Source organism: Mixophyes fleayi, chromosome 9 (assembly GCF_038048845.1).
Source record: "Mixophyes fleayi isolate aMixFle1 chromosome 9, aMixFle1.hap1, whole genome shotgun sequence".
In the NCBI taxonomy this organism is placed as follows: domain Eukaryota; kingdom Metazoa; phylum Chordata; class Amphibia; order Anura; family Limnodynastidae; genus Mixophyes; species Mixophyes fleayi.
The window spans coordinates 45907936-45968883 of record NC_134410.1 but is presented as its reverse complement, the minus strand read 5'-3'; the positions used below and the strand labels follow the sequence as shown (position 1 = coordinate 45968883).

Below are 60948 nucleotides of genomic sequence, written 5' to 3'. Positions count from 1 at the left end.
TTCTCTGCCGCCGACGTCTTTTGAACACCCCTCCTTACTTGTCTGTTACAACACTCCTTACTTGTCTGTTACAACACTCCTTACTTGTCTGTTACAACAGATGCGTCGCTCATAGATTGTGGTGGTTTCTCTCAACAAAAAACAATAAGATACAATTGGTCAACCGAGGAATCATTTCTACAGATAAAGTGTTAGAGCTAAGGGCAGAAAAATGGCTTTAAGGTAGAGATGCTCACGGACCCTCGTGAAGTGGTTTTGGATCTGGATTAGCTTCGTGTTTTGGTTTTGGCAAAACCACCCTGGTGTGTTTTGGTTTTGTATTTCTTTTAGAAAAATTGCTAAAATATGCTAAAATCACATAATTTTGCTCTTTTTTTTATCCTATATTATTATTAACCTCAATAACACTAATTTCAAGTAATTTGCAATTTTGACCACCTCACAGGTCACATTATTATTTTCATACACTTTAGGACAAATACTGCAGCGAGCTGGCTGGATGCTAAGCGACAGAGTAATGACTCAAACACACGTCAGTTCCTACCACATCTAGGACACATTGGCACACAGCAGTGGCAGTAAAGAAAAGTCAGAAGAAAAGCCTGCAAGGCCTAGTATTTGTATTTTAGCAATGACAATTAGCAATGGAACTCTTCTATTTAGGTGTATATAACACCATACACTTTTTTTGTGCAAATTTAGAAGAAAAGTCTGCAAGGACTAATAGTTGTATTTCTGCAATGAGAATTACCAATGGAGCTCTCCTTTCTGTGTGTTACCTATATAACACTGTAGAATTGGACTGTAGAATTACATCAATCCTGTAAGCACTATTATTTGTATTTTTCTGCAATGTGATTTAACACTGGAGCTATGGAGCTCTCCTAAATGTCACTGATTACTTTCTTTAACACTGCTACCCCCTCCTCTTTCAATTCTATTTGCCTGCCCAACTGCTCTACACTCTATGCTACCCCTTCTGTCTACCTCTCTCAAATGGCGCTGGATCGCCGTGGAGGGCGGTATTTATAGCTTCCAAAACTCGCAAGATCCGACGACATCACAATGACGTTTTGCCTCGTTTTGGAATCAGAAATAGGGCGAAAGTACCGAGCCAACTTGGCTCGGTACTCGGATCCCCGAAGTTCGGGTGGGTTCGGTTTTCTGGAAACCGAGCCCACCCATCTCTACATCAAGGGCTTTAGTTTCCATTCACGTTCAGAGTGTGCTCATTCAGCTTTAAATGGATATTACCACAATGTTATACATCAAAAAGATGGCAGGCACCTGCTCGATATCTCTATGCAGGTAAGCGTTGGAGATATGGGATTTGGTAGTCCATAAGAACACTTTTTTTAGGGTCAACTGAATGAGTTGGCAGAATTACTATCTCATCAATTTTTTTCTAGGTTGAGATTGTCATCAGTAAGTTTGTGAAAAATCTAAACAGTAGGGATGGTGGCCCCTCACATGTTACCGGTCACATTACCTATGAGCCAGCAGGGATGTGAAATTTCTTTCAATTTCTGCATACCTCCCAACATAGACTACGGACAAAATAAGCCTGGACCCCACCCACACAAACCCCACCCAAAAATGCCCACTTCCAGCTACAGTTTGGGGTTTAACTCCTTCCGGGTTTATAAGCCACGCCCCTTGAATCGAGACTGTTGGGAGCTATGCTTTCTGCCTTCAGCGATGATTGGAGGTTTGCAGCATGATCCTCTAGCAACTGCTAGATGGAAATCCTATTCCCAAGAACAAAATCAGCTTGTGTTTGTTACCAGAGATCTGAATTCTGCCTACCTCCCAACTATCCTTATTTAGCAAACCTTGAAAGAGCTTCAGCTTACAGTGAAATGGGCAGGGCTTCACCAAAAGTGGGCTTATTTTGGTGGATCATGGTTTTGGTGGAATGGGTGGACATGGTTTGTTAGATTTTGCATTGATAACTTTCCGTATGTATTGCATTTACAAAGTTTTTGGGGATCTGCATTGTATAGTGTATTACTCAACAGGGTCAACATTGCACAGCGCCTAGTGGTCACTCTGTTGTATATTGATCACTTGAATAGGTTTTATATTTAATACAGATCAGATGAGGCCGTGTTGCTTGTTTATAGCCCTTTAAAAAAACAAAAACAAATAAAATCATATATTTCAATGGATGTGTAACACATCCACCCACGTCCATAGGTTTTAAGCCACGGTGTCACATTCAGGTTACTAGCTGGTATTTGCACAGCCGAACAAGGAGGCGCGGAGTCTAACACACCCCCGGGATTCACCAGGGACCCCTGCAAGGGATTTTGGGCTTCGCTGCAGAGGGTGCGCAGGTCGCAGTTCTCCAAGACGGCCACCAGCGTAGTAATAGAATAGAAAAGCTTAGTCAATCAAACCGGGTCGGAACCAACGGACAGCGAGGTACAAAAGGACAATCCAAAGAATAGTCAAACACAGGCCAAATGTCAGGAAACCGAAGCTGAAGCTAAGGTACAAAGCGAGATCCAAATGCAAGGTCATTGATAAGTCAGATCAGGAACAAACAAAGGGAACAGATGCAGACAACAGACTGGAGAGTGAAACCAATACTCTGGCACCAGTCTCCCTTATATTCCCCTGGTGGGCAGACTATAAGCAGTCAGAGCGGAAGTACGGACGTCCTGTTGCCTAGGCGGGACCACGCACACAGCAACCAAGAAGTGGAGGGCAGCGTCCCGTTGGCCAAGACAGGCGGCCGCCTCTCACACATAGAGACAGTGTGGAGTCGGCCCCTGAAACACGGTCATTGGCTAGTGCAAGACTACACGATCCGAAGGACTCCATTACATATCTCCCAACACTGAAGCATTTCAAATCGGGACAGTGGACTAAATGGGCGTACCTGCATCAGCATGGAGGCGTTTATGGCATCATAGGGCATGTCTGCATCATCATGGAGAAATTAAGTTGTTTTGTACGCAAATGTCTCGGGCTCTGATCCGCGGCGTGCATTCCACAGTGGAGCGCACGCTCAGTCCTGTGTGACGTATGGGTGGAGGGAGACGCATACCACCCAAATTGGCCAAAAGCTGGACAACGCTGTCCCGATCGGGATGGCAGGACAGAGCTCTCAAATCGGGGCTGTCCCGCCTAAATCGGGACAGTTGGGATGTACGCCATTATTTTTATCACTCCATGTTTTCACTGCTTATAAGCAAAAAAAACAACTTTTAGAAAATATAAAACCTTCACACAACATCATCTGAACAGTTTTGTGGGACGTACTAAAAGGAATGACAGCTTCAGTCTGCTAAAAGGAATGCCAATAGACTTCTATGATAGAAAATTGTAATTTTATGTATATTTTAAAAAATCTTATACTTCTCAAATATATCTTTTACACACTTATTGCTAAGGTGCTTGGTCATGTTTTACAAGTGGAATGACGTGGAATGACGGACGATTACTGTGGAATGACAGCTGTTTTATACGTCATGTCAATGCAGAAATATCAGTAAAAACTTGCATTTCTTCCCAAAAAACACCCATATTTCTCCCATTTCCCTTAATCCCACACACTAATCCCTTTGCCCATGCGCCCCCCCACACCTGTACCCCAGCAAACAAGTCTCATAACGTGGAATGACGGACGATTACTGTGGAATGACAGCTGTTTTATACGCCATATCAAGACAGAAATGTCAAAACAATTGCTTTGCTGTCATGGAATACATCCCTATTTCTCACACATCCCCTAATCCCACACACTAATCCCTTTGCATATGCGTTCCCCCACACCTGTACCCCACCACACATGTCTCATAACGTGGAATGACGGAAGATTACTGTGGAATGACAGCTGTTTTATACGCCATGTCAATGCAGAAATATCAGTAAAAACTTGCATTTCTCCCAAATAAAACAGCTGTCATTCCACAGTAATCTTCCGTCATTCCACGTTATGAGACATGTGTGGTGGGGTACAGGTGTGGGGGAACGCATATGCAAAGGGATTAGTGTGTGGGATTAAGGGATGTGGGAGAAATAGGGGTGTTTTCCATGACAGCAATGCAAATGTATTCACATTTCTGCATTGACATGGCGTATAAAACAGCTATCAATCCACAGTAATCGTCCGTCATTCCACGTTATGAGTCTTGTGTGGTGGAGTATAGGTGTGGGGGAGCGCATATGCAAAGGGGTTAGTGTGTGGGATTAGGGGATGTTGAAGAAATAGGGGTGTTTTTTGGGAGAAATGCAAGTTTTTACTGATATTTATTCATTGACATGACGTATAAAAACAGCTGTCATTCCACAGTAATCTTCCGTCATTCCACATGTAAAACATGTCCATGTACCTTAGCAATAAGTGGGTGAAAGATATATTTAAAAAGTATAAGTTTTTAAAATATACATAAAAATACATTTTTCTATCATAGAAGTCTATTGGCATTCCTTTTAGCAGACTGAAGTTGTCATTCCTTTTAGTACGTCCCCAGTTTTGTTCGTTTTATGGCTTTTTTGCAAAACTTGGTAAAGTGTACTTTGCCTGGAAATAGAATTGCAAGTTACTGCTTATGTTTTACAGGCGTATGGGCCCCGCTAAAGTCTTACTGTTGCTGTCATAACAATGTAATTATTATTTACTTTTTTTTTACAATAACAAAAGTAAACAAATAAATAAACCCTGAACCTCCCACGGTGTGGACTTGTTGATGATGTCTGTACATGAAAATAGTGATATTTAATTCGCCTGCAGGTGGGTGGCTCCATAACTGTTTTGCCCGGGCTTTTATGTGTCGGTTTTTAAATGTGCTGCAGTACGTCACTTGGCATGGTGAGACAAGAGAGCCGACTTCCCTGAGCCTGGTAATAGGTTTTACTTCCGTACTCTATCGGGACATGCAGGCACAGCTGTCCGAGTTTGATGAAGGGAGTCCCGGCCCCTCGTGTAGGCGATATCCCAGCCCGCCCGCAGAGCAGGCCGCGTCCTCCTCCTGGCTCCAGCGTACCCGGCAGAGTCTGCAAGTCAGCCCGAACCTGAGACTAGTGCTCCGGGAGCCGGTGCCGGTCTTCGTGCTGGCCGTGCAGCGGTACCTCGGGGAGAGCTCCCAGTGCCCCTATTACTACGATATAACCCTCTCGGATGGAGCCGAGCAGGACACCTGGCTGCTGTCTCCGGAGCTCAGTTATCTGGTGCACAGTAACCGGCTGCGCTGCGGCTCCCAGGCCACCATCACCCTCTGCTCGTACCGCTACATGGAGAAGAGACTGGCCAGCGGGCTGGTGTGTGTGGAGGAGCTGGAGCTCGGGGCTGAGCTGACTTGGGAGGACCACAGCCAGATCCCCCCTGGGCTGGAGATGCCTCTGTGCGGGGGCAGGAAGCATTATCTGCCCTTGTGGAATAACGATGACCCGTATGGCGACATATGGGGGACACGTAAACAGGCAGAGGACGTCAGTGTGGATGGTAAGACAACCAAACCCAGTGTGCCATGGATTGGTGGTTTATAATAAATGGGGATTTATGTAACAACAATGCAATATATCTCTACTGGCAGAATGACTCTCATTTGTAATACAAGTTAATTAACTTAATTGCTTCTGTCTATAGACTGTCAGTTATAGAGAAAAAAATCACCATAACGTGCATAAAACATACATATGTTAAGTTGGATACACACCTAAGGACTATTACCTTTATTTGCTATTTCTGTAGCGATTTCACAAATGATTGGCAGTCTGATCATCATGTGTACACATCTACATAATTTACCTTCAGATCTGTGATCTTCATCTCTCATAACAGTCTGCTGAAAAGACTGTACATTAGATATCTCTGTCTATGCTGCCTGTCATCAGTGCGTATACACTTACACATTTGCCCGCCATTGTTCCATTGTTGATAGTGATTTTTAGGAAGTTTCTAAAACCAAATTAACAAATTAAGTGTGTTTTGGTACGATAAAACAGGATCACGGAAGCGTATACATTCTTGCAACATCTGGCCAAACTTGTGAATTGTATGGTCTGCATGATAATTGTATAGGTGTGTGCCCAGTCATAAGATAAGCATGCAAGACTGAAGTTGTATCAATTGTGCTTGACACATCAGGGTACCTACCTGTTATGGGTGGCTTCACACAGGTGCTTTGAACACTTGCACTCTTCCTGCTAAAAAAGTACCAGTAGTGTTAGCGCTCAAATTGTCTCATGCCGACACATTGGAGGGAAATAGGGAGTGTGGTAGTCTGTCACATGGGAGCGATAAAACTCTAGAGCCTGTATTGCATAAACATAAATTGGTGTCCTTCTTTTTTTTTTTTTTTTTTTTATATTTTTTTTTATAAAGGCCTTTTAAAAAGACACTTGCTATATTCAGGTGTAACAAAACATTTGTGGACCCCTTAGCAAAATTTTGGTAAGGGTCTCCATGTACCAATGGTGAAACACTCCCATACAAATGTAACTCAGTCAGATTGACCCCATAGCAGCTACACATCTTGCTCTTATAGTAGTTATACCCTTGATTATGTTAATGTAATTCATTCTTATGTTTTAACCAAAGGAAAGAGCGCCCTAAAAATATCTGTTTATGCTTACTGTATTAAAGGTCCCTCTGAGAAAATTTTAATTAGGAATAGGTTTCTTATTTTATTAGATGGTTACAGTTTAGCTTTTATGATATGGGTCATGACAAACACTGTAATATTCATGTCGGCACATTTCTAGGGCACAATGTATATCACTGGAAGTATATATTTTAGTCCGATCAAGTGGGTTTATTTTTGTAATTTTTTTTATTGGTTATAGACCTTTTTTTTTCAAAACTGCGAGAGGGTGGCTTGAAAAAGTTAAATCTATGTTTTATTGTGTCAATGATGTATTTATCTAAAAAAATATACTATTAACTCTGTTCTAACTTAAGCAAAGTAGTGTAATATTTATGTTTAACTTTTATTTTGCATTTAATTTAATATTCTGAAGTACAGCTGTGAATGATGAGCCATTTTGCAACAGTGTGTGGTTGTTGCAGCAAATATTATTTTTCATCCTGTGCTTGCAACTAAAGCCCTTTTGGATTTTATTCAGTATTCTATAATTAATGTTTCATTCTACATCCAAAATAAATTTTGTAATAACTTAACTTGTAATGTTGTTTTTTTAAATGATGCTCTTTTATTATTTTAAAATAATTTTATTCCACGAAGTACAATTCTTCTCTCATTTAATCTCCAGTTATTTGTGACCCATCAGGACTAGTGAAGGGCCGTGTCTGGGAATCCTTGCTCAGGATATGTGTTCTTGAAGGACATGCATATTGTGAGGGTGTTGACAGTTGTTGTTTTGCTTATAATGCCAAACAGGCACAAGAACTATAATATTATAAAATGCTTAAACTGCTTTTTAGTGCAGTCAATGAATCACAAGTTAAGCACTCTTATACCGCTTTCATACTGCCGCCCCGGCAATATCCCGGGTTTTTCAAGCTGGATTTTTGCCGGGGCTCGGAGCGTCCCAGCTCAGAAACACCATTCATACTGCACCTCGGACCTGGGAATTTCCCGGGTTGACCCCATTCATACTGCACAAGTCTGTGCCCTGGCAATTTGTGGGAGTCATCACCAGAGCAGTTTTCATTGGCTGAAAAATGGTGATGTCATTGAAAGGTGACTGGTTTTTGACGCACACACTTTTTCAGTGAAATAAAAGCAATTTTCTCCAACAAACTCCGATTCTGCTTCAGCTTGATCTGCACTCCACCATCCACCATTTCTCCTAAACTCCTTCTCGAATCTTCCACGGGCTCCCACCGATGACATCATCCTCCAGAGACAGGCAGACAGCCAATCAGCTTGTTTTCTGTGCAACCCGGGTTGAAAAACCCGGGTTGCACCATTCATAGTGCAGGCAACCCGGGCCCGACCCGGGAATTACCCCTCGATAAATCCCGGGTTTTTAGACCCGGGATTTTTGACTTGTACCATTCATACTGCACCAAGACCCGGGTCGTTTGAGCTCGCCCCGGCAAAAACCCGGGATTTTGGTGCAGTATGAATGGGGTATTAGAGAATATATGTTAAAGCAGTGTAAATATCCTTAATTTATAGTTCTCATTTTTATGGTTAAGCAAGCATTTTAGCTGAACAGTTGTTTTGGATCTTTGCACATTATACAGATCACTAAATTGTTTTCTAAGAAGCCTGCTACATAATCTTTCTATGAATTAAATAAATAAAACGTTGCACCTCCTGTAAATATAAGTAGGTCTTTTAATCTGTCAAACAATTGTATAAATAGATATTTCGTTATGTTGCATATTGGTAACAACCCCCAAAACAATGTAAAAAAAAATAATTCAAAAAATTTCAGCTTTGGTGCACTTTGTTTTCAATTATGGGCACTTGTATGTGATGGAATTGTGCAACTGAATATCACGTGTGTTGCCCTAGTTTCAGTTGTGAATGGTCAAGCTTTAAAGTTCATACATGGGCTGCTTTGTACTACAACCCATATGTAACTTTGGGTTATTATTTCCAAGTACGTTTTATACATTTTTTTACAAACTCTTGATTATAGATCATATGTATAATTTTTTTATTTTTTTTTGTGGTCACTATTTAAGAATACATAATACTGTTTCAGCTATGCATTGGCTTTTGAAGGTTTGATAGAATAGAAATTAAACTAACTTACGATTTCAAAAAGCTGCATATTGTAGAAAAGTTCCTGGCCATTAACTGAACATGAGTTGATAGTAAAACTACATTTATATAAACAGATTCTGCATATAATTTCAGTAAAATTGTGCTAAGTTTAATAATTGTTTACAAATGCACACATTGCATGCAACTTGTTTATACAGTTGAGTCGTTTATTTATTTATTTTTTTGTCCAAAAATGTTATGGGCAGCAAACTATTTACCAAAAGTCTATGTTTAAATATTAAAGTAACATTCATATATTGTTACTGTAGATGCACACGGTCATGAGAACCACAAAATGTATCACAATTGTACTAATTGAAAGCAGCAATCCCACATATAATACTTTTTTTTTGTCTTTAAATAGTAGGTTAAGTACATTTTTATTTTTTTAAGCATTCATGTAATAGTCATTTTTCTTTTGTTACCCTCCTACAAATTATTAGCTCCTTATCAAAAATTCTTTGGTTGGCAAACAAAAATGTTTGCCAGACAGTCAGTCTGCTACACAAGCGCTCTTAGCACGTCCTATGATGGCAGACGAGGGAGAAGGAGAATGTCAAGATGCAGATTTAGCTCACATGGGTGTCCCAAAACCTCTGTTCCCTACATCATCATGTACTATGTGACTGTGGTTGTCTTGGTAGTCCAGAATCCTAACTCATTAATAGAAGCCTGCTCGAAGAATCAAGGGAAAATGTTAAATGCCAACATTCTTCTTGTAGCCCGCCACACTGAGTTACATTATCATGGGATTGCTTCTTGAATAAACCTTTGTTTTGTCTGGGCCATAACACACAGAGTCGCACAAGGCTGGTTGTTAAGGAAAAAGAACATTCTGGACAAAAATGTGGTAGATATATGCGTCTTTGAACTAATATTCTCTTAATAGGTTCATGACCTGTTGCAGTGGTTTGGTAAGATGTAATGTGCATGTAAAGGAAAGGTAATGGGGAACAATACAATAAAACTAAACACATATAAAGTGCTGCTTCTGCAATCAGGAAGGATTTTCTAATGAATTTCATTTCTTGAAGGTTACTTAGATGTGGGTGTTACAGGACATGACTCTTTTTTGCTTCCCCTACAATGGTCTAATTTGTAATTACATTAGGTTGTGCACTCAGATGGGGAAGACCATAAACATCAAACAAAGTTGGTTAGCTACTGCATTTTATTTTCCTTATGCAGATAATCCTTACAATGTGCAAGTGTACATACCGGTAGTTTTTTTTTATATATAGAAATGAAATTTTTTTATAAAATCACTTACCTTTTGGAATCAACACAGGATCTGGTGCGGATTTTGGTCTTATGACCAGGAATCAAAGGCAGGAATGTTAGTCTAATGGTAAAAACCTCAGATTAGTAGGCAAAAAGACTAGAAGCAGTGGTCCAAGTGGGTTAAGTAAACTTGTATATTGATAAGAAAATAAAGAGTAGAGGAAAACTGTCGCTACTAAATTAACCAAATAATGGCAAGAAATCTTGTTAGTTATAGCATTTCTGTATAACAATTTCTGTAAAAATTGTAATCCACCTGGAGAGTTACTTAATTGGAAATGGACAAAATGTAGTACACTATAGTAGCTTTTACCCCAAATCGAGGAGCCAGACTGAGTTTTTGGTTTTGACATTAATTTTGTTGTGCATTATGACTACCACTCGTTGTGCATCCCCTGAATTGATAATACTCACTGTGTGCCCTCTACATTAACAGTCACTGAATGTCCTCTGTATTATGCTATCACTTAGTGGTGTTCTACTGCTGTATTACCTCCCTTTATGCCACTACTTATCGTATGCCACTAAATATTACCCTCATTTTGCTCCTACACATGCAATGAACTAATCATTTCATATCTGTAGTGTTAGCTGGTCTCCACATGTCATACACTGCCTGCCAATGCATTCCTCACCCATGCTAGCCATTCCCATTGCTAGTTAGCCTCACATGCCATCTACTTTGCCATGCCAACAGATCAACCAATAAATGTGCTAGGCACCCTCCACATGAAAGCCATGTCTCTTACATAGGTCACGGCACTGAGCCAGACATAAGTTTCCCTCCCTCGCATCATGCCATCACCAAGGCTGTCATTACTGTTTCTCTCTTTGGCATGGGACATCACGTGATTTTGACATTGCTGATATCACATGACATCACAATCTAATATGGCTTCTCATTTTGTTCCTTTTATTCAGTGGTTTGTTGTCACTACTGAGGCAGGTTGGTGCTTTTTTCTACTACTACTGCGCTTAATCAGCTGATGCAGCCTGTCAGTGTGAGTGGTGGTCTCTAGTGACCCACAAAAAACACTAGTTTCCATCATTCAGGTGGGCTTGTGCATGCCTATGGTTCTATGAGAGAGTGCTCTGGTTAGCCATTCATGGATGAATTCCCAATGACTTCAACACTGGATGTTCTTCTGCTGGATGGAGAATCCGGGTTCTAATTCAGACCAGAGGCCAATGAGCTGCTTTTAACAGAACCTGGAAACACCTTTCATACCACAGAGTATCCAGCTCCAATGTGGGAATAACACTGGTCATGGACCTGGGTCACATTCCTCATTTTGAAAAGGGTATAAAAGGCTCTGGGCACACTTGACATTTTAGGGGCATATTCAATTACGATCCGATCCGCGTTACCGCGGAAAATGCGCAGTAAGGCCGTTAATACGGTACCGCATTAACGCCGATTTTCGTACGCAGCCCTATGGGCTGTGAACGAAAATCCACGTTAATGCGGTACCGCGGATTAGATTCGCGGCCGTTCCGGCGCAATCCCGCGGACCGGGATCGTAATTGAATATGGCCCATAAGGTAGCAAAATAAAAAATGTAGCTGGTGATGGGCAAAGTAGGTGTGGCTACTGAAGCTTGATCAGCAACAAATATTTAAGCAACCACTGCACATTGGACTTTCTGTGTAGTAACTGGTTGTATGGTATGGTTGACATGAGGACCCAGAGTAATAAGGGCCTAGGTATGTTTAGAGCTCATAGATAAGGATCCCACAAGAAGTTGTTGTACCAGTGCCTGGGCACTCTTGGTAGCCCTGTCTGTGCCCTGGCAATTTGTGGGAGTCATCACCAGAGCAGTTTTCATTGGCTGAAAAATGGTGATGTCATTGAAAGGTGACTGGTTTTTGACGCACACACTTTTTCAGTGAAATAAAAGCAATTTTCTCCAACAAACTCCGATTCTGCTTCAGCTTGATCTGCACTCCACCATCCACCATTTCTCCTAAACTCCTTCTCGAATCTTCCACGGGCTCCCACCGATGACATCATCCTCCAGAGACAGGCAGACAGCCAATCAGCTTGTTTTCTGTGCAACCCGGGTTGAAAAACCCGGGTTGCACCATTCATAGTGCAGGCAACCCGGGCCCGACCCGGGAATTACCCCTCGATAAATCCCGGGTTTTTAGACCCGGGATTTTTGACTTGTACCATTCATACTGCACCAAGACCCGGGTCGTTTGAGCTCGCCCCGGCAAAAACCCGGGATTTTGGTGCAGTATGAATGGGGTATTAGAGAATATATGTTAAAGCAGTGTAAATATCCTTAATTTATAGTTCTCATTTTTATGGTTAAGCAAGCATTTTAGCTGAACAGTTGTTTTGGATCTTTGCACATTATACAGATCACTAAATTGTTTTCTAAGAAGCCTGCTACATAATCTTTCTATGAATTAAATAAATAAAACGTTGCACCTCCTGTAAATATAAGTAGGTCTTTTAATCTGTCAAACAATTGTATAAATAGATATTTCGTTATGTTGCATATTGGTAACAACCCCCAAAACAATGTAAAAAAAAATAATTCAAAAAATTTCAGCTTTGGTGCACTTTGTTTTCAATTATGGGCACTTGTATGTGATGGAATTGTGCAACTGAATATCACGTGTGTTGCCCTAGTTTCAGTTGTGAATGGTCAAGCTTTAAAGTTCATACATGGGCTGCTTTGTACTACAACCCATATGTAACTTTGGGTTATTATTTCCAAGTACGTTTTATACATTTTTTTACAAACTCTTGATTATAGATCATATGTATAATTTTTTTATTTTTTTTTGTGGTCACTATTTAAGAATACATAATACTGTTTCAGCTATGCATTGGCTTTTGAAGGTTTGATAGAATAGAAATTAAACTAACTTACGATTTCAAAAAGCTGCATATTGTAGAAAAGTTCCTGGCCATTAACTGAACATGAGTTGATAGTAAAACTACATTTATATAAACAGATTCTGCATATAATTTCAGTAAAATTGTGCTAAGTTTAATAATTGTTTACAAATGCACACATTGCATGCAACTTGTTTATACAGTTGAGTCGTTTATTTATTTATTTTTTTGTCCAAAAATGTTATGGGCAGCAAACTATTTACCAAAAGTCTATGTTTAAATATTAAAGTAACATTCATATATTGTTACTGTAGATGCACACGGTCATGAGAACCACAAAATGTATCACAATTGTACTAATTGAAAGCAGCAATCCCACATATAATACTTTTTTTTTGTCTTTAAATAGTAGGTTAAGTACATTTTTATTTTTTTAAGCATTCATGTAATAGTCATTTTTCTTTTGTTACCCTCCTACAAATTATTAGCTCCTTATCAAAAATTCTTTGGTTGGCAAACAAAAATGTTTGCCAGACAGTCAGTCTGCTACACAAGCGCTCTTAGCACGTCCTATGATGGCAGACGAGGGAGAAGGAGAATGTCAAGATGCAGATTTAGCTCACATGGGTGTCCCAAAACCTCTGTTCCCTACATCATCATGTACTATGTGACTGTGGTTGTCTTGGTAGTCCAGAATCCTAACTCATTAATAGAAGCCTGCTCGAAGAATCAAGGGAAAATGTTAAATGCCAACATTCTTCTTGTAGCCCGCCACACTGAGTTACATTATCATGGGATTGCTTCTTGAATAAACCTTTGTTTTGTCTGGGCCATAACACACAGAGTCGCACAAGGCTGGTTGTTAAGGAAAAAGAACATTCTGGACAAAAATGTGGTAGATATATGCGTCTTTGAACTAATATTCTCTTAATAGGTTCATGACCTGTTGCAGTGGTTTGGTAAGATGTAATGTGCATGTAAAGGAAAGGTAATGGGGAACAATACAATAAAACTAAACACATATAAAGTGCTGCTTCTGCAATCAGGAAGGATTTTCTAATGAATTTCATTTCTTGAAGGTTACTTAGATGTGGGTGTTACAGGACATGACTCTTTTTTGCTTCCCCTACAATGGTCTAATTTGTAATTACATTAGGTTGTGCACTCAGATGGGGAAGACCATAAACATCAAACAAAGTTGGTTAGCTACTGCATTTTATTTTCCTTATGCAGATAATCCTTACAATGTGCAAGTGTACATACCGGTAGTTTTTTTTTATATATAGAAATGAAATTTTTTTATAAAATCACTTACCTTTTGGAATCAACACAGGATCTGGTGCGGATTTTGGTCTTATGACCAGGAATCAAAGGCAGGAATGTTAGTCTAATGGTAAAAACCTCAGATTAGTAGGCAAAAAGACTAGAAGCAGTGGTCCAAGTGGGTTAAGTAAACTTGTATATTGATAAGAAAATAAAGAGTAGAGGAAAACTGTCGCTACTAAATTAACCAAATAATGGCAAGAAATCTTGTTAGTTATAGCATTTCTGTATAACAATTTCTGTAAAAATTGTAATCCACCTGGAGAGTTACTTAATTGGAAATGGACAAAATGTAGTACACTATAGTAGCTTTTACCCCAAATCGAGGAGCCAGACTGAGTTTTTGGTTTTGACATTAATTTTGTTGTGCATTATGACTACCACTCGTTGTGCATCCCCTGAATTGATAATACTCACTGTGTGCCCTCTACATTAACAGTCACTGAATGTCCTCTGTATTATGCTATCACTTAGTGGTGTTCTACTGCTGTATTACCTCCCTTTATGCCACTACTTATCGTATGCCACTAAATATTACCCTCATTTTGCTCCTACACATGCAATGAACTAATCATTTCATATCTGTAGTGTTAGCTGGTCTCCACATGTCATACACTGCCTGCCAATGCATTCCTCACCCATGCTAGCCATTCCCATTGCTAGTTAGCCTCACATGCCATCTACTTTGCCATGCCAACAGATCAACCAATAAATGTGCTAGGCACCCTCCACATGAAAGCCATGTCTCTTACATAGGTCACGGCACTGAGCCAGACATAAGTTTCCCTCCCTCGCATCATGCCATCACCAAGGCTGTCATTACTGTTTCTCTCTTTGGCATGGGACATCACGTGATTTTGACATTGCTGATATCACATGACATCACAATCTAATATGGCTTCTCATTTTGTTCCTTTTATTCAGTGGTTTGTTGTCACTACTGAGGCAGGTTGGTGCTTTTTTCTACTACTACTGCGCTTAATCAGCTGATGCAGCCTGTCAGTGTGAGTGGTGGTCTCTAGTGACCCACAAAAAACACTAGTTTCCATCATTCAGGTGGGCTTGTGCATGCCTATGGTTCTATGAGAGAGTGCTCTGGTTAGCCATTCATGGATGAATTCCCAATGACTTCAACACTGGATGTTCTTCTGCTGGATGGAGAATCCGGGTTCTAATTCAGACCAGAGGCCAATGAGCTGCTTTTAACAGAACCTGGAAACACCTTTCATACCACAGAGTATCCAGCTCCAATGTGGGAATAACACTGGTCATGGACCTGGGTCACATTCCTCATTTTGAAAAGGGTATAAAAGGCTCTGGGCACACTTGACATTTTAGGGGCATATTCAATTACGATCCGATCCGCGTTACCGCGGAAAATGCGCAGTAAGGCCGTTAATACGGTACCGCATTAACGCCGATTTTCGTACGCAGCCCTATGGGCTGTGAACGAAAATCCACGTTAATGCGGTACCGCGGATTAGATTCGCGGCCGTTCCGGCGCAATCCCGCGGACCGGGATCGTAATTGAATATGGCCCATAAGGTAGCAAAATAAAAAATGTAGCTGGTGATGGGCAAAGTAGGTGTGGCTACTGAAGCTTGATCAGCAACAAATATTTAAGCAACCACTGCACATTGGACTTTCTGTGTAGTAACTGGTTGTATGGTATGGTTGACATGAGGACCCAGAGTAATAAGGGCCTAGGTATGTTTAGAGCTCATAGATAAGGATCCCACAAGAAGTTGTTGTACCAGTGCCTGGGCACTCTTGGTAGCCCTGTCTGTACCTGGGAACATTTTATGAAAGCTAAGGAAGTTGGCTAACAGATTAAAATGTATTGTTTTGATTTAAAGTGTTGAGCACGTATGTGTAAAATGATTTGTACGTGCTAAGAAATGCCTTGTTAAATTCTTTAACCATGGAATTGTGAAAGCTAAGAATTAAAATTTGTATTTGATGTTTTATCATTTGTACCAGGAAGTGTATCTGTTTAGACCTCCTAAGAGGCAGGTCTATGGGCTTAGCAGGGAAGTTGCATTGCTTAGTGGGTGTTCCTACTTCTATAAAGAGGCTGAACAACTTTTGCATTTGTAAGTCAACTGTTGAAAGCTGAAGACCAAAGTGCTGGTAATAACAGGTGTTTTGCTGCTTGAAGAGCAAAAGCAAGTCACAAATATAGACTATCTTATCAATGGACCCTGAAAAGAACTCCTGTTGGATAAACCTTTTTGTCGGTTTAAATTCTTAAACTTTTATTTTGGTTCATTTTTTTTTTTTATTAAGACAAAATGTGTACTTTGGAAAAACCCATGGTACATATTACAAAGTATTAAAATACAACAAAGAATTTAAAAAAAAAAAAAAAATGTGCACATTTTTTATTTTATTATGACTTGTACATGTAGCATAATCATCAAACAAAGCGCACACTTGGTATCCCAGTAAATGAGCATTTCTGAATATATTAGGGGTGTGTTGAAGGCATTTTATTAAATCTGTGAAAATAATACAGTGGATGGTATAGCAGCCCAGATTCATTCATCGAGGTTGACCCAGGCCGTGAACGTTCCACGTAGCTAGACTTTTCAGGTGCTGTGAGATCTTTCTGATATCTTCAGGCTTTCATACCAGCCCTGCAGAGCAGAGGAAGAAAGAAGAGGAAGTGACACCCCTGCCCCACATGCTTTCACCACCCAACTAAAGCTGCTGTTTAAGCACTGACTATGCCCTGGGGGGCTGAGTGGATATAGTATTCCTTGGGCACAGACTCAGGAGCCACACATGAGATTTTGGCGTGCAAATGGCCTCTACAACGAAGACTTGGGGCTATATTTACTAAGCTGCAGGTTTGAAAAAGTGGGGATGTTGCCTGTAGCAACCAATCAGATTTTAGCTGTCATTTTGTAGAAAGTACTAAATAAATGAAAGCTAGAATCTGATTGGTTGCCATAGGCAACATCCCCACTTTTTCAAACCCGCTGCTTAGTAAATCTAGCCCTTAATATTTTTCATTTTTTATTTCACCCCTTGAATGTGACACGTAGTAATACTTTTAAAATGTTTAATAGTGATTATGAAACATACAAAGCATACGTTTTATGGACAAGTTAGTCTGATTTGCAGCTTTTAATTTTTTTCCCATAAATTAACGTTTTTGTTTAGTTTTGAAGAAGATTCAAATTATATTTAACTGTTAATGTAGAAAGAAGATCTTACCGGAAATACGTTTTTTACCAAAACCATTATAGCAGACGTTTTTCGATTAGTTTCTCCACTTCAAAGCATCGCTTTAACACTATTATTGCAGGTAATGGGGAATTTTGTTAATACCCTCACCAGTCTGCTTTTGTCACACAGCCCCCACCACCACTCACACTAGAGTTGGACAAGGATTCCCCCGGATGACTTTGACCAATCCAGACAACCGTCCCCCATACCAATCTTCAAACCCTGCAAACAAAAGGGAAAAAGTTCAAGGTGCCTTTGTGTGACTGTACAATACTTGGTGGACTGTGGGCTCATATGTCAAGGGGACAGTGCAGGGCACTACATACTCTGCAGCCAAGGTGGAACATATGTGATACGGTGATATTTAACAGTCTCTTGTCACTTAGCCCCTCCACACACAAATATTCCTACCAGCGCCTCCCACCTGTGCTACTCCATGCAGGTGAAAACTTTGTGCAGAGGTGCCAGCAGCTCAACTGATGTGAGCAGCCTGTACAGAGCGCTGGCAACATCATAGACCAGTAACGTGAGCTGTGTAGTGCAGTGCAGCACTCTGAACCCTCCCCCATTGGACACTGTGACCCCATTGGTTTGCTTGTGTGATCATTGGCCATGTGCACTTTTTGGGGTCTCCTGTGTTGTGTTCAGCTTAATCACTGAATGCCTAAATTGGTCTACTTTAGACATCCACATGTGTGGCTAAACTAATCATTTGGTCAGATCCAGCCTATAAGCAGAAACATGTGTGAATGCCTACTCCCAAATTACCTACACCCTGTTGCATTTCATGATAAATTAGGAATACCTGAACAGTGTGGTAAATAGGTATTCTCAGGCAATATTTTTTTTTCTTTTTGGGCTGATTTCCACTATTAAATTGGACAGAATACTATATATTTGGTGCATGGGCACAGACAGTGAGTGTATATTGCACATGTCATATGCATATATGCAATAAAGGAAAGCTGTTGGACAAACCTCTGGGAACAGATTGATGGCACAAAGATATTTTGCTGTGTCGCAGACATGTAACCTCTCGCCAGCCCATACTTGTCTTTATTTTCCACTGCATCACAGAAAGGCTCATGCTCTATAATGGAAGTTTTTAATGCAAGTTAAGAGCTTGTAAATGGTAATGAAAGTTAGTCAATTTACCAAATGAGACAGTACATATTTGCATTTAATTAGTGTTCTGTTGCAGTGTGTTTTCATAAAAGCTTTCCATTCCATAAGTGTGCATTATGCGCATCAAACTGGCATTCATCTCAATGGGAGTGCTTTATAAATGCCATGCATTTGGCTCGCACAATACGTTTTATTAGAGCTTTGCAAACCTCTATGTCAATGTAGCGTGTGCTAACCTCTGCTTCAATTCCCAGGGCCGTTTTAATAAACTAGTGAGATTGTAACTAACAGTTATTTCAGTTTCTTTTTAACTAAGCAAGCTAACTTTATGTGTATAATCCTGTCCTTGATTTAAAATAAGTCACATTTTCTGTTTCCTCAGTGTCCAAAGTATGTTCATTACAGAATCTGGAATTGAGGTGGCATTTGAAAACAACGTTACCACCTCTGCTTGTCCGGATCATGCACAAATCCAGACTTCGTTATTTTGGCAAAGCAGACAAGAAAATTGACTGTCCTTACCAAGTAAGAGAAAGATCCCTCTATCTGTGTGCTTCTTAGTTTCCTATCTCAGCAAGTTGAGGTTGAGTGGCAGGCTGTAAGCCTTCAAATGTGTAAGGATTTGCCAATGATCTTCTTAGTTATGTTTTCAGATGTTTCATTTCTTTTGCAATCAATACGGAATATAGGTTGTAAGCTCCACTTGGCAGGAACTGATGTGAAGGGTTAAATATTCTCTGTAAAGCGCTGTGTAATATGTTGCCGATCTATAAATAAAGGTTACTAAATAAATAATAAACAGAAGATTCAGTGGAAGTACTGCTAATGAAATGTCAATGAAATATTGAATGACCACGGCTGACTTGAGTAAAAATTGTAGATATTAACGCATGCTTCTGCAATTTGTATTCTGATAACGGGGACTGGGGCCACATGATCATTATTTCATTTACATGTGTCTTTTTAATCAATGTTGTACCACTCTAAAAACCTAGAACATAAGATAAGCTGATCTACTCTTACTAATGCAGCAATAAAACAGAGACACTTCGGTATTCAGTTATCCACTACTCTACATTAATGCAAAGTCTGTATGTGTAAAACACAACGTTTAATGGCTGTCGTTGCCCTTCATTAGGTTGTCATGGTCGCATCTAACAAAGCGCTGTAGTGCTCCTGAAGTGTTGCTATTTTCATCTGACAGTAAAAATAAAAAATAGATTTTCCTGGCTAAAGTAAGTGCCGCCCAGTGCGATTTTCTCCTGCATACAGGTGGACCACCGTATAAAATAAGTTTCTTTTCCTGTGCAGGTATACCGGTTAAAAGTCTGCTATACAAGAGTTACTATAGAGGCGCTTGGTGATCAAATCGTGACAGAATCAATAAACATATAAAGAATACTTATATTTTGCTTTACAGTGGGCAGCTCCTTTATCAAATGACACCTATCTGCAAGTGTCAAACCTAACATCCAAAAACACACAGAAAAAGAAGCGTCACACATAGTGTCATTCTTTTTATCATATTTCAGTGTATAAATAGTGATGTCAATTAAACCCGTACCAAATAATAATCCGCTTATCTGATGTGTAGATTAGTTCAATAATGAAAGACTGTAGTCCTTCTCATCACCCGAAGGTTAGCCAAAATGGGGTAGTATGTTCTTTGTATATATGCAATATCTCCACAGTACTGAGGCTGTAAAATGTATTCACAATTTAATATACATGAAAAAACATGCAAAAGCAATAATATGACCGCACATTTTATATATATATATATATATATATATATATATATATATATATATATATATATATATATATATATATATATTTTCTCTTATCTGTCCTCCATATAGCTAGATAGATGTTCCAAAACGTGGGCAGAACTATTGGCCAGATAGAGAGCGCCCCGCTTCTTATCCCAATGTGGAAGTAGTCCAGTCACATCATGCCAGATGCGTTTCATCTCCAAGAGACTTTTTCTCAAGGGGTATGCGGGTCTACTTGACCAACTATATATACACCGATATATGATAAAAAGAATTGCACTATGTGGGGCGTTTCTTTTTCTTTGTGTTTTGGAGATATCTATCCATCTACAAAAAGTACCCAATGCATATTTTAAATACCAGCCTGGAAATATAAATGAACCGACTATTGATTTTAAAGGTGGATTGCTTCTTTATTTCTAGGCCTATTTTGAGGTTGCTGATCACTCGGGCATGATGTCTCTTGTGTTGTGGAATGCCCTCTGCCCAGATTGGTACAATACACTCCACATTGGCAACGTGATTCTGATCCAGCAGTATGTTATAAAGAAGAGTTATCCCAACCGGACACTTCCGACTCCTGGGAATTCGCAGGTGAAGAGACTGCCTTCCCTTGGTAAAGTATTTCTGTAGTGTTATGGTTTGTTTTGATTGACCATACTGTGCTTTTTAATCCAGGGTAATGTCCTACTGCATAGTGGAGTGTGTTGATTATGAAATATACACAAAGCAAATCGGAAAGCAAGATCCACTTTTAAAATAAAATGCTGAATGAATACATAATGCTGATGTGAATAACAGTTGTCTGTGACTGTACGTATAACATTGCCTGCCATTTCCACTGATGAGGATATATGCATCTAAACCATGACAAAACTAGCACAATTTTGCGCTTTTGACAATGTTTGTATATCACCCGCTATGTTTAGTGGCTTTCAGGAGAGAATTAAACCCACAAGCTCCTGGCACAGATAGCTGACTCAGAAAGTGGAGTAGATTTAATCACAAATATGCAGCATCCAGTGAACAGCGAGATAAATCACATTAGGAGTTTTTTAAAAATAAATAAATAAATAAAATGGAGCTGTTCTTTCAGCGCAGGAAGGATAAGGCAATGTATTTCACCTTTTTATTACAAGGCAACCAACTGTATTTTAACTTTATTTGTTTGTCCAGATTCCGTGTGAAAACAGTAAATCATGTGGTTGTATCACTAATATTCTCAATAAAGGTGGCAGTTATCAATTAAGCAAACCATGAGAATTTTCAAGTAAATCATAAAAAATAGAGAATTTCTATATTTTGTGGTGTGCATTGTATTGCTGTCCTAGTATTTTGTAGAGATAATAAAGTATTATTGTTTTGCAATAGTTTCACATGGTATCGCAAATTGTTTGCTTAAACCATTAGTTTAGAACTATCGTGCGATTATACAATGACTATCACATTGTAACAGGTCCATTCTCGTACTTTAAGAACTGCTTCATGTTCTTTATATTTATTTCAGGTCTTGCATGCTCCAAATCCTTTCAAACTTTCCTATTGTGCGCCCTCCAAATCTGCTATAGTGCCAATGGTTCGGACGGCAAAGCCTAGTGCTTAGTTCTAGTAAAACCGGACGGACCCCTTGCTTTTTATCACCATTTATACGGTCACCATCGTCGGAATGACTACATCCCGGGCTGTCTTATGTAGTATTGTCCTTCAGATTGATTGGGGGAGGGGGGACAAAGCCACGACAGTGGCCTACGTATACCGCCAAGGCGAGACAAGACGCGCAAGCGCCATGGCAGTGGCGAACGAGATCCTGTTTTGGGCGGAAAGGTTAGCTCCAGCCATATCCGCTGTGTTCATTCCAAGGGTAGACAACTGGGAGGCCGATTTACTTGAGTAGGCAAGCGATCCTCTCAGGGTAATGTCCTTGCATCTTCAGGTTTTTCAAGATCTAGTCGACAGATGGGGCCTCCCCGACATAGACTTGATGGGCTCTTGTCACAGTTGCCATGTACAAAGGTTTTGCGCAAGGTCCAGGGACCCTTTTGTCGGTGGCAGTGGATGTAAGGATCATGCATTGGGACTTCCAACTGGGGTACTTGTTTCCTCCAATTCCCATAATTCAGCAAGTACTTCTTTGGGTGGCTCTGGGGAGCCTTCTGGTTACTCTAGATGCACCAAAATGCCCCATAAGGGTTTGTACGCCAACATTCTTCTACTTGCAGATGGTCCAGGTTGGCCTCTTCCTCTCAGGCCCGATTTACTGGAGCAGGGACCCTTTCATCATCCTCACTTTGGTTGGCTTTAACGGCACGGCTGTTGAGGACGACATTTGGCAGGGCAAGGGGTTCACTTCTGGTGTCGTGCAGACCTTGATGAAGGCCAGGAAGCCGTCCTCGCCACGTTTTTTCCATAGGACGTAGCTGGCTTATGTTAAATGGTGGGAGGCTCATTCTTGTCAGTCGACTTTTTCCCGTTTGTCTCGTTTTATTGGTGTTTCTCCAAGATGGTTAGGAGGTTTGGCTTCTTCTCAGTTCCCTAGGGTTCCAGCAATCCTTTGCCTGTTGGATTACATCTACGATTTGGCAGGCTTATGTGAGTTCTTGCAGGCCGGTGCCAGAGAAGCTCACTGCTCACTACCAAAAGACTCCGGAACACCTTTCAGACAGCAGCGTATCTGACTCCCAACTCGAGAATAACCCTAGTTGCAACCAGGGTCATGGTCCTGTGTTGCCTCATTCACACAGACACACGATATGGGCTTTTCCCGGGTCCATGCCTTTGTGTAAAAGGGGTATAAGTCAGATTGGGGGCTGCAGGTAAATACTGTTGCCCATCACTGTCATAAATAGACATTACAGTTGTTCTATAGTAACCTTTCAGTTTATGCTTACAGTGCCTAAAAAAACTATAAGCATATGACATAAATATGCTTTATCCCTTCTTACTTGAATTAATGTGTGACATTTTATGCCAAATGAAAACCAATTTAGCAGGAGTATATCAATAAAAAGGCCAGTTTGGTGTTCACCTGCGTTGCTGCTGCTGCACACTTTCCAGTTATGTAGTGGTCTGTTGATTCAGACAACCTCTGAGTTGGATAGCATCCTCTGTTCTTGAACTATCGCTTGTTGACAAGTATATAGGATTTGTTTCTGTTCCCTGCATGAACTAAGCAAATTACTTGTCAGAGCCTGATGGATGAGTCAAGGGCCTTATTACAAGGAAGGGGCTGGCTGCAAATCGCCAGGGTGAGACGCCTCACAATGCGGCTAATATGATCTATCTCCTCGATTTGGCTGAACTCATATTGTCTGTTATCAGAAGCGCAATTTGAAGCTCCCTTCCCTTCTATCATTGGAATATTTAATAATGGAAAACAGAGTCTATGGTTTACAGATCAACATTAATAAGTGCACTTGTCTTTTACTTGTTTTTAAGCTCCTTATTTTTCTGTTTGTATTTAATATCTCATTAGCTATAATAGTGATCTTTTACAGCTATAGAATATATTAAATTATTTTTAATTTGTCCAGCTTACTTTTCCACAGTTACCAAAATATATCTTCCTCTGTTCAACTTAATAACAAAATTGCTTAATAGCTGCAGTAGCGCACATTCAGCTAGTGTAGTATCATTTGTATTAGGACGCAGTTGTATATGACACTGGGGAAGGAAATAACTTTGGAGATGGTTATATTCTTTTGCTTTTCGTAAATTAGGGCCTCATTCATTAAGGATGCAATTTGTGGTTTTTTTTTTTGTTTTTTTTTTTAAATTAGGCGAAAATTGCGCAGAAGTACGCTTGTTTTTAGATACAAGCGGATCTCGATAAATGTTTCTAGTTGAATACGGCACTTGCCATATGCAGACAGACACAGCACACTACAGGATACATACCATGCACGTATTTGAAGAATATGGTTTTTCTATTTCTTTATCATGAAATACATTTAGCATAATATTCTTAATGTCTGCAGTTAAGAGCATCTGTAAAAATGCATTTTATGGAAGCAAACACATGTTCATCATCATTTTTTTATATAGTGCCACTAATTCCACAACGCTGTACAGAGAATAGCAGCTAATTAACATATTAGTATGGTTTTGGAGTGTGAGAGGAAACCGGAGCACCTGGAGGAAACCCACACAAATGCGGGGATAACATACAAACTCCACACAGATAAGGCCATGGTCAGGAATCAAACTCATGTCACCAGTGCTGAGAGGAAGAAGTGCTAACCACTAAGCCACCGTGCTGCCCATGTTCTAGGATGCATTCATGACTGTCATCACTATCAATAGGCACTTACCCCTGCCTTGTAGCTGGTGCATGTGATACGGCTGAAAATCACTTACCTGAGCGATGGCCCAAGCTTGAATTGGACGGGTGTCTCTAGATTCGTATGCTCTTACTGTACTTTGCTTAGGTGCATACGCCTCTTCCCTCCCCTGTTCCGCCTTTGAAAACATTGGCTGTCGGAAGTGCATCCTTTGCGTTCAAGGATGAAGGATGTTTCATACCAATTTTAAGCAAAATACGGCACATATTTGGGATTTGAATTAAGCCCTTAGTGACCTATTCAATTAGGTCCGGCGCTTGCGAATATGCACAGCTGCGCATGTAAAGTGAGAATATGGTACTGCAACATTGTGGATTTCCCTTTGCAACTCTGAGGTGCGCACAGAAATCTGCGGTGTCGTGGTAACGGGACTTATGCTGCTGTGCATAATCGTGAGCGCCGGAACTAATTGAATATGCCCCTTAGTTTCTAAGTGGACTTTTTTTTCTCTTTTTATTTGGTTTCCTTTTATCCAATGAACATAAAGTAGCTTCATTATAAATTATTTACTGTTGCATTCTGTTCTAGCTAACGTTTGACATTAAATTGTTGCAGAATTTATTTCCTCCCTGTTTTCTTGCCGAGATCTAGTACAGCTTTCTCCTGGAGTCTCTGGGACTGCCTTCTCCATGGGGAAGTACTTGTGATGGCTCTATGACATCACAGGATTTTTCTCTTCATACCAGGAAGCAGCACATAGAGCTTACTTTGTAATGATTTAATAACATTCTATGAAATGTTTGTCTTTTGAGATTTTTATATAACGCCAGCAATTTGATGTGTTATAAAATATCCATGCAGCTTATATAAACATTATACCTGGTACTTGGTGATACACTCAGCACTGAAATGGTCTCTCTGTGGTACATCCAGGGACCTAGATGCTTCAACATAGATCCATTTAACAGTAGCAAAACAGAGAAAACCAGGGCACTGACAAGCTTCAGCAAAGGCTACATTTTTCCACTTTTGACAACTTGAGACACAGCTTAGATAATCGAAACACACAATAGTTTTGGTGTGCCTTCTGTCTCACATGTTTTGCACTTGAAGAAGGAGGTCACTCAAACTGTTGTGCGTAATATATCCATGGTCACATTTATATTATATATATTTAGCCATTCAGTCTTGGGTATTGCTTTAGACTGCTTTGGGCATTTTTCATGGCAGAGTACTTGAAGAAATGTTGTGAACATTCTGCTTCTTCAAGGGAATATATGGACATTTTAGGAAGAGGGCATTTTGCATTTTTAAAGTTTTGCTTTCAAAGTAGATAAACTAGAAAACACCCGACAGCAGAGAAAAGAAACAAGTGCAGTGAATATAGAATTTGCATACTCCTGTACATCAAAATAAAAACTTTCTTTTTTTTTTTTATTTTTTATTTTTTTGTTTTATCTATACAGAAATAAGTTTGAATGCCAGAGATCCCCCATCCAAGATTTCCGTTCTCCAGGAAAAGGATGTGAGGCCTGAGTGGAAGTTGCCAGCCGTGAAATATCATTTTATCACAAGGTACTGAGTCATCTGTTAAATCATGCGATTCTCCTCCCATGGTATGTCCTGTCTATTTCCATAGTGTATGTGTATATACACCAATCAGACACAACATTAAAGCCACTGAAAAGTGAAGTGAATAACATTGAGTATCTCGTTACAATTGTACCTGTCATGGGGTGGGATATATTAGGCAGCAATTGAACAGTTTGTCCTTGAAGTTGATGTGTTTGAAGTAGAAATAATGGGCAAGCAAAGAATAAGGATCTGAGCCACTTTGACAAGGACCAAATTGTAATTGCTAAATGACTGGGTCAGAGGGGTGTTCCCGGTATACAGTAGTTAGTACCCACCAAAAGTGGTCCAAAGAAGGACATCCTGTGAGCTGGCCACAAGACCATGAGCACCCACGCCTCATTGATGGGTGCGGGGAGCAAAGGCTATGCCGTCTGGTCTAATTCCACAGAAGAGCTACTGTAGCACATATTTCTGAAAAAAGTGAATACTGGCTATGATGGGAAGGTGTCAGAATACTTTGCAGCGCAGAGTGCTTTTTATTGGAACTGCATAGACACTGCGTTTAGTGTGCCCAAGATGACCCCTATGCATTCAAGTAGCGAAACTGAAGATATTTTTTTAGGACCCCCTCCCCTGAGAGAGCTCTCTTACAACTGCCCACCACAGTTCCATTATCTTAATAGATATGTCATGGGACATATTGTTATCGCTACTAGAGGTGCGATTGCCCAATGCTGGATATTTCTGTCCCCTCCGCCTATTAAATTACATGGAGACCATAAGTTTCCAATACATGTCTTTTGCTACATTTTCCTTGATTTAAATGGCTTGAGTGGGGCACTTACTATACTGTACCCTTAGCCCTATCCATTTCCTCCCCTCTTATGTGAATGTGCTTTTGTGTTTTTTTGTTTTAGCCTTGCGTACTCTGTTTGTGCTCTCCTGAAGTACAGTTATGGAAACATGCAATTCATTCCACCCAGTTGTCTCGTTTCCTGTTTTTTGTTATCATCTTGCATAAAAAATATATAAATAGTTACTGTTATAAAAAACAAAATTACATTTATTAGGATAATATAAAAATAGATGGGAAAATCCACCAGTTCTCTATAATCCAGTGCTGCTAGATAAACTTCAACCATACACCAGTTGTGAATGTGCTATAAAAAAGAAGAGCTCTTCAGATATCTCCCAAAAAAACAGACAGAACCCTTAATATGCGTAATAAAACAGGCAGCATGGTGGCTTAGTGGTTAGCACTTCTGCTTCATAGCACTGGGGTCATGAGTTCATTTCCCGACCATGGCCTTATCTGTGTGGAGTTTGTATGTTCTCCCCGTGTTTGCGTGGGTTTCCTACGAGTGCTCCGGTTTCCTCCCACATCCAAAAACATAATAGTAGGTTAATTGGTTGCTATCAAATTGACCCTAGTCTGTGTGTGTGTGTGTGTGTGTGTGTTAGGGAATTTAGACTGTAAGCTCCAATGGGGCAGGGACTGACGTGAGTGAGTTCTCTGTACAGCGCTGCGGAATTAGTAGCGTTATATAAATAGCTGATGATGACAATGATATACTTAAATTCATATTCTTTGTATGTTCAGTTCTTCTTGATAGTGACACAGATGTCCCATTTGTACATATAATAAAGAATAATCATAATAGCGTAATAAAATCCGGTTTAAATTTGAACTCCCATATAGTGATCCTTCTTCTAGATCCCCTTGGTATCATACTCGCCAACTCCCTAGGAGGATGAGTCCAGCACTTTACTCTAACCAGGAATACCATCTAGGACCTGATTGGTTACTACAGCAACTATATCTAAGACCTATGAACGCTGAATCTCAGTTTCTCTGGTATGAGTAATTAGTACTATCCGTATTGGATTTTCCATGTACTTTTCTTTTATCACTTGTGAGTGTATTTTTAATCAAATAAATAGCTGTTTGTAAAAACATTCTACACTAGATTTCTTCCCTTTTTTTTTTTTTTTTCTTTTTTTTTTTTTTTGCCTTCTTTGCCGTTTTATGAGTGGCTGATTAAAGAAGATTACCGTTAAAAATATTGGATTCAGAACCAACTACAATATATCTTGAGGGTATTGTTTACTTTTTGTTGGTGAGTTTGATACCAAGGGGATCTAGAAGTAAGATCACTATATGAGAATTGAAATTTATACCTGATTTTATTACGCTATTGTGATTATTCTTTATTATATGTACAAATGGGACATCTTGTTCTCTTGTTACATGTATGGCACCATTAAACACTTTGGAAACTTTTTATGTTCTACTCCAGTTTCAATAAACCCTTTGATCTTGTTATTTTGTTGAATGAAAGCCACCATTTTGCTAAGACAGTCAGTTGACGATTGCATACCTCTCCTCAGCTTCTACACTATGAAGCTTCCAAATTTGTTTCTCAGTGCAGTGCAATGACTAAACAAACAACCTTCTAAAATGTGTATAGGGAAGCTGGTCGACCTCTAGATTCTGCACTAGATCCATGGACTTGCATGCAAGCGACATTAGCACTGACTGATTCTACTGTTTCTAGTCTAAGCAAATTAATTCTTACATTTGTTCAAGTATATGGATCAGTATGAGTAAACACTATTTGACTGCTCTCTATTGTAGGAGACTGCAGAATCAGCTGGTGTGTTGTATGCGAAGCAAAAGAACTTATCACAAAACATAATTTGTGTTTTAGATTGGAATTGAATGATCTACCTCACAATAAAGTCTGTGATGTGATAGGACTTGTGACCTATGTTGGAAGATGTGAACGAAAACGAATTCGAGGTAGGTTAACCATATAGAGATGGCATTCAGGGAGTGTTATTTTTAATGTGCATCTTAATGTCTTGAAGATGGGGAACAGATTTGTCTGAGTAACAGGAAAAATGTATTTAAAAAAAGAAACCTTTCTGAAGCGAGTAACTAGTATATGTGCATGTATATAACAAAATGTTAATCCATTTCAATAGGTCCACTTTTAACTAGGATTAGTTTTTGTTGTTTTTTTTGCCTTTACCTGCCTTCAATGTTATATATGACTTCATTGTTCTGTGATTTTTCCTTCAGATGACAGTCAAGATTTCTGGTTATATCGCTGGGTTCACATTGTTGACGGGACCGCAGATCAACCATTTCTACTTGAAATTTTTGCAACCTCACAGCCGGATATGTTTGAAAATATACACCCAAGTACATGCTATGCACTGCATACACTATGCCACATGCCCTCTTTTAGTTATTCTTAAGGGGCAGACTAGATGGATCATCTGTTTGGGTTTTTCTCTCTTTTTTTTTTTTTTTTGCCTTTCATTTCTATCACATAATTGTCGATTTAGGTATTGCTTTGTTCATTTAACATTGTATGGTGTTTTTAACGAAGATGGTTTATCACAAAATATGGTTATTTGAATTAACTATACGGCCATTACAGAAATAATTATCGGGACAGTAAAATTACACTTCAAGATAGATGAGGATACATTTTTATTCTTTGTATTCTATTAAAGTTATCCACTCATCCCCTTTTAGTCCTGCATAAAAATGATTGTAATACAACTGAAGGAAGTTTCAGTTATGGTGAAACTGTTGTCTGATCCCAGTGGAGTGCAATTCAGTCGATAAAGATGGTCAGCTTTTAGAGTTAATTAAAGCAAACCTCTTTATCTCTTATGTGATAAAATAAAAAATACCCAGTTTGCAAACAGATTGTCTGGCTCTGTAATTGTGCACTACAGCTATAGGCAGAAGATTTTCTGAATGCCAATGTACAGTTATTGGGTTGAAGCTAATCATTTGGAAACCAAGCAATACCTAAACAGCAGATAATATTAAATCTACATTAATAGAATGGCTGAAGTATGTTCAGTATGAACTTAGACGTTTGGTTTGTCTTTGTTTATCTTATTTCCATGTCTTCAATGTCCCTTTTAAAATTCTTCAACACTGGATTTGATGCCTACATTTAACAAAGATCAACCAATTTCTTTGTTTCCTAGTGTCTTATTTGGTGTGCACTCAGATGCGTGTGGTTCGAGAATATCCCGAGGATACCGCTTACAATGCCTACCTTACAACGTCTAATGAAAGCCAGGTGTATACATCTGGTGTGTAACTTGTTATTATGAACTCTAAGAAGAATAATTATCTCTCCATAGTAAATCGGTCATTTTACCTATTTCTATAAACATTTTCTATTATGTTCTTTTTTTACAATATGTATGAGTCAGCTTTTTTCATTCTGTAAAAGGTACAAAGGAAACCTATACTCGGTAGTGACTAATACTGCCTTGTATTCAATTCTTTTGATGGATCACAGTCTTGACATCTTTTATATTGTTGTTGCATACAATTTTTTTTTACATTTATTTTTAGTCATTTTACCATGTACTTAAATGTCCAAAAAGTTGGTAAGGGCCTTTGGTACTGATAGTTTATATTATAACTTTAGTAACGTTCTCCAAAACAATGAACTTGTCAAATAGTACATGTTCAAGGCTGTGTTGTTCGATTATTAAATATAGAAGTGCACTTTCTCATATGAGGCATGTTCCCTCTAAGCTACATGGTAGCACTATGCATGTTCTATTACCATTATTATTTTTTTTACAATCACATTTAAAAATAAGCTTTGAGACTCTACCCTTCTACTGGCCTTTCCTTTCTCATGAATTTTTTAGCGTTTCTCCTCAAGGTGTTTATTTGGCGGAAATGCTAAGTGATCTTTTCTGTTGGTATGCCATTATTACGAACATCCGCAATATAATTTTGCAATGTAGTTTGATATTTTCTTTTTAAGGTTATCATAAAGGAAAGCTATACACCAGTGATGAGAAAGTAAGAGACTTTATTAACTGGATGAGAACTCAAAATGAAGCTGATGTCAAGAGAAAAGTCACAATTGGTGGCTATCACTTATACCCACAACCTCCTGCAACCTTTGCCAAGTACTGTAATGATATTAAAGGTTAGTGCTTTATTTATGTAATTGATATTTTTAGTCCAAGATACTCGTTGTTTTCAGCTCTGTAATCGTATACTGCATTTTAGGTTACAGCTTTTTGATGCCTTTTATTTTACTCTTTATTTGTCTGATAGGAACAGTTGGGGGACACAACTGACCTTGGGGTATAGAGGGCGCTGTGAGAGTAGGGCACTAAAAAGACTGCCCCCCTCCCCTCTATGCCCCTCTGGCTGGAAGTAGAAGTTTTTTTTGTTTTTTTTTTAATAATGCCTACAGAGTAGTGCACAATTTAGTGTAGTTTATTCTCCCGTTGGCATATATTTAGCAGCGGTGTGTATACTGTCAGACCATTCCTTATTATAGACTGTTCAACAGTGTGTCTCATTTACTTTACTGTCTTGCATTATATCAGAAATTGGGACCAGTTGCAAGTCCAAGGCTATCACAGTTAGGCATTTCACCTGTTGCAGGTGTCAATCAAAATTGCTTGGAGGATGGTCAGACCAGGAGTGGCTGTGCACTGCCTGCAAGTCTGAGGACCTGAGTCGACGTTCGTCTGGGAGCGCAGCTGACATGGTGTAACTGGCCCGGGCCAAGGAGCAAGCATGATCCTTTGTAGTACTTGAGAGACACTCCCAGTTTGGGTAGACAGTAGGTGCTGATACCTTTTACTTCTCCTTTGGGTGCACAGTCTTCAGATTCCCTTTCTTTGGGTTAGACATCACAGTTGCTACCTGATGCCTCAGGGGTCTCCCGGGAACCTGCCTGGATGATAAACTTGGAAAGGTCAGTCCAGGGATTGACAATGGTGTCTTCTTCCCTTGAAAAAATTGTTAGTCCTCTTTTGCGGTTAGACAGTGTAAATGCCTAGGTTGTCCCCTTTCCCAGGATTTAAGAGATGCTGATACAGGAGGATGGGTAAGTTCAGAACGAGTCCGATTATGAGGATCTGTCAATTTGGGAGGAGGACTCCTCTAGTAGACAGGGGATTGAAGACCAGATCCTGACTGTAAGGTTCTCAATATCCCTGAACTTGAACATAATTATATAATAACATAATAACATAAAAATGTGTTTTACCTTCCTTCCCACAATTGAAATCTGGGAGAACCCAGACTGAAACCAGACAGTAAATTTCAGATACCTAGATGGTATCACCTTTACTATCCTTTTCCAGACTCCGAGGTGACATCTTAGGAGACAACACACCAAAGTGTGGATGCTCCTGTGGCGAGCATCCAGCAGTCAGGGTTTTGTTGTGCTGCTGTATGTGACTAGAGTTTTGAGGTTTTATGTGGACCGTACTGTTTCAGTTCGGAAAACAGACTGTCTTCTGGTGTTGTACAATGCGTGTAAGCATGGCTGGCCAGCCTCAAAGCAGACGATAGCCAGATGGATTTCTGCTACTATATGTCGGGCATACATCTCTGAGGGATCTTCAGTTCCTGAATGTTTACTGATCATTCCACCAAGTTGGTCAGCACCTCCTGAGCGGTGTGGCATGTGGCTTCGGTTGAGCAGTTATGTAGGGCAGCTACCTGGTCTTCCATCTAGACATTCAACAGATTCTACCGGTTTCATGTCTATGCCTCCAAAGACTCCAGTTTTGGCCATAAAGTTTTATGTGTTGCAGTCTGAGCATTCCCACCCATAGGGGGCAGCTTTGGGACGTCTCAAAGGTGAGCAGTATCCCCCAACTGTTTGTGCCAGAGAAAATAAGATTTTTGTACTTACCGTAAAATATTTCTTTTAACACTGCGCTCCCACTCTTTTGTTTGACAGTTCTGTTGAATGTTCTGTTGGTTGTGTTTCACCCTCTCTTGTGACTTTGTTGGTTAAATAAACTGATACTTCTGGCTAGAGAGGGCATTAAGGGTAGGGAAGCAGGCTAGACAAGACTCTTTAGTGCCTTACTCCCACAGCGCCTTCTGTACCCCAAAGTGAGCAGTGTCCCCCCAACTGTGCTAACAGAAACCAATTTTAACAGGAAACAGAAAGCAGATACAGTATACAGAACATATCAATACACAAATTGTTTGCTTAAGATCTTTCTGATGGCTTTTTTTTTTTTTTTTTTGATGACCCTATAGTGTGAATATGTAAGAAGCATTTGAGATTCTCCTGAAATAATCCGTATAGCCTTTATTTAAGTTATGTGTCTTTAGTATATTTATCATTAAATTATCCTGACTAACAACAGTAGGCTGGAGGGAATTGCTGAAGAGAAAGAGAAGACCTTTATCTGCTTTAGTAACTCCTAGTAACTTGCAATATAGCTTGTAATATAAGCCGTGCACATAACCTAGTATCACACTAAAATATGTAGGAAAAGTATAAAACAATTTTTGTAGTTTATTAGAATGTAAAGAATATAAAAAACAGAGTTTTATTTTGGTACCGGGCATGGTTTTTAAAACCATCTTGGACATTGTGAGAACTTTGCTCCCACACTAAGACAAGTGAACTCATGTATGGTTTATTAGAGTTTTCTTAGATCACTGGCCCTTAGCACATAATATCAGGAGACCATATTTCAACCGTTACAACTAGGGTCTGCAGAGTGGGTTTTTTTGTTTCCATCAGTCTTTCTTCTGTTCCATGGTTTTACGTAAGAATCAAAGGGAAACATTTGTATAGAAATCATTGATCTCTATGGAGTAAATACTGACTGTACAGACAAGCACTTTATAGAGACAGTTGAGAGCGCCAGGGACTAGAGCATATAGTCCTTTCCTCCTCATCCTCCTCCTTCTCTGCACGGACATCCTCTCCTTTAGTGACTCTTTTATGCTCCTGTCAAATCCCAGAACAGAGCTGAGACTGTAGTAATACCAGAAGGATTGGGCTATGCTGGAAGATTTCTAATTCTTTAGGTTTTACATCTATACCAAGGTACATACCACAAATTCTGTGAGAGTAAGCACATTGGAATGTGTTTCAAGACTAACAGGAAAAACATAATTAATTTTGTATTTCTGTGATTTTTGTAAGTGTTCAATCTGTATGACTGGCACATTTTATTGTCTTATATACCATATTAATGAATAGGGGCTTGTTTTGTTTTTTAACTCCCTACAAGTATTTTGTGAAGCATTGGTCCTTTGCTTTTCCTCATAGAATGTTTGTTTGTAAACCTCCGTGATCATTGCTTTGTTTCTCAGATGTTTTGCTTTTCATCTACGGTACGTTGAAGTTTTCCCTTGAATCAAGGCATCTTCCATTCAGAAGTCCATGCTTTCCCCCTCCTGACCTCCTTTTGTAGTCTGAAGTGCAGGTTGTACACTTCCTTTGAGATAAATGCAAATTGCTGCTTTTGACATTTCAAATAGAGGGGTTGTGTCTATCCAATCAAATGCTGCCTCCTTGCCACAGAGGTCATGGTAGCAGCATCAGCAGCTCCAATTTATACAGCTCCACTAATTCCACAGCATATCAACACTTTTATTACTTTAAAGAGGATCTGTCACCACAAGCATATACAAAAAAAAAAGGTCCCATTGCCACTCTGTGGCTAAAGTTTTCACTACGTTGTTCAGTCAGTCTGTCTGGCCAGCATGCTAATCACAGCCATTGTTTGAGAAGTGCTGATATGGAGCAGGAGGTTGATTTGGAGGGTATAGAGCTATTTGACATGTTGGCATTTTTTGGGGGGTGGGTAGGATGCATGCTTTCAATATCTTGTACGAAATAGGAAGACCTGTCTAACAGGTTGTCAGGTCATCTGTAAGTAATTGGCCTTGCTGTGCTTCAAGTCTGCTCTCTGGTATCATGCCTTGCATGCTGCCATGTATCTAAATGCATAGTAGCGGTTTATAGCCAATTGACTTCCTACAATTTGCAGCAATCTCGTGAGGGTTTAAGCTTGACATATTGTAGCTTCCGAGCTCAGGTAGGCTGCCTATTCAGTGGTTTAAGGCTTCACTTAGAAATAAAATCACTTATTAATTAATATTTTGACATGTTACAGCAAGTGGCAATTTAATCTCATATACTACACAGTTGCGGGTGTTCTAGAGATTCTCTGGAGATTATCTCAACTAGTTATCTCTACAGCAATTTTGCTACTTTGTATTCACAGAGTGGTTCCTGGATTAGAGTGGTTAAAGAAGTTAGACATGCATGAAGTTATACTCTTGTTATAAGGTATTGAATGTTTTTTAGGTATATGCTATGTTTAGTTTTAGCACCACTATTACTTTTAAATTGTATTTAAATTTAAACAGACATGCATTGCTTTTGTTTTCGTTTTTTGTTTTTTTTGTTTTCTTTATACAAAGTCTAGGGAAAACAAATTTGTAAACCCAATTACTTACAATAAGTGAAAATCTCATTGAGGTTGTGATGATTTACTTTGTTCTTTTTATACAGTAGAGAAAATGTTGACTACAATCGGGGAACTAAAGACAATAATTGAGCAACTACATTACAGGGAACACAGACGTGTTGCTGTTCAGGGTATAATTGCTGCTTGTAGATTTGTGGAGAATGTTACAAGTGATACCCCTGAAGTAGAACATTTTCCAGAAACGGTATGTATTGAGTTGTCCATTTCAACCCCTTAGCTGAGCTAGAATACGTATTTGTAAAACTCTATTCTTATGTTGTGTTTTATTTTGATTATCTTTATAAATACTCCATTTGTCAGCAAACTTTTTTTTTTTAACCATACTGTATCCACATGGCTGAGCGTGAGACTTGCAGTGAGGAGACTTCTGATTGGCCAGACAATCCTCTGCAGTGTTACTATGAAGATACTGGCTTCTTGTTAAAGCCTTGCATAAAGGAGAGATATGTCTTATTATTTGCACCAAATGCCTCACCTAGTCCCCATGTCTTGCATGTTTTGTCCAGACTCTTAGATTGTAAACTCTTATGAGCAGGTCCTTCTCTGCCATATGTGCCAGAATTGTAAATTAGATTATGTCATTATTTGTAATCTGGCCAATTGCTTGTAGCAGACAATGATGTTATTTTGCAAATATGTCATTAAAAAGTGGTCAATTTAGAACTTCCCACAACAAGGTAACTTCGAATATCCATAATAATTTACAGTAGCTGGTGCATTTTTCCCTTGTAATGCAGAAGTGTTCCTACTATGCACTTAAGTAATAGCATCATGGGTATAGTAAGCATTGTGTCTGTAGAACTGATATAAAGAACTATTGCGTTCACATGTACAGCGTTTTCGTTTACATGGCTTTAAAAAAATACAAAAAATTAAAAAAGTTTTCATAGTTCAATCATTATATTACTGAAGAAAATATTTGTTTTTTTCTCTCCTTAGCATGAAAATATGGCCCCTGTGCCAACACCTTCTGAGCCACATTTTGGAAACCGAGAACCAGTCCCTCTGGAACTTGCTGTGAGTGGCCAGCAAAGAAACCATCCTGTAGTGACAGACCATTCTAGCAGCCTGTTACAGCGCAGTACAGAAGAGCTCACGCCTCTGGGTGAAACTAATAACTTGAGTCTGGTGAAGAGAAGGAAAAAACAACCTGAATCTGGAGTAAACCAGTAAGTGAGGCTCTGACACGGTTTACATCACTCTTTGGCTTCTCCCAGGGTTTCTGCAGATTTTGCACTTGTAATGATGATATAACATTTTACAGCAAAAATCTTTTTTACTTCTTTTTTTTTTTTTTTTGCCTGGGTAAAGATTGTGATAATTATTTAGCACCACATTACAGCTTGTGTAATTTCTGAAAATGACGATTTGTGTTTAAACAAGGAAACAAACACGGCTGCTTTTTATTTTTCTTCCTTTTTTCTTTTTTGTTTTGTTACTTGATCACATAAGAACAAAGATGCTATTCAAAGAGAAGACATCACTGGGAAAATATTTGGTGACTCAATTCCTGATTATTATATTAACTGCAGCAGCAAGTGTCGAGTAGGATAAGGATGGTACACGCGTCTCTAGTCATCAGTGGGTTTGTCCATGACTGTTGTGTTTAAGTTCTCTTGAGTAAGTTTGCAGCCCTATTTCCCATCACTTGTTAGTAGTTTGCCAAGTTCTCTAGGTCTAGTGTATGGGTGCACAACATACTGTGTAAATACTCAGATGGTCAGCGCTGTAAATTCACAACCTCATCAAGTCAAATCGGAAACTAATCTATGAATCCGTCTATAAACAATGTTTTATTACATAAACTATAAATCTTCATAAAAATCATATAAAAAGCCTTTTTCCATAAAGTACACCCACCAATAAAGTATGCACTATAGGCCTGATTCATGGACAAACCATGTTACAATGCAAGGGGTGCAAATTAGTTTATTTTGCACATAAATTAAATACTGGCTTTTTATTTCATCTAGCATACATATACATGATAGCTTTATTTTTACCCTGAAATTTATAGTTGATATAGGACATGCCCTACCCCAACTATAAACATGTCCCCACATTTTAATATTGCATCCCCCTCCAATGCAAGATGGTTTTGCCAATGTGCAAAGTTTTATTTATCCGGTTACATCCTATGCCACAAGGTTATTTCATGTGGCTTTTTGCTAATAACTCCTTTAGAAATACAAACTTCCTGATATCCAGAGGTCTTTTATAAAGATAAGTAAAGCTCACCGGTGTAAGGGTTCGTCAGTCTGTCTGTAGTGGAAGTCTGGTCAGATTGTGCAGTAGTCTCGAGATTTTGCTTGTAACCATGCACAGTAATCTTTCTCATTGACTCTTCTGCTGTTATTAAAGATGAAGGTCTCTGTTGTGACTCTTGTAAAGTGCAAAAATATCTTAGGTTATCTTTATAATGGCTTGACGCGTTTCGCCTATAGCGATTTTCTTTAGAAGCTGAATTCTTATGGTCAAAGTTGCTTGTTTTTCAACAGCTTCATTTTTATTAGTTTCAGTCATTAATTAAGCAAAAGCTATACTGTTGCTTTTTTGTTTTTCGTGTAGCAGACTGATCTGCACTTAGAATACAAAATACTTAAAATACAGAATATAGATACCTAACTATACAAAAACATACATTACAATAAACATTAATAGATCGGATCTCCAGTGAACAGGTTTCATTAAACATTGCTAAAGATGATATTAAACTTTAAGGTTTATAGATTAATTTCTGATTTGAATTGATGAGGTTGTGAATGCAGTGCTGACCATCTTAATATTTACACTGTGTGTTTGAGAGTCCGTAGCGATTTCACACTTGTTTCTTAAGTTAGTAGGATAAAAGAGCATTACAATAGGGTTTTTTTTTGGGGGGGTTTTTTTCTTTTAAAAGTGTACAACACTGCCTCTGTAAGAAGTTTGTTGGCTTGTAAGTGCTTTGAGAGCTGTTTCCAGCATCAACAAAGTTCAGGAAGAGTGCAGCTTGCCAGTCTCATGAGTGCAGCCTGCTTACCACTCCCTTTGGTGAGTACTTGTTTGGCAGCATTGTATGAGTCACGCCAGGACCAATTACTGGTTAAATGAGCTGCGTTCCCTTCATGCTGTGAACCATTGGTGTTCAGCATAGGGAATACACTGGAAATATTGAGCTTATTATTGGTAGTGATTGGTATATAAAGCAGGAACAGCGAGCAGTGGAGCAGCAGTAGCCAATGGGAGAGTGGAGAGTTCTTACAAAGTACTTACCTCCTTTTATGTTTGGTACCAGGTATTGTTCAGTTTTTTTCTAGCTGGTACCAGATGTGACTTCCACATAATAATATTTGTATCCTTTGTGCCAGATATGTCTCTTTGTTTTATTATCGCCAGATACACAAAGCAGAAACAATTCGGGCAGCTAATGTACACTAGGCTGTTCTTGCGACATCCTCTTAATTTTTGCACTGTCTGTCTCTATATTTTGGCCACCAGAACGAGAGTCACACATGATCACTATGTTAGAACCAATTAAACAGCACACACATATATATATATATATATATATATATAACAAGTGATACACAATTAATGGATCCACTGGAGTACCCAAGCCTTCCCTTCCGGACGAGACCATAAGTCCTTAAAACTATGGAGCAACAATAATATAATAATTTTCAAATTAACATGGCTCTTGTGATTCTCCCCAGAACTCACAGAAACAGCTTGTTTAATCTGCCCACCTATTGCTTTTTCCAGTTTCTTCAGCTCACACACACATACAACTCAATTTCAACATTGTGAGAGTTCTCACACAACAGACAGCGTTGGAATCATTATGTAGGCTTAAATCGAAACCAACACTGTTAATATCAACATTCTACTGCTCTCTATTTGCCCACGGTCAACTCGAAAAGGATGTTCACAAAATATGGTAGGCGGGGGATATGGGGAAGATCTTAGATAGACAAATGATCTAAGATGAATGAAAGAATTGCCAAGAGTTTGATCTGTGTAAGAATGAAAGAGAATGCCTACGAATTCTACCACAGATGCTACCTGGTCCACTCCTGGTTACACATAATCTACCAAACTCCAAAGAGTGTTGGTGGAATTGTGGCCGTGCAGACATTTTCCCCCACATTTGATGCCACTGCCCCCAAAATCATGAGTTTTGCCACAATATTCACAAACTTATTTGGACAATAATAGGAACAGTACCCCTCCAGAAACACACAGGTTCTCAACACTGTAAGATGCTCATTCGCCTCTGTTTGGAAAAAGACCGTTTCCCCTGCATTACGGCTGTTATTAATAGAGTACGGCAGATTAATGTACAAAATGGCCTCTAATGAGCCATTTCCAAAATGTAATCATATAATATTTTATTTATTTTTTTATTAAGTAAAAAAGTGACCGACAACCTTTTTCCCTGACAAGTCAATGAATATGAATTCATATTGCAAGAAATGTTTGTTCTTTCTCTTTCAGTAATGTGTCTACATTAGAAAACAGCCCTAGCGTGCAGCACTCAGCCCGTGATCTGGAAACTCACTCCCAGGAATCACAGTTTTCTGAAGGTAATTGGTCTTTATTGCAGCCTGCTTAACATTAGCCTAAGGTTCTGTGTAAAAAAAATAAATAAAAATTAAATAGGTTTACTTCAGAAGCAATATCATGTTATGATGATTAAAACAGTTTAAAGGGATTTTATAGTGAGAACTTGCTATCAGCATTTGGTGGACAATTCCGTTGCTCCAGTATTGGGGTAGAGAAGTCTGTTTTTTGGAGATAAGTTGATAACCTTAGCGTAAAGTTTCATGGACTAATATCTGTTAGGGCTTTCCAAAATGAATATTAAAAATAACAACCTGGAAACACTAGCGTTAAGAAGGATGAATACCCATAAGGTTTCAGAATCTAGGAAGGCTTTTTTTTTTGTTTTTATATTTTTTAAGCCCTAAATTTGAGCAAATGGAAAAAAGTACCTTAGAAAGTCAGCAAAGTGTTGTTTGCTGGGGATGAAAACAAGAATATCGGTGACAAGCATGGAGTGTGGCACAGCGCTGTGACTCACTCTGAACTAAAGCTGAGGAAGCAGTGGGCAGCATCACTATGGAAGGTATGAAGCATGCAGGACTTGCTCAAGTTAGTTTAAATTATTAATCACCCCATCTTCCCCATTGTCAGCCAATGAGTATGCGGATGTGTTTAAGTCCCTTAGTGCTCATTGCGGGTAGCTGGGGGGATGCTAAAGGAGTAACAGGATATCTCTCATTCATTAATTAGGTGCCCTCAAAATGTTGGCACTCCAGGGACCACCTGATTTCATCTAATTATAGCGCTGGCCCTGGTTATAAGTGCGTCCATAGAATATGAACTTCACTCACTATAGCAGGGAGAATCTAGTGGCCAACCTTCCAATCACCATTTCCAGATGTCATCAAGGGAATTTGTATCAAAGACTGGGCCTGAATATAATGGGAGGTGTCCTTAATGAGGGATGAGCCGTTTCTGATGTGATTGGCTAGGGGTCCTTTCTAAAAGCTTAAACAAAGCATACCTGTAAAAGCTGTTGCTTATTTTGATCCAGTATTAAAAGCTTCTTGTACAATTGATAAATCATTCTGTAAAAGTTCCTGCATCCTGACAGATGTTTGACACTCGATGTGGTGATTTTAACGTGATCACTAAGCTATCTTCATTTTAGATCCACTCCAAAGGCTTACCTGTGGTTTTAGTACACTTTTTTGTATATAAAGAAACTTGTATTTTGGTCATTTATGTCCATATTTTAGACTTTCTGACTGTGCTCGACACATGACTTCACCAAACCTCTATTTAAAAACATAAAATCTAATTTTGAGACCCTTAGATTTATTTACAATCTTCATCTGAGTCCTTGTGATATTTGATGGTTAGACTCCTGTTGGCTGCAGTTTCATGTTTCAGTTCTTTACTGAGCCAGTATAGTCCTTTTGCATAGAATATAATTAAATTTTGCACTCTAATTTTATTAAATAAATTTGGAGGAGTTGTGCTGGGGGAAAGTGGGGTTCCTGTGTCTCTCTTTCCCAAGTGCATCAGATTTGAATCAAAAGTTTAATGGTGTTTCCTAGTCCAGGTTAAAGCTTTTATCTAAGCTTTGCCTTGCTTTTAATGCCTTCTCACTTATTTGAGAACTCTAAATTTGTTAAATATGTTGTTGACTTTATTTGTTTAGAAGCCTCTCTGTGACTTTGTATGTCCGCAGTATAAGCTCTTTTTAAACTGTGCATTGTATCTAAATGTAATAAAATCATAAACTTTGACAGCATGAACAACCAAGTCTGCCCGTTTCTATACCATGTACTTTTCTTCTCCCTTATACCTATTGGGGAAGGGGGGGGGGGGGGGGGGGGGTTTGCTACAGCTTTGCTTTTGTCCCATGCATCTTTTTTGATTCTTGAACTGTTCTAGGGATCATCATCATCATCATCATCATCATCATCATTTATTTATATAGCGCCACTAATTCCGCAGCGCTGTACAGAGAACCCATTCACATCAGTCCCTGCCCCATTGGAGCTTACAGTCTAAATTCCCTAATATAGACACACACTCACACAGACAGACAGCAGACACTAGGGTCAATTTTTGATAGCAGCCAATTAACCAACCAGTATGTTTTTGAAGTGTGGGAGGAAACCGGAGCACCCGGAGGAAACCCACGCAAACACAGGGAGAACATACAAACTCCACACAGATAAGGCCATGGTTGGGAATTGAACTCATGACCCCAGCGCTGTGAGGCAGAAGAGCAAACCACTAGGCCACTGTGGTTAGCAATCGTTAATTCTATGAGAAGTGCTTCTATTGTGATCTTTTCCGGTTTCATATTTATTTACCATGATATGTGGACAATCTGATAATGGGCTTCGTGTTCTAGACAGCCTCCTGTGTTTAAATATTCTATCTTCCTTAATTCTGGTGACACACTCTTGACTTTTTTTTTACATTAACAGATCAAGACACTGGTAGTTATGTCTCTGAGAGCGATCAGAGTAAAAGAACGTCATGGCATGGATCATCATGGGAAAATGATCTGTGGTCCGAAGTTAAACACTCCATAACGGAACGCCTACATTATAACAAGATATTTCCAGAAAGCCTCCCCCAAAAGTTTGAGTACAACCAGAAGGAAATTCTGATGCAGAAATATAATCTTCACCCTGCCAAATTTATAAAATCAATGTATGCATGCAAAAGGAAAACCTATGATTCCAGTGCCAATGGTCTTGGTCACTATGAATTCACCATACTGGGTAATTAATCCCATGAACTGTGGAATAAGATTTAATTTCTCCTATCCTATATTTTCATTTGGACAAATCAGTATGATTTCTGAGTGTATTGTATGCAGATAACTCATAGAAATCGTTGTCTTTTACATTTTACTCTTATGATATCCTGTTTTATAAAATGCATTTTTTTTTTTTTTATATATGTCGGGAGATACAATGATTCAAAATAAAAAAAAAATATATATATATATATATATATATCTATCTATCTCTATATCAACAGACAGATATAAAATGGCGCTCACAACCACAACGTAGTCACAATAATGCAGTATCAAAAGTAGAAAAGTTCCAGATATGTAGAAAGCTCAAGTATGAGCGGCAGCCACGATGACCTGTAGCCAGATGGTTAGTCCGGAAATGGAGACACTGTAACAGAAGACAGGCAGGGCGCCTCAATGTGTATTATCACTTGTATAGTATAGATGAATGTAATATAATACGTACCATGAGGTATTAGTAGGTCGTCTAGTCAGAGAGGGAGAATCCTCATAGGTTGTTCCTCCCAGTGGATCAAATAACAAACAATGCAGAAAACAAAACACAGCATAGAGTAGTATTGTCAAGATGTGCAATCACACCACCTGTGAATATATACACCACCTATAGGGCTTCCTTAGCGTGAGCAAACAACTACGCCCAGGATAAAAACAATTGTAGTATACAGGACACCCGTGTGTTCCAACCATATAGATAAGGTAAAAACTGCGTACCAGATGGTCTCTCCAAAATAGCATGGAATTATTTCTTTAGAGGATCAATTGGGTACTCTCTCTCTCCCAGTAGGGTGCACAGGATCTCTGTTACTGGAACTTTAGGGAGGTGAGCAGAATGTATATAAAGATGTACTAAAAAATCCTCTCCAGCCTAACTCAAGTGCAACAAGTCAAATGTTCCTGCAGGATCTTGAAATATATAAAATAAACATTTGACTTGTTGCACTTGAGGAGGATTCGCCCTCTCTGACTAGACGACCTACTAATACCTCATGGTACGCATTATATTACATTCATCTATACTATACAAGTGATAATACACATTGAGGCGCCCTGCCTGTCTTCTGTTACTATATATATATATATATTATTTCTAAAAGAGAGCTTTACTCAATCTTTCTTTTTCCTGCTGTTCAAATAAATTATTTGGTTCAGGAGATCAAGCAGGGAGGAGGATGTGTACCTAGAGCGTTCACAAATTCTACTGAATGATTAAGATGTATAAACAGAATCTTTTTGACATCAGCGCACCATATCAATCTGCTTTAGTTTAAAAATATTGGTTAAAGAATTGTATTCCTAAAGAAAAAAAATTGTCTGACTGCATCTTTCACCAAATTCTTACTCTTGCCCGAACTGACATTATGTGGCAGAGATGTCTCCTAATTCAATTTAAGGTCTGTTCACACATGCCCATGAGTCACATCTGAGCCCCATTTCTGATCTGTTGCATTTGAGAACTGTTTATCCATGTGAAAACTTGTGGCAGATATACACAAGCATGTATGAAATGGACTGCAAAAGCTTTCATGGTTTATATATCCACCATCTGTTTCATGCAGTTAGCTCACATAGCGGAATGTATTCTCACAAATACATGCGTGTGAACGGATCATGAAGTTTGTAGTGATAAATAGATCATACTATCCTCTAATACCTATGAGCAGAAGTATTTTGGTGTAATGCTAATTGACTGTATATTTTTTTTTTAACAGGTATAAATCAAAATTTAGCAATAGATGTGACGCTGCCTGTGATTGATCACTTCAGTCTGTTTGGCATGAATAGTCTTCCCATCCATCTCCAATCTCCTGGATCAAGTAGGAATGTTGAAAATAGGGACCACCCTTGGGTTTCTCTTCGGGGTAAGGGAGAAGAATGATAAAATGTTACTGTTATGGATTTTTTTTTTTTTTTAATATTCAACAATTAGTGCATTGTGTCTTTGTGAACTGTTGTTGTGCATACCAGTTTGTGGTTCGCTCCGATACCTGCTGTAAAGTAGTCATGTGGCTAAGTGAGGATTAGAATGCAGGGATGACACATGCGCAGTCAACATTATTCAATATCTGATTGAATAGGCACTAGTGATAAACAAATATTAAGTTGTAGTGACCTCTTCCTTATTTATAGATAAAATACATTTTAATAGTGAGCTTGACCCTTGGCAGGTGTCTGATTTTGTATTAGAGAACTTCATATAATGCCACTATTGCTTCCTTATGCAGTGGCAGTAGCTGAGGACACAATAAATGTGATGGCTACCATTGGAGAAAAATGTAGAGCGGGTTATACTTGCATATATAACCTGTTGAAAACATCCATGTTATGAAAATTATAGCAGAGCTGTTTAGAGTGTATGGTCACATGTGAGAATTGTACTCAAAGAGGTAAATATATCAAGCTGCAGGTTTGAAAATTGGAGATGTTGCCTATAGCAACCAATCAGATTCTAGTTATTTAGTACATTCTACAAAATGAAAGCTATAATCTGGTTGCTATAGACAACATCTCCAATTTTCAAACCTGCCAGAAACTCGCAGCTTGATACTTACCCCCAACACTTATTTCTTAAACTTAGTAATTAATGAAAATTCAGGTGTGATTGTGGACATGTCCGAATGAGAATTTGTATATATTGGGCCTGATTCATTAAGGAAAGTAAGGCAAAAAAAGTTTTCTCTTGGAAATAACCATGTTACAATGCAGAGGGTACATATTAGTTTGTAGGGTTTTTTTTTTTTTGGGGGGGGGTTGCACATAAGTTAAATGCTGGCTGTTTTTTCATGTAGGACATGCCCTACACCAGTTATAAATCTGTCCCCAATTTTTAAATGTACCTCCCCCTCCAATGCAACATGGTTTTGCCATGTTGAAAAGTTACTCATTTTATTTTGCTTTACTTTCCTAAATGAATCGGGCCCATTGTGTTTTTCTCCATCTGTGCATTATTGAACAGTTGCTGCATATATTCTATTTTAGATGAGCTTGTGAAATACGCGGAAGCACGGGACAGGCTGCATGTTATCTGTATCTTGGACATTTGTCACCTTGGTGAAAGCAACGTGGAAGTTTGTTTGAACAAAGTTTACCATCCTGTTCTGGACAATGCCGCAGTTGCCTAAAATATCTTCATTACCATATACATGGTACCAATTATTATCGTGTACTGTATTTCCTACAATGTTTACATTTTGTTTTTGTTTGCTAAAAATGTGCATGTACATTTTTCATGGCTGCCTGTTACCTACACCCCACTGTGCGTTAAACATATATCTTAACGGACAACATAACCAAATATGTTACATTTATTGTGTGTTAAAGCACTATAGTTTCTTTTGTATTCAGTTTTTTTGTTGTTTTTTCTTTTAATATATGCCAGCGTGAAGTTGATCATCTTCTAGGCAGCTATGAATATTCAGTATTGGTGTGTATAAATCACATGCATTAGCAAGGGCATGCTCAGGGTGCTCTTGAGAAAAATCCTGTGACATCATCAAACTGCCAGCTTTCAGCACATTGACTCTAAATGATCACATGGGATCAGTGCCTCAGGAACGGATATCTACAGCAATAACTAATTGCTGCGTTTATAGCACAGTGAGGGAGGGGCCCAGTTTTATAGCTGATATTCACAAGATGGGTATGGCTATAATAACTTTACAGTGCAATTAGGCTTTTATATTGTTACATTTTCCTAAACTGACTAAATGTAAATGTCCTGCTTGCCAGTCCCCAAGAATGTATGGTCTTAGGCTGACTTTAAATATAGGAGAAGCAGTGTATTTAGATTGGACACATACATTACTTTAAATGTACACTCTCTAGATAGCACTGACTCTCGTCCTATTTTAGCATTATTTTAGAGAGTGATATTGTGCAGTAGAAGGGAGTGATTTTTAGTTTTTAATGCATTACTATTTTCTGTCTTATGCACTTTGAAATTATACATTTTTGAAGGAAGACCAAACTTTATGAAACCTTTTTTTTTTTTATTTGAAAGTAGAGTTAATTTTTATCAGTAAGTGAATAGTTTTTAAGTAACTTAATGTAAAAAATAGTGTTTTATTTAAAATGAATTTGTAAGTGTATGGAATGAAGTAGGTTTCTCAGAGATTGCACATTGGGTTTATTTTCCTCTGGTGACCAAAGATTCCACTGTGACCTTTTTTTTTTTAATTTATGAAATTTGAGTTTAGAGTTTACTGTTAGTCGAATTGTTTTTTATTGCAGTAAGCTTATTCTCATATTTGGATCTTGTCAGTATTACATCGAAAATGGACATGTGAATATATTATGATGCTTGCACTTTCCATTGTACATGCAGTGCATATACTACGTTAAGGGCTTGTTCACATCTTCTGCATTTTCTCACATATTCAAAGCATACAAAATAAAGAAAATGATATCCTGTTTTACCAGTGCCACATTTACACTGATGTTCAGTCATGTTGCTGTGCGTTTTTCAGAATGTTCCACTTATTATCTAGTATAACACTCGTATACAGTAGATCAGTGGTTCCTAAACTGTGTGCCTAGGCTCCCTCGGGTGCCTCTGCCAGGGCCAGTGGCAAGCAAGGCGGGGGACTACTTGGTAATTATTTTGGCTTAGGAGTGCCTTAAAAAGAATTATGGAGGCCCTAAGGGTGCCTTGAACTAAAAAAAGTTTGGAATCCACTGCAGTAGATGATAAATGCAAAGGTGTTAATCGTCCCTTCGCTTCTTTTTAAATATTTATTGTTTTTATGTCTGTCTGTTGGACACTAATTTAAAATAATGTATGGTTTAGAATTTCTTATTAATGACTATTTCTACTAATGGAAGAGACTAGTTAATGTGTTGTCAAATGGCACAATTTGATGCACTGTATATAGTTAAAGTGTGGTACTTTGAATCTCTACTATTTGTATACCTTTTTTAATGATTTTTAAACATTCCTTCAAAATGTATGTTACCTGTTTTTCAGAAAAATAATTTTAATAAAATGCTTTTTCTTAATTTTTTTTTAAATTGCGCTTCATATACTACGTATGAATTATTGTAAATAAACTATTGCACAAATTAAATTACAAGCATGCTTTTATATCCGCAATCCATTCTTCTAATTTTTCAAGAGGGAAAACTACATGAGGCAGCCAAACATAGAACAAGACAAGGTAGTTTACATAAGGCAAGTCTGCTTCAACATGCCTGAGAGGTTGGGGAAAAAGAGGTTTCTGAAATGTACTGGAATAGCTACAACCAATTTTTCATTGGTGTTCTCCCAATAACGTAACGGTGAGGAGTCCAAACTGTCAAGTACCACACTCTGCTTGATTGTATGAATTGGCTTCCATATCAACCAGAGCTTACATTCTCATTTATCAATATCATGAGTTTGTTATGCACCATGGCAAGTGGGGGATATAGGGCACTTTATAGCAATAACCCAATTTGGCAGCTTTTTCATATGTACAGGAGAACCCTATTTGTGGGAGATTATATGCCCCTAAACTGCTCTTTTGAAAAGGTGGATCAAAGAAACTGAAACAAGGTTAGCAGGTTGCACAGTTACTTTTTCATTTTGCACTTCAATTTGTGCTGGATGGTCCATCAAAGTGGTCTGTGCAAAACAAAGGTGTTTTATGGTACACTTCGTGGGCTACAATTTATATTGTTTCACCTGTCAGGGTTAAAGTGCATTTAATAGACCTGTGTTGTACGCCTGATATTAATGCACTTGTGGTAAGATGCCTATGAGAGGACTGCACTGACATGTGTTAATGCATTAGAAATGGATAATTTTCTAAGTTGTGTCCCATTACAGTAACTGCTTTTTGACAGTACCTAAGGAGAATTTTGGGTGACCGAGAGGGTGGCGTGTGATTGGTTGTAAGGCACAGCAAGTAACTATGTGCTGTCTTCTCTGGCTTAGAATGAATCAGCCCTACCTTTCTAATTCCTCTCCAGCTTATCGCTCTCAAAATCATTTACAGCTTTTAAAGCAAGACAATTATACCATGGCTTTAACATATATGATATTGGAAAAGACTGAGTACCTGATCTTTTAATATATAAATGACATGCAAGTATCCTATGCTCAATATTTCAGCGTTCATAAATATTTGCTCAAGTTCCTTAAATAAACACCATGTACATCAATTGAACATCAAAGGTATCACAGTCCATAGTAACTGCTGGTGGCTCATGGTACAGATGTTAATTTGCAATTCATTTTGATGTGTTTAATGTCTTGCAAGGATTAAAAGAAATTTGTTATCAACATATTTCAAAGCAGTTTGTTTATACAGTGAAAATGCTGCCCAGATATCTAGTAATAACCATTGCAATTTAAACCAACTTTGGATTTCTGTGCATTAAATAAAAGTAAAACTGTACTGGCATAAGCCAGTGTTGCTGAGTAGTATTTTAATACTGCACAACATGCTTTTATTATCGGTTTAACTTTTGTTTATAATGTGTTTATTAAAATAGTGGAAAATTAAACTTTCATGAAATAATTGTGAAAGTTCATTTTATAATATTCCTGTTATACAGTGGTCCTGAAAAAATGCAATTGAGAGGTCAACTTCTCTGGCTTCCTCATAGCAAAAATGCAGGCAGCGATGATGGTTGTATGTTTTTTTTGTGTTTAATCTGTATATTTGTTAAAGCATCGGCGGACAAAACTCCTAAATGATAAATGGCTTTATTTTTCAACTTGAGGGGTCATGTAAGACTATGCAAACGTAGAATCCCACAGTGTTTTGTGATGTCCTGTTCGTATTTTCTTGCAAAAGCAACCATTTCTTGTGAGGAAGTGCTTAGGTTCTCAGGCCAAATGGTGGTGTCTGCAGGGTTGCAAACATTTGCACCTGCTGATGGGAGGAGCTGGGTTTGTTCCTTGCTGAGAGTATAAGGTACATAAGTGCATCTACTTTTCCACCAAAATACAAAACTGTCTTGTGGAACAAGATTTTTTTTAAATGAGACACACACACAAATTGACTTGATATTTTCGGTGGTACCCGTTATATAGACCAGTGTTTGCTAACCTGTGACACTCCAGGTGTTGTGAAACTACAAGTCCCAGCATACCCTTTCAGCAATAAGCTGCTATATATTGGCAAAGCATGCTGGGACTTGTAGTTTCACAACTCCTGGAGTGTCACAGGTTAGCCAACACGGATATAGACAGACAAAATCTGAGTAGTAGAACTGCGACAATGATTAAATACAGACTTGCATTTGAGCAGCAATGGCAGGACCTGACAACTCTACCATTCAATCTAAGGGTTAAGGATAGGCGCCGGGTGCTGCCATTGCCACTTTAAATTTATAAATGTCCATGTAGCTCTATTTTCTGACGTACAACTCAAGTGCTGGCATGCAGTATCTTCGCAATTTCTACCAGTCTGCATGGAGACTTGTTGGAAATGTCCTTTGTGTGTTTTAATGCAAGTCTTTAATTATTGTCGCCGTTCTACTAATTGGAATTTGTTTGTGTGTATAGTCAGGTTGGGTACTTTATTCCGACAATGAATATATAAACTGCTTTCCAACATGCAATCCAACTATTTGGATGACATTACTTTTGACCTTAGATTTGAGACTGCACCTAATGCGGTAGACTGCTTGGAATTATCTGGTAAGACACAGCACGTCTCTAATCAATGAATTTGTTTACTAACAAGTTTTTTTTCTACCTAATTATTCTTAGCCAAGCTCACTTTCATTTGTTTTGGTTAAGAATCTGTATAGCATAACTGCACTGATATTATGTTTTATCTGTGTTATGTTTTTGACAAATCAGTCATTGTAGTATTACGTGTGTGTTTTGGAATTATATTCCATTTGCCCTTCCACCTACACCTTTTTTTCATCTGGGAGACAGCATTTTTCCTGTTGAAAGCGCTGTGTTTAAAAAGCAATTGAATAGCTTTTAACGCGGCTGCCTCTCTCACACCCTATACTTTCAATAGACCTTCTACTGGAGCGCAAGAGGACCGTTTCATGAAAAAAAAAAAAAAAAGCCTTAAAAATTAAATTGAATCGCGGGTAAAGTTAACCAGCTCGAAAATTATAAACAGCGTTAAAATTACTTAACACGGTCAAAAAATAAAACTCGCTGACAATTGAATACCCCCCTATGAGTATAGTTCTCCATGCCTTATTCCTTTCCTGCTCAAAGCGCCATAACCACTAATATTTACGTATAATATTTTGTGTGGATTGAATTCACAGTTGGTATAATAAAATAATAGCCTAAAGACAACACCATGTCTATAGGGGCAAAATATTTAAAATTAAAATTGTTTTATTTTTTAAATGGGGACAGACTTCTTTTTACTGCCTAAGGAAGCTTCAGTACCCAGGTTTAAAAGTGGTTTGCTAGAATGAAGCCAAAGTCCGATGCAGATTGTATAAATATATAAACGAACAGCAGGTAACACTTTTTAATATCGATGTACCAGACAATCAAACTATATGGTCGGGAAGAAGATTTAGATATAGATTTTCTTGTTGGCTTCCTACGGTGTTTGTGATAATGATTAACTACGGGATACGTTTTTGTTTATTGTAGGACTTTTTATTTCTAAGTCTACAGAAGAATCCATAAACAATATAACACAGCTAGGAGCCCATTTGTTGTATTTATCTAAGAAAAATATTTGTATTTTATTTGAAACAAAATACACATTAGTTATATTCGTATAAACTCATATGAATTGCATATCAAGGGATTCTGCGTAGATTTCTTTATTATGTTTTTCCAGTTAATGTGTGTTCTGTTTCACCAATATTAAAATAAGTCACCAGCAATGTTGAATGTTGCTATGTACCCTATGCAAAATAAGATTGCTGTAGAAACCATTCTGCAGTCACATTGAACGAATATACAGCTTGCTCACACTACTGATGTCAAGATTACTCACTATTTGTCCTGTTGAAGTCAGATAATTGGATATAGTCATTTCAAATCAATATCTAACCATCCGATTGTATTTGTCCGAAATTATGCGAATAGCACAAAACGGCGTGGAGGAGCTAAATCACCCGCAACAAGTGGCAAACCCTCATACACGCATTCACACGAACATATACATTTGTAATTGGCTCAAATTAAAGGTAGTTGCAACACATAGTTATTTATAATGAAATGTAGTAGAGTTTATGGTGAAATATTATGTTATACACACGTTAGTGAGATCTAAGGTTCAGGTCACAGGAAACATATCGTGTCTGGTATCATTCTAATCTCCTATTTATCCGCAGATGTCTGGTTCAATCGCCAAAAGGATCGCACCTTGCGTATGCTAGTTATGGATTATTGGGAATAAATGATCATGTATGGTATTGTCTGTGTAATGCTAATAGACCAGTTTGAACTAGTTCTTGGCGGGAAGATTAGTGTGCATTTTCTGGAGAGCTAAGCCCACCCTTGGATGGCATCGTTTGAACTGGCCAATGTCCTGCATTACACTGGACCTTCCTGAAGCCTGAACCTATGGGAACATACCAAATCATCTGTAATGTTTTCACTGTATCACTGACTGTATATAAGCAGGAGCTTTGGGACCAGTATTCAGTCACTTTGACCACAGATTGAATGCTGTTTACTGGATCCAGGGCGCCTGCTAAGTAACGGCTTTACTTCTTTTATTTGGATTTTTACTCTGCTACTTTTTGCTATTAAATCACATTGTGCTTTGGAACCACATCACTGGAAGTGGACAATTGTTATTGGATAGTGACAAAACGCTCATAACAGTCCTATGCTAATTTATTTTGTATTCTATAGACAACACTTTAAAACCTTTGCTAGCTGATTATATATCGGTAGTGTTCAGAAGATCAGATAATCTACAAAATAAATTTGCTCCAAGAATTTTTTTTTTTTTCAAATAAAGATAAACATTGTTTATTAGATCAGTCTTTATATGTAAGACCATTAAGGTTACCCAATAAACCTAAAGGGGTTTGTCTTCCTCCAGGTGTGGAAAAGATAGGTGCGTCATGTGTAGCTTTGACAAACATAGATGTAAAGTTTCACTCCCATATTACTCAAGATTAATATCTAATGTAAGGTTGTATTAATTGCTAGTTGTCTTATGAGTTCTATTTGATTATGTAAATGTGGAGTACAATATATTTGGCCCACAACTTGTACCTTGAAACATAGGCTCGACATTCTAAAAAGTTAAGCTTGTACTTTCAGCAATATACAAGGCCTCCCAGTTAGAGGAATTGACACCTTAAAGTCACACAGAGAAGTGGGGAAATATTTAGGCTTCTCTGTGGATTTTTGTTTTAAGATCAAGTAAATCATGATTGAATTAAATAACTTTTTTTTTTTTTCTTCCTTTTATTCTGCAATATTGTTTTATTTTTTTCATCTAAACTATTTTTTTTAAAATCTTGATTCTGTGATGTGATGAGAGCAGGGTGCCAGGCAGATTGGTTAAAATAAAGGTAGTGTCTTGGTATCTCCTCTCTCTAGCCTCTGCAAAATAACTTTTTTATGTTAAAAAATGTTTGCTATTGGCTACAGAAGTGTCTGATCTGAGCTCCTGACATATCCCTGCATATTGCACTAACCGGAGCTCCTTTCTTTAAAATTAATCAGTGATGCTGCCACCCGACGTCTCTCCCTCTCCTGCATCCATCGCCTGCTTTGAGCTGAGACTGCAATGGCAGATGGTGTACATTGGCCCTTTTTACATAGGATGACAGGTGAGCTGCTCCTTAACATTTTGAGATGGTTACACAGGCCAGCTATATCTTTTAGGCTCTGGCAATTACTCCGGAAGTGTGGCCTGATTTAATGATCTGGCCTGCAACTCTCCACATATAGTTGCCCCTGGGTGAAGCAGCAAATGGAGACTCCTACCTTATATTCCCTCTGCCTGTTGTTGGACACTGTTCCTGAGTACTATTGTCCAGGTGCCCCTAAGATCAGTTTCTATTGTGTTTGGCTTTCTGTGCACTAGTGCATACTGTGTAATGCTACATATTCATCAGACTTGGAAGTGACTTTGTAGCACCCTATGCCTCCAAAGGTACTGTGCTGAAACACCTCAGTCAGGTTAAGACTTCTCTATGTGATGTTGACCTAAGTATGCCTATTTTGATTGGGGCTCTGACCACTCCCTGACAAGCTCTACATCTCGTGCTCTGTCACATGTATATTGCCTAATTGTGCTGAAGGAACCGGAGACAGTCCTCTTTTTTCCTTAACCTTTTGGACTTGTGTTCCTCCAGGGTCACTTGTTTCCAAGTAGCAAGCCTCCATTCAGATCGGCTCCACCGGTATATTTCTTCGGCTTTGCGGCTGCCACCACAATGTCTGGAGCTACAAAGTCCCCAAACTCTGCTTAATCTCTGAACCCCATGAAGGTTTCTCCCACACCTGTGCTCAAACTAGCATTTCCTTCTCCCATCGATGTCTTTTCTCCTCAAGAAATAGATAGGCCTGTTGCACTCTAGTTCTATCCAAATTCTAATAACTTCTTTAAAAATGGACATTACTTCTGAATTCTGATCGACGGTTAAATAAATTAAATTGGAGGTGGCGAAGTAGGGTGCCCACACAGATTATATTGAAACTAAAATGGAAGAACTTGTCTCTTAGCATAATGATTTGGTCTCTGCCCACGACGCTCTCCAGGAGGACATTTCAGCTATCAAGGAGAAACTTACAGATTTGGAGGACAGGTCCAGGCACAACAACATTAAATTAAATTAAAGGGACATTCCTGACACTGTCTCCAATGCTGATCATTAGTTGATGCACATGGAAGTAATTTACTGAACAAGGAGGTTGCAAACCCACACAGATCTTCTCATTGACTGGATCCATAGATTGCTGAAATCCAGTGCGACTCTGGCTTCTTCCACAAAGGATATCCTCATTTGACTCTACTTCTTTCATATAAAGGAGCAAATTCTTACAGTGGCACTGCCCTCAGCCTCAACTCAAGTTCTTCTGAATGGTCTCCAATTCTCTTTTTTGTTCCATTACTACCAACATTAAGGCCAACATTCCATATAAATGGGGCTTTCAGATTTGCCGTAACCACCAAAATGGTGTCCACAGTTTTGTCTCCTCCCTTATCTTTTCTTTATTGCAGGACTGGAGCACCTCTGTGGACGCTAATTGCCCTGCTGTCCCCAAACCAATTCAGAAAGATTGGGTATCGGTTGATTCATGACTGTTCGACTACTGTCTCACTTATGGACCTTTAACTGTTGATATGTCTCCTTCTGCCAATAACCTTTTCTCTTTCAGAGTCCTGTGGGATCAGCTGGCCCTATGTTTAGATCCACTTTGGTCAAGATGTGTGAGTTGGCTCTATTGTTAGAAGTATCCTTAAGACTTCATCTGCTTTGCTGTTATGTACCTTCCCTGTCACTGCTTTGTTCTTTGCGCTTCTGTATGATACCAGTAGCACTGTATATAGTATTGTTTTGATATTCAGTTATAATGTTGGCACATACTAATCTGCCAGTTATACTGATTTCAGAGTTATTAATGCTGGTCACCTTGCTCACATTTTGTATACTGTTGGTTATTATTAAAGTTCTCGGTATTCATTGATTCTAGTTTCTATATGTATTTTTATGTAGGCTGTAGGGGAGGCCAGGCCCGGCCTCCGTCCCCTCTTACTAACCACTTTTTTGCTATACTCTCCTTGTAGCAAAATCTCTCATTTCCTGACACTATTTCTGTTTTCTCCCCTGGTTCCCCTTTCCCTTTTTTCTCCTTGATTGCCTCTCCCCCACCCGATATAAGGTGTCCCAACATCACCTGTTGACCCTTGCACATCTTCCGTTCTCTTCCAAATCCTTGTGTAGTATGACCTATATGATGCCTTAAGAGTGTAACATCCTGCTGTTCGGGATTATACCTTCTTTTCCCATGTCCACAGCTCGTACTCCCCCATTGATATGCTTTTGACAAACAAGTGGTCCTTGCAAAATATTTGTTCCATTGACATACTTCGTATTGCCTGGTCTAATAACCATTCCCTTCTTTTGTAGAGGTGGAAGGTCTTTTCTAATTCCTGCCCTGGTCCACAGAGACTGGTGGCTTCTGTATTGTTAGACCCCGAGGGTATTCAAATGATGTCTGATGTCTTGCATGCAAACTAGCAAGCAAGAAAATAGAAATTCTAATCCGTTCAAGGGATTGAACTATCCTCATTTAGATATATGACAAAAACCCAATAAATGGTATAACCTGAGGGGGTGCTTTGCAAACTAGCAAACCCGAAGACACATCTGTGCCTAACTACTGGTGCGCTTTTGCACTTTGAAGGCTGTGGTGCGAAGGGTTGCGATTCATGCTGCTTGCAGGCTTAAATCCCGAAATTTCTAATTGCAAGAATAGTTAGCGAATTTGAAAACTCAGCACAAAATGTCTCCTCATTTAATTCTTCAATAAAATCTGAATTAATAGACATCTGCAACAAATTGCAATTGGTTCCCATGTGTCATGTTCATGCTACTGTCGCCTGATTTCAGCAGTCGCATTGTGTAACCAGAGGTGCGGAGACTAACCAGCTCCCTGATGTTCACCAAGAACTGCTGCAAGGTGGGATGGACTTAGCTACTGAGAGCTTGCAGGTTGCGGTCTACTGGCTTGCCCCAAGATGCAGCACTGCAGAAGGAGAACACAGGTATGCAGGAAGAGGACGAGAGTAGTCGTCAGACAGCTGAGTCAGATTCTTGTTGACAGAACAAGCCAGATCTGGTACACAATCAGATGGCCGGGTACAGAATTGACAGGCGATCTCAGAGTCCAGATAAACCGGGTCTGGTACACAAGAGGACAGCAGCGTGTAGTCAACAAGCCGGGTCAGTACACGAAATGCAGGAGACACAGGAATAGTCAGACAAGCAGCACTGGTAAACAGTAGTCAGGCAGGAAACTTTGCAGCACAAGGAATCCACAATAATAATGGAGCCAGGAAAATTGCAAGTTGCTCTGACACTAACAGAGTGTCAGCATGGTTTAAATAGCCTTTGCAATTTCAAAATCCCTGCCCCGGGTTGCGGTCATGTGATCGCTGATACCTGGATGCAGAGCTCCGACAGCAGAGAGAACAGCGCTAGAGGGAGGATAGGTGAGTTTCGGTAACACATGGTAGCCCAGAAATTGAGAGAGAAAAATTACATTAATTGTATTCACTACCTATCTGCCTTTAGGGGCCAACATATCTCCAACTCCTTGGATATCACAAACGAGCTGACCCCTTCTTTCATTACATTTTTTAACTATACCACTAGGTCTTCGGCATTCCCTAAGAAAATGTTGGAAAACCCAAATTATCACTATCCCAAAACTAGGAAAAGACCACACTTCAAAATTATCGTCCCATAGCGTTGCTGAACTGACATTGACATTGAAGCCGATCCTCCCTCAGCTGCTTAAGCTCAACCAAGTAGGGTTTGTGCTTGACAGATAGGCTCCAGAAAATGTTAGATGGGTATTTAATATAGTTGAACACCATTCTATTCATCACAAGCCTTTGTCATTATTCTCTATAGACGTGGAGAAGTGTTCGACAGGCTCCATTTCAGGTATATGTCATCTGTCTTATCAAAATTTTGATTTTACTGGCTCATTCTTGAGTGCTATATCAATGCTGTAGTCGGGCACTTCAGTACGCATTATTAGTAATTGTTTTCAGTTTGATATTTCTAATAACAAGACAGGGATGCCCCTTCCTATATGTATTGGTAATCAAACCGTTAGCTGAAATAATACGACAAACTTCTCAGATACTGGTTTCCTCTATTGGTATGTGTCATAAATTATGTCTTTTTGGAGATATAATGCTGTTCATGTCGGACCCCGAGACCTCATTGCCAGCTATCCATCTCATACTCTACGACTACTCTGAGGAATGCTTTTATAAGCTTAATAAATCTAAATCTGAAGTCCTCGCTATTGCTACCCCTCAAGCCTACCAGGATACTCTCAAGACAACATTTGGTTATAGTTGAGAATTGTCTGCTTTGGCGTACTTAGGTATTCATGTTTGTAAAACTCTTTCAGATTCTATTATATGTGATTTTTGATCCCTTTTAACCCATTGTATTTCTCATACAAAAATGTGGGCTAATTATGAGGATAGCGGCTATGAAAATGATGCTCCTTACGAAAAGTTTGTACTTCTTTAGGTCCATTCCCTTGCCATTGTCTTAACAAATTTTATAATGTTTACCTGGATTACATTTGGAGAGATAAATATCTTAGAGTTGCAAAAGCTTAAATGGCACGGTCTAAACTGAAAGGTGCTCTCCGAACTTGCAGTTAGCCTGCATGCTGGATCAGCCCCTGACTCACCTAAGCATTGGGTTTCCATTGAAAAACACTTTTACCCTTTTGCTTTCTTTGGTGATTTGCTGTGTTTGTATACTAAATCTAGACCTCTAGAGATTGCTACCCTAACTAGTATATGTGACTTCTTTAAGGTGTGGGATACATTAATACACCAAATTCCTGATTTCGCTCTCACATCCTCTAATTTGTCAATTATATGATTGTCTAAAGTGAATCTCCTCTTGGAAGGTACCTTCCTTCTTGCAGGTCTGCCATTAGGTCAATTCATAGACCAGTTCCGTATGCGTCTTGCCCCCCCCCCCCCCCCACACCTTGCATTTACATGAGGTTGTCTCTGCTTAATTGTGCTGGTGGCATTTCCTCTTGAAGCACACTCCTTCTCTCCTCTGTAGAAACTTGCTAGCTTCACATGTCTCTTTCTTACGAGGATTGGAAATACATTTTTCGAAATGTTTGTAATATGTCAAAATCACTTAGAAATGCTCCTTAAATTTATTCATAGTATATACCTGAACCCTGAGAAGATTCATAGATTTATGCCTAATGTATCTAAATTCTGTTGGAGGAACTGCGGTGAGGTTGGGACCTTACTACATTCCTTCTGGAGCTGCCACAAATTACAAACTTTATGGACTGAAATCTTTGATCTAATTAATGAGGTTGTGAATGAAACCTTGCTCCCTTCTCCAGAAATGGCCTTTCTGCACTTTTAACCCCCACACCTCCAGCACCATAAGTGTTAAATGGTTGGCCACGTTGCCCAATTTTGGAAATCTTCCCCTACCTAATTCAGTAGTCACAGCCAAAATTCAATAGAGCTGTTATAGAGACTCTAGGGTTTCTGTATTCCCCATCTGCTTCATCTCCCCTTCTCAAATAGTTCGATTGAAGCAACTATTACTCTGAGCCCCTAGCCCTATCACCATCCTCCTCTTTGTAAACTTGCTGTATTTTGTTATAAAATATGAATCCTAATTAATGTTTTTTGATGTACTTGATTAGCTATGATTGAATTACTCCTGCCCAGGCAGATTTAGTCCTGATCACCTCCTCTCTTAGATTCGCCACTGTTCTCATACACCCATTAGGATTGATACATTATTTCAGGGAATTTATGGCAGGGAAACAGACTGCTTTTTTTCCCCATATAAAGCGCACACATTTCAGTATTGTGTGTGTCATCTTGTTCTTTGAGACCGTTCTGCCTGGAACTTGGGAGTGTATCTGGGTCTGTGGTGGATCATCTCTCTAAGTGAAATGGTGAATATACCCTCCTGATGGGGTAGTTTAATAGGTTCTTTGTGCATTGGACACATCCTTACTTTTTTTGTTTTTTTGTATTTAAATCTAAAATAAAGTACTCTTGTACTTTTCCAGTTGTTTGCCTAAGTACAAACTTATAGAGGTGCCGGGTACCTTTAGCCAACACATAAGACTGTCTCCAAGCTGACCAGCTAATGCAGAGTAGGCAGAAGTGCTAAACTTAGACCTTTTTTGAGCCCAGCAACAGATCTTGTCTGATTATACCAGGTTGGTGTATACTTTAAATATTGAAGAAATTGAGAAATACATCATCCTAATTTTTTCTCCACAGTATGTTCTCTATTATTATTATTATTATTATTATTATTATTATTATTATTATTTATTAATTATTGAATTTTTGTTATGGTGAACAATACTTTATTTTTGTTTATTTAGACTTCTTGTAAGGGTTCGAATGTATCTTTAAATAGGACGCTAGGCATTTTGCTATTCTGCTTTCTGGATAGATATAGAAGGCTGTCTCTCTTAATATATGCATATGCCTAGTTCGCTACAAAGACTAGTAAATAAATTTGATAAATCATTTCTATAAATGAGAAGCATCTATTCAAACTTTTTTTTTTATGTCTACCCTAATATTTGTTTTTTGTACTTTTTTTTTTTTTTTTTTTTTTTTAATCTATTCAATCTGTCTGTGTACGTTTACTAGGTTGTGGGCACTGACAAGTGCCACTTAGTAGACAATCCTCCTTATTAAATTACCTAGAATGAGAAGTGAATGTTGCTACTACCCTCTGATGAAACTGAGAAACACGTTAGAACTTTTTAACACCTTTTGATAATGCCACCATTTTGCAGATTGGAATTAGGACACAGGGAAGTTTTAATGTAATCTTTGCCTGGATAAGTGTCATCTGCTCTGCGAATGAAGTAGCAGAGCTATAAAGGAGGAGCGAATTTTACAACTTACCATGTTGAATTTGAAAAGCAGTCTAAAGAAGACTAGTAATTTGTTATCAAACTATGCATGTATGCAGGGGCGGATCTAGAGAATTCTTCTACTCCGGGCGATTTAGGGGGGGGGGATTTAGGCCCCGTCCCCTTTTTTTACATCTGAGGCTGCCGGCGGCTGCACACTATGTGCAGGTCCGTTCAGCAGTGACAGGTAGGGACAGTGTGCTGCCCGGATGCTCTGATTGTGTTTAAAACACAATCGGAGCAGCCGGGCAGCACACTGTCCCTGCCTGTCACTGCTGAACGGACCTGCACATAGTGTGCAGTCGCTGGCAGCAAGCCCCTGCTAGGGGGGGCGATCGCCACTGCATGTATGGTCTGTGGTGGTGCAGATTTCTATCTTTTTGCCGGTTTAGTTGCATTATTTAGATGTTTTTGAGGTGGTTTTTTTTCATACCTCCAAAATTGAGTGTTTGTAATATTTAAAATTCAAAACCCAGGGTCAGCCGGGGCACCATCAATGTTAATAACACCTTTCCAATATAAAGAAATTTCAGATACTACCTGGACTTCATTGGCACCTCCAATTACTACTTAAGATACTGTTCCTATTTTATTTTGCGCCTCAACCAT

At 38.8% G+C, this 60948-nt stretch overlaps 1 protein-coding gene across 1 annotated transcript; it reads left to right on the top strand.

Moving 5' to 3' along the window:
- Positions 1–4326: 4326 nt before the first annotated feature.
- RADX (RPA1 related single stranded DNA binding protein, X-linked) lies at positions 4327–49029 on the top strand. Its single transcript, XM_075184267.1, has 14 exons — positions 4327–5452; positions 18881–19023; positions 20697–20889; positions 26017–26125; positions 28834–28925; positions 29208–29330; positions 30137–30244; positions 30937–31104; positions 35470–35630; positions 36386–36615; positions 39920–40008; positions 42433–42732; positions 44483–44632; positions 45750–49029. Exons 1-14 carry the CDS (start codon positions 4711–4713, stop codon positions 45890–45892), a joined length of 2751 nt encoding a protein of 916 aa, XP_075040368.1. The 5' UTR covers positions 4327–4710; the 3' UTR covers positions 45893–49029.
- The last annotated feature ends 11919 nt before the right edge of the window (positions 49030–60948 follow it).

What these genes read in the sequence shown, in the direction of transcription:
- RADX (XM_075184267.1), top strand. Translation starts at nt 4,711, where the DNA reads ATGAAAATAGTGATATTTAATTCGCCTGCAGGTGGGTGGCTCCATAAC. An exon ending in AAATTGACTGTCCTTACCAA is followed by an intron (nt 19,024 to 20,696) that starts GTAAGAGAAAGA and finishes CTTTATTTCTAG; the next exon opens with GCCTATTTTGAGGTTGCTGA. An exon ending in CCCTTGGGTTTCTCTTCGGG is followed by an intron (nt 44,633 to 45,749) that starts GTAAGGGAGAAG and finishes ATTCTATTTTAG; the next exon opens with ATGAGCTTGTGAAATACGCG.